At 33.3% G+C, this 72,089-nt stretch overlaps 4 protein-coding genes and 3 non-coding genes across 7 annotated transcripts; 2 read left to right on the plus strand and 5 right to left on the minus strand.

Annotated features, from left to right (window-relative positions):
* The first annotated feature begins 6,283 nt into the window (after positions 1-6,283).
* MIR4380B (microRNA MIR4380b) lies at positions 6,284-6,359 on the plus strand. The gene has a single exon (NR_048708.1). It is a non-coding gene; the product is annotated as a microRNA MIR4380b (primary transcript).
* A 4,056-nt stretch (positions 6,360-10,415) lies between these two features.
* LOC100816983 (hyoscyamine 6-dioxygenase) lies at positions 10,416-19,175 on the minus strand. Its single transcript, XM_003554881.4, has 4 exons — positions 18,882-19,175; positions 13,810-14,060; positions 12,406-12,727; positions 10,416-11,079 (listed from the first exon to the last, which is right to left on the minus strand). The coding sequence occupies exons 1-4, from the start codon at positions 19,089-19,091 to the stop codon at positions 10,849-10,851; spliced, it is 1,014 nt and encodes a 337-aa protein (XP_003554929.1). The 5' UTR covers positions 19,092-19,175; the 3' UTR covers positions 10,416-10,848.
* A 5,690-nt stretch (positions 19,176-24,865) lies between these two features.
* TRNAI-AAU (transfer RNA isoleucine (anticodon AAU)) lies at positions 24,866-24,939 on the minus strand. The gene has a single exon. It is a non-coding gene; the product is annotated as a tRNA-Ile (tRNA).
* Positions 24,940-25,024: 85 nt separating this feature from the next.
* Positions 25,025-27,416, plus strand: LOC100812361 (zinc-finger protein HCF222-like protein). Its single transcript, NM_001253098.3, has 2 exons — positions 25,025-25,146; positions 27,010-27,416. Exons 1-2 carry the CDS (start codon positions 25,034-25,036, stop codon positions 27,227-27,229), a joined length of 333 nt encoding a protein of 110 aa, NP_001240027.1. The 5' UTR covers positions 25,025-25,033; the 3' UTR covers positions 27,230-27,416.
* A 3,067-nt stretch (positions 27,417-30,483) lies between these two features.
* On the minus strand, positions 30,484-31,330 carry LOC100818041 (uncharacterized). Its single transcript, XR_003265692.1, has 3 exons — positions 31,189-31,330; positions 30,858-31,056; positions 30,484-30,775 (listed from the first exon to the last, which is right to left on the minus strand). It is a non-coding gene; the product is annotated as an uncharacterized protein (transcript).
* A 1,816-nt stretch (positions 31,331-33,146) lies between these two features.
* Positions 33,147-34,379, minus strand: LOC102663360 (uncharacterized). The gene is made up of 3 exons (XM_006604926.1): positions 34,147-34,379; positions 33,406-33,940; positions 33,147-33,323 (listed from the first exon to the last, which is right to left on the minus strand). The coding sequence occupies exons 1-3, from the start codon at positions 34,377-34,379 to the stop codon at positions 33,147-33,149; spliced, it is 945 nt and encodes a 314-aa protein (XP_006604989.1).
* Positions 34,380-34,397: 18 nt separating this feature from the next.
* Positions 34,398-35,212, minus strand: LOC102663492 (uncharacterized). Its single transcript, XM_006604927.1, has 2 exons — positions 34,817-35,212; positions 34,398-34,703 (listed from the first exon to the last, which is right to left on the minus strand). Exons 1-2 carry the CDS (start codon positions 35,210-35,212, stop codon positions 34,398-34,400), a joined length of 702 nt encoding a protein of 233 aa, XP_006604990.1.
* Between the last annotated feature and the right edge of the window lie 36,877 nt (positions 35,213-72,089).

Here is a 72,089-nt window from a genome sequence, read left to right on the forward strand (position 1 = left end):
GAGAAGACATTTTCTTCATACTTTTTCCATTTTCTTTCATTCCAACATCATTTCACCTTTGTATTAAGCCCTCCTTGCTAATGGAGGGCTAAACACATCATTGTTGGGGAGTTTTTCTACTGAGCACTCTTGATGTAAAATTTCTAACTATCTATTTAATGTTACTGCTAGTGTTCTCTGCTTCTATCTGTGTTTATTTTATATATTTGTGGCTTGATCACCCATTTATATTCTCTTTTAAGTTTTAAGTATTGGAAAATGCTTAAAGTCCTTAGAACTTGGTAGAGCAGCTAGAAGTCTTCATTTCTAGGAATAATGTGCAGTAATCTAGTAAAAGTTGCATCTTGTGTGTAGTGCAGCTCGCTTAGAATAAGTTTGTTGAGGAATCAAGAACAAAACTAAGAGGGTTAGATTCTTACATGTGAGGAATTACGGTTAGAGTAATTTGACGGTGCAAGAACATTAGAATAATATTAAATAGAGAAAAACCTATTTAGTTATGTCAATAGAAAGTCCAGTAGAATACTCCCCAACGTTTTTATCTTGATATTTGTTCTGTTATATAGTTTTGCGTTTGTTTTGTTATGTGTTTAAGTCTAGAAAAATTAATTAAAGAATTTGAAACATGAATGAGTTTTTCTACTTTATTTTACTGCAACTGAAAATGTTTACAAACTGAATATATGGCATCTAGGTATAACAAATTCCCTGTGGACACGATACTCGGGCTTACCGTTTTGGTACACTTGCCAATCGAGCTAACAAAAATGGGGTTGGTAAACAATTGGATCTTGCGAAAATGATTGAAGAGTTGGACCTGTGTGAAGTTCCTTCTATGTTTATTTGCCTAGTTTCCCTTGAGCCAATGCATGACCCTGTGACCCTTTGCATCGGCTAGACCTATGAGAGGAGCAACATTCTCAAATGGTTCAGTTTGGACCACTTCCCTTGCCCCACCACAATGCAAGAGCTTTGGGATGATTCCCTCACTCCCAACACCACCTTCCATAATTTCATATCCACTTGGATTTCTTAGAAGTAACCTCCTTCTCTCCTCTCTTAATCTTAATTTAAATTTTTATCCTAAATAATATTTGCTAATTATTTTTTAAGAATAAAAAATCTATTTCGTATGGGAGTCCTAACTCAAATATAGAGTACATGTGACATCACAGGTAGCTTGCTGAAATGTCGAGTTAATGACCACATAAGCAATTAACAAATCCTTTCTAACGGCAGAGATGTCACACAAAACTTTTTAAATATTAGGGACTATTGCAAAGAAAAAATTTATTAGGGACCAAATGCAAAATCGAATATATATCAGGGATCAAAAAACATATTTGAGTTTAAATCTTAATATGAAATCAGTATGTTCTAATGTTTTTTTATATTATTTTTGTCATGTATTTTCAAACCCATTTTTTTTATATAATTCTCAGGTATTCTCTGTTAGGAATAATCTTACTTTAGTTGGGTAAGATTATTAAGAATAATAAAGTTCATCCTCTAAGTACTTTAACATAATTGTATTTTTTTTTGTTATGGTATTAATATAAGTAATTTCAATAGTGATTAATATTCATTAGAGATCATGAGCGTACACAAAATATGCAAGAAGGAAACAAAAAATTTATTAAGGGAACAAAAATTTAGCACATAGATTAGCAATAATCTATTTAAAAAATAATGTTTATAACTTAGCATATACCAACATGTCTTTAATTTGAGTAGATTTGAACTAAGATATTTAATATGATAAAAGTATATATTTACTATGAGGATAACAAAATTTAACAATTGAATTATTATTTTAAAATGTATTTTGTATAGCCTCCGGCCTCCCGTTCTTTGAAGTTTGAAGGTCATCAAATATCCTAACAAAATGCCGGGGGTGGGGCGATAGATGATAGCATTATATAGTATTGTAAAGGAACTTTAATTTATTTAATTGAGGGCGCGATTGTCCCTATAAACCAATATGTGATTCTATAGCTGAAGGTGAGTAATTATTTTCAAACACATTTTATTTCATATTAAAAGTTAGGATTTGATTTATGTATCATTTGATTAATAGACATAAATTATTAATACTACTATCAATCTTTATTGATACGCAATTCCATATCTAAGTCTATATGATTGAAAATTATTATTACCAACAACCTAATCCACCAATAAATAAAATGTATAATACTAATAAGCAGGGGTGAATTCAGACTCTGATGACACGGAGGGTCAACTATAAAAATTAAAATTTATCTAACAAATATATATATATATATATATATATAAACAATTTTTATATATAAAATATCATACATTATCAAAACCATGGAGCATCTTCTTGCATCTCACAAAAATCATCTATAATTTATACTAAATTTTTCAACAAATTTCTTTTCAATTATACTAACAAGCAATTAGTCAAAAATTCATCTTCCATCTTATTGCAAAGGATAACCTTGACTGTATTCATAGCGGAGAAAGATCACTCTCTAGTCTTGTTGCAAATTTGAAAATTATAACAATGTCTTGTCCCTTCAATGATATTTTAAGAAACAAAAACTCTTTTAATTGCAACAAAAATAAAGTTTAACAAAGTTCGAGAAAAAATAAATAATTATATAAAAATTAAAATTAATAAATATAATATTCACATAAGATTTATTTAAAAAAGATAAAGTTATTATTTATTTTTTAATTAAAAAGTCAAGAGATAAAAATTAATTGTATAATGACAAAAATCTGATAAAAGTATAATATTTAAAGAAAATTTCTTGAAAAAAAGATAAGATTGTTATTGATTTTATAGTTTTAAAAAATTAAGAGATAAAAAATAATTATATGATGACTAAAATTAATAAAATATAATCTTTAGATAAGATTTCTTTTTAAAAGACAAAATTACTATTAATTTTATAATTTTAAAAAAAGTCAAGAATATAAACTTACTGTATACAGTAGTAATTAAAATTGATAAATATAATATTTAAATAAGATTTTTAAAAATATATATAAGATTGCTATGATTTGATAGTTCAGAAGAAGAAAAAATCAAGAAATAAAAATAGATTATATAATAACTATAATTTAGTCCAATATATTTTTAGATCAGATTTTCTTATAAAAAAGTAATAATTTATTTTCATAGGCAAATTTGATATCAATCTCAAGTTGCTGCTTCTCCATTGTGATTATATACATAATAAATAATAAAATAAGATTAATCTATAATCATATTTACACCCGCATGCCTAATTTGAAGTTGATAAATTTAGATAAGAGCCATGTAGAATTCCGTAAAAACTCAAACTAAAACTTCCGTAAAACATAACTGAAATAATCCTTTGAACGTAAAATTTAGAAAAAAGTCAAGGGGGTCAAACCAAATTATATAGGGCAGATCTTCACATTCAAACCTTATGACAAATATATAGATACTTTTATCATACTTTAATCCATTGAATTATTTTACATTTAATATATTTACACTCATTCATTTATCCTCACTCAAGAAGTAGTTATGGTGGGCATAATCTCTGGTGGTCGAGTACGAAGGAACCTCCTTAGGCCATACTCGCTATATTTCTCGCTCTCTTTCTGTTCTCCAACACTCCCATGCTGCGACGCTCTTTGTTAATCCTATACAAAATTTTCAAGTCAAATGAGTAATCGAATTATAATATATTGATGATTCCCTTGTATAAAAACAATTGAGAGAATAGAAGAGAAAACGAAGAAATGTGAGAAAAATAGATGGGTTGTTGCTTGGGGTATCTAGCAACGTGGGTGAAAGGGTGAAAATGCCCTTCATTCTTTCATATAAAAGCGGCACAATGACTCATCCATACGAGTCATTGTTCATTATCCGAGAAACCGCTGCTTCTTCTTCTTCTTCCTTGCTGCACAACGCCTTTTCTTCTTCTTCCACACTGCTTCTTCTCCCCGCGGCCTCTTCTTCTACCTCCACATTGTCATTGGTGCTGTTGCGTCTTCTTCCTATGGTGATTGCGACCTCTTCTTCTCCCGTCTTCTTCTTGTTGCATCATCGTCTTCGAGGTTAGTGTATCTTCTTCTTTCTGTGGTGCTTCTTCTTCCTTGCCGTTAGATATTGTGTATTGTTTTGTGTTTTGATTTGCATTGGTGCTGCTTCTTCGTTATCTTTGTCCCCCGCCCCTGCCATGCTTCTGCTGCTCCATGTTTATTTCTGTGAAAAACCCATACAAATCAGCAATCCGTATGACTCATACGGATATGGATGGTCAACCTATATGTGGTTTTTTAAAACAATTTGATTATTCAGTCTGTGAAAAATCCATACAGATTGACAATCCTATGAGTTTTTTTTAAAAAAATGATTTTTTTTTCTTTTTGTGAAAACCCATACGGATTGGTAGCTCATACAGATTGTCAATCCGTATGAGTTTTTTTTTTTTAAAAAAAATGATTTTTATTAGAAAAAAGTAGGAAAAATTTTAAACGAAAAATATTTATATGTTAATTATTTTATAAATTATTTAGTATTGATTTTATTAGTTTGTGATTAATTTATGTATCATTAATTTGTTTATTATTGATTTTATGAATGATTTATTTATTATTCAGTTTATCTAAGAAATGTTTATGTTAGTTAGTAGTAGGATTATATTACATTTTAGATTAGATTAGATTTTTAAAACAAACATTAGATTTGATAAAGAAAAATTAGATTAGAAACATGAAAATGTTAATAGAACAAAAATACTAAAATATTATTTTGTTAAATATATTTAAGAATGTCACGCTCTCGTCCGTCGTTATCACGTTTAACCAGCCTCAATGAGGAACTGGAGCAGCTTTTTGCGACTGTGCTCAATAAGAATTAACATATAATTGCTTGAATGTTAATTTTGTTAATTGCTTGAATGCATGTTAATTGCTTGAATGTTAATTATGTCAGAATTAACAATTGAAGAGTACGGAGAATGGAGTGAAATGGCAAAGATGATGCAGAATGTCGCAGTTCCACCAGTTACTATTTTAAACACCGTTCACGCCAAGGACCAGGTCATGTTCATTTTGATTTAATTAACATATGATTTTTCTGTTATTTTGTGTAACTAACCAATCTTATTTTGTGATATCAAATGTAGATTTACGGTGAAGTTAGTAAGTTATATGTTGTCAGATGGAAGGACGTACTTGACAGCGTATGACATTTGGTTGACAAAGACGAAAATTATCATAACATTGTCTATAACAAAGATTTGGACCAACCAGCAATTGTAGCAGGGTGGACAATACTACGAGATTTTTACCAGCTGACCGAAGATCATCTAGTGTCCTTAACTCATTATGGTAAGAGTGCATTTTTTTCTTACCATATTCAAGACCAGTTGCCTGCCCAGATCATTCCCAAGATGACACTCTTTATACCATCAAGTGTCAAATTCTGTCACCTTCAAGGTTTATCTCACTCAGCAGAAAGTTACCTACAGCAGTCTGGTAAGCAACTTTCTAATTTAATTGTCAGCATTTCTTTATTTTTCAATTTTTAAATTTCATAACATAAAGTGCTGACATAATACTATTCTTAATATCAGGACGTTCCAAACAGCATGTATTATTTTCTTGAAGACAAAGGTTAGACTCATTTGCACTTGGAGGACGTTGCAGAATGTCGGCTTGTGTTCAATCATTGGAGGAAAACACTTAAAATTGGAGTCAGATGGAAACATTTCTGCGAAACCTTGTCCTTGACAGCTAACATAAAAATAATATTTGAATTCATTGATTCCACTATTAATCGTCTGCTTTTTTGACCATGTTTATGAACATTTTAATTACTTCTGAACAATTTATTTATATAATAGTTGTTTTATAATTATTGTTTTATCATGTGTTGATTCTAAATTTATTGCAACCATGTTCTTATATATAATAGTTGTTTTGTCATGTCTAATATTATCCCATTGTTTTTGAAATAATTTGGTCATGTTTTTTAAATAAATTATTTTTAATTAATGACTAAATTAAAATTTAAGCAATCTAATTTTAAAAACTTTATATATTTTTTGAATTAAATTTTTTTATCATTGCTAAAATTAACCAATTACTAAATTAAAATTAATAACCAAATTTAAGCAATAACTGAATTAAAATTAATCTTTAAAATAAGTTTTGAATTGATTTGTTTTATCATTGCAAAATTTTTGTTATTTATAGTTTTTTTATTATTAAAAAAAATTTCAAATCCGTATCACAAAAAAGTGGCCGGTATCTCAAAAAAAAAAATTGGCGTGCGTACGGATCAACAATCCGTATGAACCATATGGATTGGCAATCCGTATGGTCATACGGATTGTTGATCCGTACGTGTCATTTTTTTTTTTTGCACTCCTTTCTTTTTCTGACGACAGAAATTGATCAAAATTCACCGTATACTCTTCACAAATGCACGTACACCACCGTAGACCAAATATGCTTTCAAATCGCTCTTAACGGAAGTAACTTACACTAAGTGATGGAAATTTTGCGAAAAAAGATGGTGCTGCAAAAATGAAAAACTGAACCTGCTATTTACAACCGAAAATACCGTAAGGATATTTTTGACATTTTCAGAAATTGCTGGATGCCCCAGCAAAAATGTTGGGTGCCCATGCCAAATTCCTTTCGGGAGGCAAAATTTATGCCCCAATGTGGTCCTATACTAGAAAACAAATCAAATTAAACCTAATTGAAAATAAATAAATAGAATAAAATTCAGCAAGTTTAACATATAAAATTTTGAGAAAAATATATGAATTTATAAAAAAAAGTTAACATAAGCCTGAATTTTTTCAAGTCAAAATTTTATTGGCTTAGAGGCTGCCTAATTTTATTTGCCTACATTTTTAGAGTTCAATCTAACCTTAAGCATGAACGATTCAAGTTGACCACGAGACTCAAATGGCTAATTCTAGGACAAACCACTCTCAATTGATTTTTTTCATAGATGACGTTGATCTAAAGATTGAATATTTGATCACATATTTATTTAGGGGATAAAATTATTTGTCAAATTATGTTAACGAAATGGATGATATGATACATAATAAAAAAAAAAGTGAAAGAAAAAGAATATGCTCTTGTTTTTTTTTTTTTCTTCTTTTTTCAAGAGATTGTTAAGTTTTATCGATAGGCCAAGTAGCTCTCTTAACATTCAGAAAAACTCGCCTAAAATAAAATAAATAAGAAAAGAGAAAAAATATATTTTTACTGGTTTGTACAACAAAGAGATAAATATCACTTATAATTCTAGAATGAATTTATCACATAAGATAAAATTGTATCTAGGGGTGGAAATGAGTCAAGCCAAGTCAAGCTTTACTAGGCTTGAGCTCGGCTTGAATACTTAAGGTTTGAGCTTGACTCATTACCTATCATAGACTTTTTTTAAAGGCTCGGCTCGGCTTACATAAAAGTCTGGCTTGGCCACGAACCTATTTAAAAGCTTGTTTAAAGACGTCTTTGATCAATTAATTATTTTAAAACCTAGTGAAATATTAACTAAAAAAAGAAACTTATAAAATTTCGTATAAGCAATGTACAAATCCAAAAATAATTCATAAACAAAATCATATTGAATTCAAGTCGTTAAAGCACAAAGTATATCAAAAGAAAATAAAAAGAGCATAATATTAAAAAAATGTATGGATTAGGTCCTCAGCCCCAAAGCTTACAAATCTATTTTAAGTCCAAACTCATAAACGAAATAAAATAAAATCTGGACAAGATAAGATAAGATTGGATGAAATAAAATCTGAACGAAATAAAATCTAGATGAAATAAAATCTAGATAAAATAAAATCTAGATGGAATAAAATCTGGATAAGATAAGATTTGATAAAATAAAGTTATTATTATTATTATTATTATTATTGTTAATTAAAAGCTTAACAAGCTTTTTTTATAGTTTGAGTTTGACCTTTTTATCTAAAAAGACTTTTTAAAAAACTTGAGCTTGACCTTTATAATAAACAAGCCGAGCCGAGCCTTACGTAGGCCGAGCCAAAGGCCCTTGACAAGCTGCTCAGCTCATTTCCATCCCTAATTATATCTTATCTTTTTTCTGTAATCTAATTAGAAAAATTAAACCCATCACATGTATAACAGGGATCAGAAAGCTTTAGGTAACTAACTTCACTCAAACCTATTCTTTACCTGCTCTTTTTTTATTTTATTTTAAAATTTGAAATATTTTTCGTGGTTTTTAATTTACATTATATCTTAATATTAAATTAATTATATGTATTTGGAGTTAGATATATTTAAGATTCAGAAAAAAATTATATATATCTACGTGTTATTTTTTTTTACAAAATATTCTATTCTCTAATAGTTTTTAATGTAAAGATAATGATATTCTTTCATCCTCTTGGATAAATATTCCTTTTTTATATTTTTTTTAGAAATTATTAAAAAAATATTTTCTTAAAAAATATTCAAATATCATTAATTTATTTTCGATATTATTTTCCTTATATAATTTATTATTGATATTTTAGAAATGATAAATAATTAATTTTACAAGAATTTGTTAGCCTTCTCTTTATATTTATTTGAAAATAAATGATGTGAGAATTAAAAATTATTTATTAACATTTGCCAATACTATATGAGACATGAAATTTTTTTAATATAATGGTTAAAATATCATTTTCAATGACTGAAAATAGTTTTGATCAGTAAATAAAAATGTTTAACATTTGAATATAAAAAATTTGATTAATGTCAATACCATTTTTTAGTATAAATCATATTAGCAATTTATCATTTTAAAAAATTTATTTAATTATTTTCTATGTATATATATTTAAAAAATATGAATATTTTATAGAAAATTTGATGCATATATAAACCTTAATTTTTTCATATGCCTCCCCTCCTTCTAATAGTTTATCATGGCTTCGTTCTGTTCATATGTACATCTCATTACCACCATAACAAGATTCTGTTAAATATGATAAGAACACTAAACATATTTTTTCTTTGTAAGTTATAATCTCGTGTTCAACCAATATTTTACCCTAACAAAGAGATAAGGAAAATTTATTCTCGTGTGATGATAATCTCTCTTCATAAGTAAACATTTAGATATACCTTGCTTATCATCTACTACCTCGCTATCCTCCCGAAATTACGTTCCCATATGTTGCACTTGCACCAATTTCATTTACGTTACTAATTGCCAATTACATGCTAGCAGAGGGTAACGTGTATATGTTAGATAGAAACCTTGTTTAGCATTTATGCAAATAAACTAATAAGGATATTTTAGTAATTATAATATATTTACAGAAAAAATAACTCAATTAAACACACGTTTTAATTATTCTTGGAATTTAAAAAAATATTTTCAATCAATATTATTAGTTAACCAAACAAATTTTTTAATAATACCCAAAAATAACATTATATGTTATTCAATTTAAATTTTGTAATGATCCTAAATGTCATTAATGAAATACTAAGACTTTAATGCGAAAAGATTTACTTTTAGTCCTTTTAAAATTCTTGAATTAGTTTAATTAATAAAAATAGGTATAAATTTTTCATGAATACTAACATGTCATGTAAACATCACAAGTAAAATTAGAGCCCTCAAGTCATAAGATATAAGGTACTTATGTCCAAAGACACTGCATCATCAAAACATCATAAAAAAATCTACAAACACAACACAAATGGTTCCATTAAGGAAATAAATACAACATACATTCATGAAAATATCTAAACTCTAAGATGGTTCCAAGGGTTGAATCTCGCCCCCAAGTCTACCATTGAGTCTACATCAACTATAAATGACATGCTCCTCAAAAGCTACATCAAAATTTGTTCCCTATCAAAGATATGGTTATCTGATTTCAATAGAAAATGCAAGGATAAACTCATTTTAAAAGAAACATTATATAATTGAAACAATATAAGATCATCATGTTCAAAGAGATATAGAAATCCTTCATTTTCCTACAACCATGTATTAATACAACTCATCAAATAACACATCATTCTCAAATCACAAATATCAGTACATATGTCTAACTATCATGTTATGTCATGCTGACTCTTTACTCGCAGAAGATTTCACCTTGAGTGATTAACCCATATGCATCCCTTAACATAGTTACACATTGACCATTTAGGAAGACTCAAATTAATCATGTGGAGGAAGAATGATTTTAGTAAAAATAGTCGAGTGTAGGTAATGACTTACCTCCAACGTTGAATTAATCGCAAACTTAAGCATTTTTTTATATATATTTGAGTCCGAAGGACATAAGTTTGTCTTTCATAGTTATAAATGACTATATGGATTTGTCATTAACCCTTGTAAATGAGTTTGTACTATCTATGAAAAGTAAGATAGAATCAAAGAAAACATTAAACCAAAATTCTAGGTAGAGTTAGAGTATGTAAAGTTTTTTTTACTTCTTCATCCAATCATAGATTACCATATCTAGTAAAAAAAATTTGTGTGTACAATGACAATACAATGAGACTTGAACCTATGGTATCATGCAAACTATCTAAACTCTTCACCACTAAGCTCTATCCAAACTCACCTACCCACTAGGTCAACCCTAATGGATTCCATATAGATTGTTTACTTATGTAATAATCATTTTAAAAGATACATATTTAAGTATAAGACATTAATTGTGAAACAAAGAACCTACGCATGAGAGGGATTATATAAAAATAAAACTACATATACACCATTAATTGAATTCTTTAGTCTTTTGTCTGGAGAAACTTTTCAAAGTCATAATCGACAACATGCTTCATTGAACAGTGAACACATCATATGTGTACGCACTATTTCAGCTATTGCAGTTCTTCTTCAATCTTGGGACCCTTTTGAAAGAAATTTCTACGAAACTCTCCGAATGTCATGGATTTGTATATTGCTGGAGTGCTTTCATTGATCAAAGCTTGTGCAGGTTCTATGATGCTTTCAAATGATGGATAGACGAAATAGGCAACACTTGTGCGTGCACTGCTCGAATTCGTCACAGCTCGGTGTTCAGCACCAACAAGCCTTCCATTAGTTATGATCTGTAAGATTCAGAGAACAATTTATCAAACTTTACTTCGAATTAAGCTTAAGAGCAATTGACAATTAATTAATTAAATTAATCTTTCACAGTTTCTCATGACGAGGTAATGATAACATTGACTTGACAAGGACTTTTATATATATTTTGTATGTAAGTCGTGTTTTTGTTACCCACTATCAAATATTTAGATAAAGTACTTGTAAATCATCATTTTATTATTTGTTAAAAGCTACACGACTTGCGTGGATCACAACATGATTAAATTACTTTTGCGTAATGCATTACATTATGATTTTTGTAAAAAAAATTACGAGTAACAATGTAATTTCGTGGGCTGGACTCTAATATTCAATGCAAGTATGCGGATTTAAAAAAAAAAAAAGCTGATTATCTACAAGGTCCGTTGATATAATAGGCCGACACACAGATCTTGATTCATATACACACCTTCTAATATTATTATAATTTTCTAATTTATATGTTATTTTGCATACACAGTGTCATATATATTGTAGAAAAGACTTAGGTGTGATCCATTCATAAAATGTTATTTTGGTAATATTTGTCATACTATTAAATAAATCCTTTTACAATCTATTATGGCCGACCTAGTGATGGAGGGTTTAGATCAATGACAGATCTAGAATTTAGAGTTAGTAAGAGTAATTTATTTAAAAAATTATTATTATTATTATTATTATTATTATTATTATTATTATGAAAATCAACGTCAAATGAAATGAAATGTGTCTAGTTGTAGCATAAAAATATCTAATGAATTGAAAAGATAACAAAACGTAAGAAAGAAATAGCTAGTAAAGAAAAAAATTTGACAACGGAAAAGTTGAAGGGCAAGAAACTAAAACTAAATGTACACCCCGTCAAACCTAGTTGTGTTCGGCCACTGGTTTGGGTATGTATGAAGACTTATGTTCGTTCTTCATTTCCTCCATTGTTAAAAAAAAAAAATCCTTTTATATAAGTTATGAGATGCTAGCTAAAGCATTATTACATGTCTTTGTGTATATATATTGGAAAAGATATTATGCTATCATCGTAAACTTTTTTTTTTATATAAATTAGGATGAAACCTATGTTATTATTAGTTAAATGAAAAAATTAATACATGATTTGGGATTATCATATTATAACCTCTACATGATATATAATTAAGTTTTATTAATTTTTCATCATAAATTAAAAAATTGATTACATATCACATAAAAATTAACCGAGACTATATGAACATGTGTGATAGTAGGGGACATGAAATCATTTCTCTTGTTAAATGAGACTAAAGCAAAGTGGGAGAATAAAAAATAACCTGCAAGAGTAGACCAATGTTAACCACAAAAGCGTTGGGAATAGGCTCAACTCCAATCCATTCTCCATCCTTCAGGACTTGAAGTCCTTGAACCTCCTTATCTTGAAGCAAAATGGTGATAATGGTAGGGTCCCTGTGCTTAGCTAAGCCTAGTGTTAAACTTGGGTCAGGGCAAGGAGGGTAGTGATGAACCAACACTGATGGATTTTCACTTAGTCCACCACAGAAATATCCTAGGTTTAGCCCTAACCCTTCACAAAGCAGCTCCAAAATTTTAAGGGCTAGTTTCTTCAATTCTCTTGTGTATTTTCCAACAACATCTCTGAAAAGTTCCAGTATGAAAGTTTGTGTTAGTTAGCTAATTAAACATGGAGTACAAGATTTCATTATTTGTGACGATATATGATAATATAGATTCTTTTAAAAAAAATGATAATATAGGTTATTCTTGGTCACATCAAGTTAAAATGTATATTTAAGAAAACAAAGAAAATAGCTCATTATTAATATAAAAAATTCAGTTTGAGCTGGGCATTCTTGGTCACATCAAGTTTGGTAATGACGTAATCACTTCTTATTTAGTTCTAAAAGCATCCGAATAAACCGAAACGAATCAAATCACTTTCATTGGAAAAATGTATATTTAATTCAAATTAATGTCAAAGACATTATAAAATTACGAATTTATTCAAAGTAAAATGCCAAATGATAATGATCCATCAGAAAGGCCTACATGAAGTTGACCTCTAATCAAATCTACGTAATATTAGAATAGTTTATTTTTCATATACTTATAAAATAATTAAAATTGTTCAAAGTATGACTTTTAATTAAAATAATTATTAGAAAAATCAATCATCTTATCGTACCGAATAATTTATAATTAGAATTTTTTGGTGAAACTTTTATAATTAAATGATCGTATAATAAATATATTAATACATTGCAATTAAATTCATGTTAAAAATTAATTATAATGAAAAAGAGTATCATAATTTAAAATAAAGGTTAAATATATTTTTATTTCTAATAAATATCTTATTTTTGTGTTTGTTCTTTAATAATTTTTTGTTTTGCGTTCAGTCCTTAACAAAATAATATTTTTATTTTTGGTCATTGATATTTTGTTTTAATCCCTGATAAATTAACGAATTTTGTATTTGTTCCCTAATAAGTTAGGATCAAAATTTATTAATTTATCAAAGATTAAAAATAAGTTCCAAGGATCAAAAATAAAATTATTATTTTATTAGAAATTTAATACAACACAAATTAATTATGAAACAAATGGAAAAATCAAATATTTATTAAAAATAAAAAATATATTTAAGTCTTCAAATAATAAGATCGAATATAGAGAAGAAAAAAAACTAGATTCAAGCAAAATATGGAAATAAACTTTACCGGTATTTGGATGGTTTTTGTGGCCAATACTCCATGTATTCCCCAGAAGGAGGACAAGGATGTGTTAGTGAGTCCTTCCAATAATGAATCGCATCTTTCTTGTAATTCTCACTACTTGTATAAAGCTTGCAGCTTCCATTTGGGTCCTTGGAGCATTCATTTACCTTCTCTTTGGGAGGCATGGCATGGAATTCTTTAAAAATGTTCATTGTTTCGTCCATTAAATCCTTGGAAACTCCATGGTTGATAACCTATATATTTCACAATTAATTTTTTGGACTATGTCAATTTTCTAGGGTATATATTTAGCTCAACAAAACCAAGGACTATTTATTCTAGAGAAGAAACTTAAGTATGCACATGCATGGAGATGAAAATATCACTAATAAAAAAATAGTTTTAACATGCTACGTAAACATTAGTTTTATAAAAAATTAATTTTAACAAAAATAGGAGACATATTTATAACTAATATAAGCTTTTTAATATCGGTTATTTAAAAAATCGATGTTAATAAATTTACATTAATATTGTTTTTTTTTCAAAAACTGATGTTAATATGGAAGTCATTAATATCCATTTTATTTACAAATTGATGTTGTTGGAGTTTTTTTTTTTATATAAAAAGGAATATGGCGCCCAAACCTTTTGTCTCTCACACTGATCGTGTTCTCGTTCTCTCACTCTCACTCTCCTCGTGGCGGTGAAATGACTCCCGGTCTCGCTCTCTCATTGGCGTCAACATTGTCTGTTACTCCCTTGCCCATCTCACCACTGCATCGCTACATGTCCACCGTGCCACCATGCAATTTCTCTCGTGAAACTCCCATCTCTTTCTCTCGCTAGTAGGTTCTCTTTTTCTCTCTATTGCTCGCTGCACACTTTCTCTGTCTCTCCCACTCTCGCATTGCCCACCGTCTCTATGTTTTTCCTGAACATATTTACATGTTTTTGAAATTATTTACTTTGAGTTTACTTGGATTTTGGTTGAGCTAGGTCATGAGCACCATGTTTGTGAATATGCGTGAAAGAGAAAGAGAGAAACATTTTGGTTCTTTATTTCCTCTTCAAAGCACCACATATTCTCCTTTGCCATGTATGATAGTTGAATAGCACACTAAGTGTTTGCAAAAATATGCTAATGATGTTTTTCCAATTCTTATAGACCGTGGTTTGAAAATGAAAGAAACGTTGTATTGTTTGTATTCAGGTAACCACTTGTGATGATTTAGACTCCTTGCTCAGCTGCTTCACCAAGTTAAATAAACTCTTCATCCCTTAAATAGTGTTACCTTACCCGTATCCATCACAGGTGTTCTACTTGGTAATTGATATATGAAAAATAATGAGGGTTGTGAACTATGAAGATATATGCATATTGTGCATCTTTCCTTGGCTAATTCAATTTCCATTAATTGTTATTGTCGTGCTGTTTTGTTTGTTCTGTAAAATGTTTTTTTAGGAAGAGGCAGCTGGATAGTTTCTGTAAAATTATTACATATAGTTATGTAGTACTAGTTTTGAGGGAAGTTGTTATCTACAGAAAATTAACTTTTTAATGTTAATAATCATTAATTAGAGTGAGGATAGTAAAATAAAGGTTGTCCTACCATGAAGCAACCTAAGAACAGCTTCTAAACTTATATGCAAGACTACTAGCGGTTTTACATTAGTGTTTTAGTAATAATTGATTTATAATCATTAAACAAGTTTGTCACAAATTTGAGTAGGCTATATGTATGATATATTATATAATTAAATTCATGAGAAAGTTGAGAACCAATCTCCCATAGCAAAAATACATACTTTCTAGTTGCAAGCACTCCACAAATTTTGAACCTTATACCTCTACCAATCACTAATTATTAATCATTAAAACATTAGTTAAACTCTAAAATTGGATTTACTGTAGTTAGAGAAAGAATGTAAGAAGAATATATATTGTTAATACATTAAAATATTAATAAAATATAAGCTGAAAATAATTTGGCCCTTTAGATTTTGACTGCAGTAAGAAATTCCAAGTCTTGTAAAGGATACTAGAGAATAAGTTTGTAGAAATTCAACCATGAATTGCCAAAAACGATGTATCAATAGAGGAATTCATCACTTGGATCAAATGCTACCGAGTACCTCTTTGCACTTCATGCAGGGAAGGAGGAATTCTTCAAACTTCTTGTATATGAGCATAAAAAAAACACATATAACACTCAACTGAAATATTATATTTTGGGTTGACTAAAAAATTAATTTTAAATTTCCTTATATTATTTTTTTACTGCGTTCTTATATCATCTTCTTATTACTATTTTTTTTTTATATTATAAGCACAAATAGATCCAGAAATCTATTAGAGGGGGTTAATTTTTTTTTTCTTCGTTCCTTTATAATTTTTAAATATGTCAATTTTTCTTCCTTTATAGTTTTACTTTAGTTTACTTTAGTTATCACCTTAACTATTGGCCTAATAACAACACAACTAATTTTTCCCAATTTTACATTATCTAACTTTAACCATCATTATTTTACTCCATATAAAATTTACTTTACACAACTTTAAACTAACTAACTTAAAAATATATATGGATATACATAAGAATATGTTTTAGCACTTATTCTCACAAATCATCTACCTTCCAAAACTATCTTTCAAATTTTGTGTATAAAAGAATAATTAATTTAAATTTAAGAATTCATACAAATTATTTGAATTCTTTATCATTATCAAAATAATTATATAAAAATCAGTTCACCTTATGAAAATATTTTATTTTTTTAATTAATTTATTTTAAGCTTAAATAACATTTTGATCCCTATAAAATAGGATTTTTATTTTTATTTTAGTCATTTAAATATTTTTGTTTTTTTTATTTCAGCCCCTTTAAATAACATTTTGTAGTTGTAATTGTGATTTGTAGGTATTTTTCCTTTTGTTGTTTGCATCGTCATCACAACATTCATTGTTATTGGTAGTGACCATCTTCACAGGTACGAATGTCTTTCATAAACTTTTGATGTTCTTTTTTGTTATGAATGTTTTTATAACTTGTTTTATGTGACTATTGCTTTATATACAATTAATGTTCATCATGACTGGACCTTAAATTCTCGTTTGAGATTCAATACATTAATTCTTCCGGACAGTTTGGATTAATCGTTGTATTGAATATTGAATTATTAATTTGGATAGTTTGGGAAGAGTCAATTTTTTTATAGTAGATTCATACATATAGGTTAACTTTATTTTCTTAAATTTGATAAAATTTTAGTACAATGCATTTGACTTTGTTCACTGGGTGTATACTTGATTGTGGTGGAATTCATGTCACTGTTTTCATGTTGTGTACTTGGAGATAAAAAGAAAATGCTGTAGAAATTTTGTCAAATCTAAGAAAAGAAAGTTAAGCTTTACATATGAATGTACTATAAAAAAATATCTTCCTGAATTGAATAGTGCCACACTTTTAATGAAAAAGGTGAGGTTTTCATGCATCCAATAAACTTTATTATCATAGAGTTATTAGATGGATCAAACTTGAATGAATGCAAGTCACATGAGCTTTGCATATGAGGAAGACGTTGAAAAATTCTTGAAATTCATATTTGAAAGAAGTCAACCGGATGAGGATAATGTTGTATATCCTAAGGATAATGTTGTCATCTGGTTTTGTTCTTTGTATAATAGGCCCGATAATTACTTGAAAGGAATTATTATCAAGTCAATTGTATTTTGTAATACATTTATTTTATCATTAGTATTTGACATCAATATTTTAATTGTATAATACGCATGCATGTTTCTCTTAATCAGTGTTTTGAAGGGATTCAACGATGATCAAGGAAGTAAATCCAAAGTTGTTGCTAGAGGCATTGTAGTTAAAGTAAATCATTTAAACAATGTTTGATGCCTTAAAAATTACATTTTATTACTTTGTACAGTAATTTTCAGATAACTTTGGATATCTGAATATCCTATCCAATTTAGTGTAAAAAGCAAAAAGAAAGCATTGAGTACAGATATTATGTGATGCATTGGATATCAATAATAATCCTAGAAGGTTTCAAGGATAATTGAGATACGGTAATTGTTTACTTCAAAAACAATTTTATTTGTTATACTTGTTGTTATTTATGTTTATTAACTTATGTTTTATTATATCATGTAATATTTTACTAATAAAAGACCATTGGAATCAGAGACAATGAAGACAATTCGCATTCAGTGGACAAAATATTATCTAAAAGTTAAAAATGAAACACGAGGTGTTTAGGGGATTTTACAATTGTATATAGTTATGTTTAATTAAATTTGATTATAGTAGATAATTTTATGTATTGACATTATTGTTTTCTTTAACTATTTCTTATAATTGATACTAATTATTCAATAGAAATATAAAAATTTGTACTATGAAATTGTTTGGATTGGTCTATTTTTAAATTTGCAGGTTTGAGTACTATTAAAAAAAACAATCAGGATATTAAAAAAATTGCAAAAAAAAATCTTGGTTTTCTTAAAAAATCAATGTTGTGCACTCATAATAACATCAAAACCGCTTTTTTTTTACATATTTTACATTTTTTTTTGTTTATTGCATATTATACGACATCGTTTTTATATAAACAAAGATGTTATTTATTGTATTTAATATCGTTTTTAAAAAAATCGATGTTAACACTGAGTTTGTTAATGTTGGTGGTTTCAACATCAATTAAAAATCAATGTTAAAAGTTAAAAAAAAAAAAATCGATGTTGAAAACCTATTTTATAATAGTGTATATGGTAGAAGAGAAAAGAGACTTATTCTCTCCTATGCTCTTACAATTGCAACGAAGAGAGAAAGACAAGATTTAGGTGTGACTTCCATGATAAATGACAAAAGTTCATCTAAATCTTATGTCTTTCTTTATTTTTTCTAATTCGAGAAGAGAAATTACTGTATGATTTGAGATGATCATATGTCTATAATTCCATATAATCTTTACGTGATATATAGTTGAGTAGGGCACATAAAGAGAAGAAGAGTACACATAAAGACAATAGAAAAGAAAGTTATTGTGAGTTTGAAACCTGGAAAAAGCCATATTCCTCGGAGGCTTCCAAAACTTGTTTTGTGGTATCACCAAGGTCATGTCCTCCAAAATCAATCACCGGTATTGCCTTATGCAAAGAACTAACCACCCTGCCAGGCCTGTTTTCTGGTAATTGCACAAAGGATGGGGGCACCGAGGAATGAACATTGTACCAACTAGACACAAGCATCTGATCCAAGGTCTCCATATGCCTAGTCAAGTCCCTAGAGTTTGAATTGTTCTTTTGGACAAAAAAATGATGAGTTCCACCTTCTAGCCCTCTCTTCTTATTGTTAACTTGCATATGTGGGATACAGCGATGTGATCCATGCAATTCTATTTTGTTTTTGTTTCCTGTCAATTTCCTTTAATTAGTTGCAAACTAGAGTGATGTGTGTGTTGCCATATGATGGTAACATAATTAATATAATTTTGCAAGGAACTTCCAATTATTAATCACATCACCTTTTATTTTATTAGTTTGAGACTCTCAACTGGCATCCAAGAACTATTTTGAACCTTAATTAATTTAAATTTAACCGGGTGAATTTGGTTAAGGAGATCAAACTATTTCATGCTTGTTTTTTTATGCACAAAAACTTAAGCTAAAACTTTAGGTCCTCATGTATGCGTGACTTAGTTATAAGTTATAAAAAAATTAAAATCATTTTTTTACTTTTACTTTATAGTTTTAGTCTGTTTCTTTTTTTAAATTGTTTTCAACTGTATAATTTTCTTTTAAAAGATTTACAAAAAAAAAATGTAAGACTCTTTACATGAGACTGCAATAAGAGGATTTAGAGTGAGAGTAGAGCAGAAGAAAAAATGGACTTTTCTGCAAGCTAAATCAAAATCAAGTCATGATCGAATTAAGTTACAAACACTAAATGATTATTCTTGAAAAATCAACTTAGTTGACCTATTTGTTCATATTTAATGAAGAAGATATCATTATATATTTATATATTCTTAATTATTAAATGAGCTTAGTGATTAGCACCCAAGAAAACAATGTTAAAGTTAATAACATAATCAATTTTAATTTGATCGGGGCAGGTTTTCAATGAAAGAGACTATATATTTCATTGTTTATTATGAACATTAGTTGCTTTATGCAGAGCTGACAGTACAATGTATCTTATTCTTTTTTTATGGATTTTGAGCACATCAATATGGAAGAAAATGACGCCGAATTAGACCTAAAGTTGTTTTGCAAAATTCACTATACTACTGCTAAATGAACATATTCATATTTATTAAGTTTTTATTAATCAACAAAATAAAATGTATTATATATGTATGGGGCACAAAGGGGTGGTGTTCAAACCCATCTACATATAGTGTGTAACATAAATATTTTCTAACCATTATCCTATCCCAAAAAGCAAGTACTGTATCTAGGCATAGAATATAAAACATATTCCTTCTTATCTCAAATATAAGAGGAAAAATATGACACATTAATTAAAAACATTAGTTAATCACATTTAATTTTATTAATTTTAATTAAAAAACAATTTTTTTAACTTATAGAAAGAACCATTAAATCTAGAATTTCAATTAAATGAAAAATATTTTAAAGATAATAGCATTAAATATTGTTGCTTTTACCACTACATATCACGCATGCGCTATATTGACTCTTTGGCAAATGTGTAGGTTGTCAAATAATATTCAATAAATAAGAATTATCGTTCCCACAAGAATTTGTATAATACTTAGTAAATATCATAAGTTTTTACTATTTAAACTAACAAATGAACAATGATGATTTCAACATGGCATTCAATAATAAAAATAAATTAAACAAAGCTGTAAGTTAAAATATTTTTGGGATTTATGATAAATATACATTAAAACGAATTGAAGTTCAAATGGTGAAGGTTGTCGGAGTTAGATTTGGCCAAACCAAATTCTCTTTACACTAAGATAAGATGGTCAACTTGCAATTCAATGTTAATATCAGTCATAGTTTAAAAATAGTATTTTAATCCTTAATTCTTTAGGTAAAAAGACCTAAGTTGCTCCATTAAATGTCAATTCCTTGCATATTTAACAAATAAATTTGTTTTAAGCTCAATGACCTAAAAATAACCATTAACCATCATCCAATTCCTAGCTTTGAGGTTTAATAGGCATTTTACTACAATTCAAGATAGAGAAAGCATTTTCCAATCACAATCCTATCTAAAAATAAGCTATGGTTGGTCAATTCATAACAAGCATAAAGCATAGAAGTAAAAAACTAACACGGAAGAATAAGATTGATATATAACAATATTTGAAAAGAAATACATAAAAGTATAAGGTTCAGTTAGAATCTAATCCCAATAACAAAGGGTTTAACTATCCATTTTAATGAGTAGCGTCCAAAAGCAAGATAGAAGGAGGAAAATGAAAGAAAGAAACTTGGAGAGCACAAACTTGAACAAAGAAATTGTTTTTACAGGCACAAAACATCACCCCCTCCCCCGAAAGGGGCACGAATTCTATTTATACAATTCTAAAAATCTGAACTTTACTGAAAATATGCTTAGGTAAAAAATTTCGAGCTTGAGGAGATTCTACAACTTTACAATTCTACAATTTTGACTTGTTTCAGCTTAAGTCAAAAAATGTTAAGCTTAAGCTAAATTTTCTTGTGTAGCTTTGATGCATCTTCTCCACAAGGAAACTCCAATTTAAGTCCTCATTTCCTAGCTTGAGCACACTTGAGCCGCAGTCTTCCATTTAAAACTTTCACAAACTTTGATTCAAGTTATCACTCAATTCACTTCAAATTCCTACAAAAAATAATTCATCCATAAACATATGTAACCTATCAAAATGATAAACTAAAGAGAAAAACTACACGTTCAAAATTTTAACAATAAAAAGGCACAAAAAAAGTTCTAAATAAGGGAAAAGATGAGATAATTATCTAAATTTACATATTTTAATTTTTTTTTGGCAATTATCACGAATCACCCATATATTCATCATTCCTTCCTCCAATTTCCATTCATGGCATCTAGTCAGAGACACGCCAACATTTGTCTGCCACGGTGAATGAGCAAACTTCATATTATGACAAATTTTTCAACCAAAACCATGAGAAACAAGTGATATCCTGCATTATTAAGTTGTGATCCAATTCATAGTTATTAAGTTAATTGGTTGTTGCATTGACAAATCAACGTAGATTAGGGGGAAACTAAAAGTAAGACTAACAGAGCAATATCACGTGATGACTCAGTGGTACGGTTGCATTGAAATTTAACAATCAGCTTATTATGTTAAGCAACTCATTCATAATAATGCATTAACGTGGAATGCTTTAATTTGAATGTTGTTAGCTGATGTGAAAGAGAGTTTAATAATGAAGGGATTTTTGGTTATATTTTCAACTTTCGCTTCTAATTGTAGAAGTGAATCATTGTTTTCACTCCATTTTTTTAATTTAAATATTAAAATTAGTTAAAATAAAAATTATATAATATTTAAAATAGTAAAATAAGATGAAAATAATGTAATATTATTATAGTGAATAATTGTTTTCACTCCATTTTTTAATTTAAATATTAAAATTAGTTAAAATAAAAATTATATAATATTTAAAATAGTAAAATAAGATGAAAATAATGTAATATTATTATAATATTTTTAAAGAAATTATATAAACCAAATCAGACCTAATTTTCAAAAGATAGCCGCCCCAAATTAAAGTAATTTTGATCAGACAGGTGCCTAAATTTGTTTCACTTAATTTTGCATCGATCATTACCAAAATGAAAAGTTACCTCCTTCAGTTTTGGTTAATGTTTACTTTTAAGAGACTTTTAACAACTCTTCCTATTTAGGTGATATACGTGGCATCTGATTTTTTTTCTTCTTCTCTTTTTTCTCTTCATTTACCAAAAAAATGTGGTGCTTCTTTCTGAAAAAAATATTAGACGGTCTTTGGATTACATAATTCCTAATTGATTATTATATAATACTCCGTATTTAATTATGTATTATTAATTTTTCTTATAAATTAAAAAAATATAAATACATGTCATACACAAATTAATTGGAACCTTAAATACTTGGTCGTCTTGAACTAACTAATAATTTTTCTTTAGAGGTTTTCAGTGTACGTTTTATATAATCAATAAAATTATAAGTACGGTTTTCTTAAAAAAATTATAAGTAATAGTGTGATTTGTTTCCTCATCAATAGAATTAATTAAGAAACCTTAATATTCTTTTAAGATCATATATGTTTTAGATTTTTTAATGTTTGTTTAAAATTGACTTTAGTCTTTATACTTTAAAAGCAATTTTTTTAATCTCTTATATTTTTATATATAATTAGTAAAAAAATTACTAATTAGGACAAATTAATGCATCAGTGACAAAATTTTCATTACTAACGGTAATTTTCATTATCAATATTGGCATCACTAAAATTTCAAGTGACAAATTTTTATAAATTTCATATAAATTGTTTCATTAAATATTATTGTTAAATAATTTTTTTTAGCGAGTGAGGGACAAAATTTGCTAATTATTAAAATATGAGCACCAAAATCATCATTTTTTTAAAATAATAGGGACTACAACCATAAAGCATAGTCATAACTTAATGAAAAAAATCAATTTTGACCAAAAATTGATTAACTTAAACAAATTTCACTCTTTTAAAAAAATAAATTGTATTCAATCCTAATGTATGTTTATTTGCATATATAGTTTTTTTACATGGTATAAATTCGTCTCAGTGTTCGATGACAATAGAGATTATATTCTTAGAAATGTTATACAACATCACACTCTAGTTAAAGGTTCTTGAAATGAGAACGTTAAGTTACCATAAAATAAGCATAAAAATTACCATAAAATATTTGACTAATGTGGACACATGCAGGTCATAACCGTATACAATAGTTATAATGTGCCTATTGCTGTCTCAATTATATTGAATTGCCCTAACTTCGCTATCTGTCATATTTGTTAGACCTAGTTGTCCTATCGAACTGTATTTCGATAATATAATAGCATTTCATAATTTTCATCTATCCACAAGTTTGTCATTAACGGCGTACGTTGTTGGCGGCTTATGTTTGTTTGTTCGTGAAAATTTTGGTAGCATGCCGGTTCCTTTCTTTGTCTTTGTTTGTTTTTTTTTACTTTAAAGAAAAAAGTTATACATGAGATCTTATAGATAATATGTGTAATTTTTCTACTTTAAAAATTTAATGATAAATATTGAAAGACTTAAAGCTTAATCTTTTGTTACTTTTTATCTTTGTACTGTCCTGCGTTCACTCATTATTTTTCATGACTAATTTTAACATTAAACCAACATTTAGTTTTGTGAATTTTTAGATATAAATAATGACCTATAAAATATTTTATTTAAATAAAGTATATTAGTTAATAGTTTTCCTGACATCATCTTACTTAATATTTTTAAAATCTTATTGAATTGGTCAATGTATTAGTTCAAAATTAAATAGCGCAAATGTAGTATCATTTAGTTCAGTAAACTTTACTAGACATATTATATTACAGTAGTTTGTCTACTAGATGAAGTAATGCTACTTCATGAGTTATGCGAGCAGTGATCTCTGAAAAAAAAAAAGGTTATTTCAGTAAATATATATTTTATTTTATTTTATTTTTTTTAAAAAAAAGAGGAAGAGTGCTTAGCAATGAATAGGACTGCAAATAGCAAGAACCGTAAACAACCAACAATACTCATGGCCCAGAATAAAGCGCCCCCACAAAACTATTTTTTCACTTGCAATTAAAATAGAAAAATGCCCTTCGATCCATAAAAGTAAAATGTTGTCCCTTTTAAAAGACAAATAAATAAAATCTAAGAATTTTAAAATTCAATCTTTAATATACAATAAATAAAATTATAAATAACTGAAGATCTCATTGGATCCGCATATGCAGAGTTACGGCCCATATTCTCGCAGGCCTAAACAAAATAGAAAATAAAAGCTTTAAACTTGGCCTATGCAGGTCTCGAACCTGCGACCTTCGCGTTATTAGCACGACGCTCTAACCAACTGAGCTAATAGGCCAGTTGTCTATTATTTCACGCGTATAATTTATATAATAATACTAGTTGAGTGACTATTAAAGCAACATGTGGGACAGAACAGAAGAAGGAAGAGAATGGATAACATCACAGCAAGTGAAGTAGCTGGTTTCGGAGTGGGTGCTGTGCTCCTCTGTGCCACTGTTGCTGCCACCAAAGTCGATGCTTTCTTCTCTTCTTCTCAGCGCAGGTTCTCTCTTCTCTCTTCTCTCTTCTCTCTTCCCTTTTCTTTTTTTATTTATTATTTTTTGCCTTCATTCATTTCTTTAAATTCTTGTGACCATGAAACCCTATTAGACTTTGTTGGGTGGCATGTGTTTCTTTGGCATAATTTTCACTAACCCATGTTTTAACTTTGTCTCCAATGTTACCCAAATGCAATCAAAGTTGTGTTATAAGCTCATCATTTTTTTTTTTAATTTCTATCTCACACCAACATTTATTTATTTATCTTTGCAATATTTATGAATTGTGGCCATTCTTATGCCTAACTAGTTACTAAAGAATCTGCACCATGTTTTAACTTAATTTGCTCATCAACTGTTATGTACTTATGTCTATTTTAATATTTGGTCTGGTGCATAAGCTAATCAAGCATGCCTATTCGAACTTGTTTCATGTTGCATGCTTTTTATGACTTATTTCATTTTTTTTTTCCATATCATCAAAGCATGAAGGAAAACATGGATCCAAAACCTGCTTATTTACATTCTTTCCCATTTCTGAAGGTTTTATTCAGTGTATTATGCCCTAGACCTAACCTTAGAGGGTAGAATTTGATTCATGAATGTCAACTCCCAAATAATCAACCTCCGAAAATTGTTAGTACTTCTACAATACAACGAATACATTTTCTAGTAATTGGTCATTTTGAGACACATTTCTCATTTAAAACCAATCTCCAAGGCCACACTCTGACATCAGATGTAATTAGCTAGTGTATATTTCCAGGTTCTTTAATCTTTTGGGGTCAATCTTTTTTATCCCAGAGAAATATCATGTGGTTTCTCAGTGTTAGAATGGTCAATTTACTTTTAGCGATCTTCTTTCTTATCGCAAGTTAGTGAAATAGTGAAGTTTCTCATTCCATTCCATTCCATCTCAAAAGCAAAGATGCAAAATGACAAATTTCTAATGAAAAATGCTGAATGGGAAAAATACAACCACATCATCCATCCAACAATGTTAAACCTCTGCCCTTGGATCCAAATATTATTGGCCAGTCACTAGTCAGATTTTCCTACTACCCTGTGGATCTACCTGCATAGGAAGAAAATTTATGATGAAGAGTAACTTTTGAATGTCATTGTTTTGTTTCAAATGCTTGCTAGCTAATGTTACTTTTGAATATGCTAGCAAGGTTATGGAGTAGCACTTGTATACATGTTTTGCAAAATTGTGAAAAGTATGATCATAATTGTTATGGTTGACTAGTTATGTCTTCCATATGGTTAGGACTCGAGAGGATATATCTAGCACTTTATTATATCTTCTGTACATCATTTTATCTCATCACCAAGATGTTGGTGTTTGTTTGTTTCTCATTTCTGAATCAAGTTGGTTGGATGTACTTCAAATTCTGTACTTTTTTCTTGGATTCGGCAACTTCAGCATCTTGGATTCTCATGTCCCCTTTAAGTCCCCTTTATAACATTTACTTGGTATTATTAAATCATGTGAATATTCATTTGGGGCATGATATTTTCAGTCTTGCTGCTTGTATATATTATACCCAGCAGGTTATCAATATTGGTAAACTACTTCAGTATTTGATTCTATGCCATGGTGATATTGAACCTTTCACAGACCCTTGAATTATAATGCACTCGTGATGAAGTGAATTGTGGTGGCTGGATTTATACAGTGTCCGCAAAATGGTTGTAGTTGAAGAATAAAGAATTTATGATATTGAGATAAATACAGCACAGTAGATTCTGTAGAACTATGATGAGAAAATATTGCAAACAAGCTCCATAGTCTGTAGTGAGACATTAGTTTTTTTGGCTTTTGCCACCCTCTCTTTTTGACAGATGCTGCAACCTCTTACTTGCAGCTCATTAGGGATGTGCAAGCGATGTGGCAATCTTAGGCGATTGGCTTGCTCGACATGCAAAGGAACTGGGTCTATCAGAGAAGGGGGAATACTTGGTATTAAACTCGTAGAAGATTTGTTTGAAACAATTGGTAATAGTGAACCAAAGGTGAAGCAGATAGCATGTGTAAAATGTCAAGCCAAAGGTTACTTTTCATGTCCTAATTGTTCTGAACTATAATCACTGTGGTTTTATGTTCTATACCTACAAGGATTTTTGCCCAAAACATTCAATTTCAACATGTAACATTGTGAATTGTTATTATAGATGGTGGCATGCAGCATGCAGTTTATCTTCTGCTCCTCTTGTAAATTTGCTTCATGCCTTGTTACTTCAATAAACATAAATTGAATACTTCTTCTTTGCCAGGATTCTTTGTATGTTTTATCTATCAGTTGTTTTCGTTTAGACTTCATTATTGACCTTAATTTATTAGTTTTGAACTGAATTGTTTGTGTGTTAAATCTTGCATACCACAAGATCATCTTTAGTTCATTCTAGGAAGCATACCATTGGTGCATTTGTTTGGTCATTGGACCACTATTACAAAGAGAGAAATGATAATTTTAGAGCAATAATGCTTTAAGAATAAAGACTTGAATATAAAGGGTTAGCAAATTGTAGTGTCAGGTTGAATTGCATGTGAATTTGTGAGAAAGTTTTGATACGGCACTAGAGTCCGAGTAACAGATTAGAGAGATGTTTCATTAAAAAGTAGGTTTAATCATACAAGTGGTCCCTTAATTATAATTTAAAGTTCAATTGAATCCTTCAATTATTAAAATATTCAATCAAGTTCCTTAATCGTTTAAAACACAATGATTATATCCTTTCCGTCCAATTGAGTACGATGTTAAGTTCCCATCATAAACGTTGTCAATTCCAAAAACCTACACCCAACACCCTGATGCTTCCGCATGCTTCTCCGTCTTTGGCCGCAACCCAATCGTCCAGAACACTGGCAACGCAGGCGTAGGTTGCAGAGAATGCGATTGTGGAGAGGAGGTTGAGGAGGAATGAGCGCGAGATGACGAAGTAAAGGTAGGAGAGCTTCGTGTTGCACGAGTGTGAAATCGAAACTTCAGAGAAAAATGTAAAGGGAGAACACTATGTTTTGGGGGAAGAAGCGGTGGTGTAATAGTGGAGAAAGAAAGAAGAGTGTTGGGGAATGACTTTTGCACCCTCCAACATTGGCAAACGGATGTTGTTAGGTGCACCCAATGACACAACACTTTAACCAACTAAACTAATAAACTAATTACGTTATAAAATAAATAATGTTATACATAACACTAAAATTTTTAATGTATATTTAATGCGCATGTAAATTTAAATAATAAATTTTGTTACAATTAATTTTGATATAAATCGAACAAATTATTTAATTCCGAATATTTTTTTAAAAGTAAAAAATATTTACTATTACAAAATTTACTATATATTAAATTTTGTAATAGTAAAAAAAAATTAATATACAAATGAGTAATTTAACATATTAATAATTAAAAAAAATAAAATTATTTAATCCTAACACTTCAACTTTTATGTACTAGCTTGTAAATGATATTATTTTACCATGATATTAGACACTGTCAATTTTTGTTTATATGAGAAGAAATTCCTAATATTTATAGGCTAAGATTTGCGGTAATTACAAACCATAATGTGTTGGCCGTCATTTTCAATCATATTTAGTTTAAAATATATTAGTGGAAGTCGTAAGCTTAGGATGTCTAATACAGTACTATATTCAAAGATTAATCACTCTGATTGATTTTACCATCTTAAAATACTAATACTTGGTGTGATAAGGCTCAGCATGATGTGATTTTTTTATTTTTTGGTTTCTTTTAATTCCTTAAAATTTTAATTTTTTTAAATTATTAATATGTTAAATTACTCATTTGTGCATTAATTTTTTTTACTATTACAAAATTTAATATATATTAAATTTTGTAATAGTAAAAAAAATATTTTAAAAAAATATACAGGATTAAATAATTTATACAATTTATATCAAAATTAATTGTAACAAAATTTATTATTTAAATTTATATACGCATCAAATATACATTAGAAATTTAGTATTATGTATAGCAACATTATTTATTTTATAATGTAATTGATTCATTTGCTTAGTTGATTAGAGTGTTATGTTAATAATTTAAAGGTCACAAGTTCGAGTCATGTTTGGATCATTATTTTCGAATTAATTCATAATCAATATTTTTAAAAAAAAAAATGTAACTTAGATCTTACAAAAGAGACTTCTATTTTCTCCATTTTTATTCTGATCGCAAAATTGGTTGAGAGTTTTTGTAGATGGTTTAGTTTCGAACAAAACCCATCCAAGAATATTTTTTTTCTTTCAGTGAAGGTATTTCAAAAAAATGATTTTGGGGTATTCTTGGTGTGGAAGTGTTTGTTGATGGAAACTTAGACTTTTAGATTGGTTGTTGGTTTCCATCATTCAAATTGACAAATTTGACCGAAAGGATAAATTGTTACTTTTTAAATAATTAAATGATTTTATTGAATATTTTGATAATTAAAGAACTTAATTAAATTTTAAATTATAATTAAGGGACCAAATATATAATCTAGTCTAAAAAAGTATTAAAGTGAATCTTTTATATCATGTTTCAACATTTTTTAAATATTATACTATCTCTCACTTGTTTGCCTAAAATAAAAACGGAAAAAGGTTTCCACCTTTTAATCCCAATTTTGGCACATTATGCAATGTCTTACATAACGATTAGGTTATACTTGGTAGACCTAGAGTTGTTTGGCAACCATTGATCTCCTAAGAGTATGATAAGAGGGTAAATGTGTAATATACATTGTGCTTATTTGTTGTAGATTTTTTTTAGCCAAACCTAACTTTTTTTCATTAAAACATAAAAAAGTTTATATGACCTAAGCATCAAACTAATAGTGGGATTAAATAAGTTTGAAAAATGGTCAAAAAAACAGAAAATATTAATTTTAATAAATAATTAAATATAAATAAAAAAATTTGGATAGTCCGGTTAACTGACCATATGTGAAGAACCTCTAAGTTTTTGTATATACAAATAAAAGGAGAGTACTACCAAAAATTTAGATGAAGGATTTTTTTAAGCAATTTAAATGAAGGATTGATATCCATATTACTTGTAAAAAATAATCATACTATTAAAAATTTTCTTTCGTATAGTTGGAAAAATGAATACTTCTCATTTTTAGCCTCACCTTATCAGGTTAATTCCGTTACTGGATGTCAAATTCACCGTAAAACAAAAAATACTACCAAGTATATAACATTGCTTCTAAAGAAGAAAAAAAAAACACCAACATTGTTGCAATTTTCATACTACCAAGTAGCAAGCAATACCGAAGTAATTGCTTCTAGTATTCAATACAAAAGCGATCAACAACATGGCTTTCTAATTTTACTTTAAAAAACGATCAAAAAATTTCTTGAACATGAAAGTACTACACTCTCCAATGGGGAAACTCTGGTCACATTGAAGGCCATCACCTCTCTTGTTTTTGTAACCTGGATAAAGATGTGGATAGAACTCTGCTTCTTCAACCAACACCTATCCCTGACGTTTAGCCAACTTCTTGATATTCCACTTACTGAAAGGATGAGTTGTCTTGTGAGTAATATGAATCTCTCCACCTTTATTAAGCATGTATTTAGCATTGTACAAAAATCCACTCACTAAATCCTTGTGAAGCCTGCATTTGATTGAAAAAACATATTTAGGGTGAAGAGAGAGAAAAAAAAACCATATAGATTAACATTTTTTGCATAACTTACTGAATTTGGTAGTCATCACTTTCTCGAGCAATGAAACCCGCATGAGGAAAATTAAAAATTATGTAGTCAAAATGACGATCTATGAGATGTGGGCGTTCTAACATTGTGTGGACATCAACCCTATGTACAATGGTGCAGCCAAGAGCCTCTAGTTCAGTCAAGTTCCCTAATGCACTTCCATACTTGTTCCTTAAAGATGCTTAAAAAATTGACGTATTCAAATATTAAACAAAAATGAAGTTAGCATAAAAATGTATTAGCATGCATGATAGCAAAGTTGCATGTATTATATACATATATAATTTGTCAATTTCAATAGTTGAAAATGTACCTCTAGAATCAAGAGAGGTAGCAACCATGTTTTTGGCGGTGCCAAATGCCCTTGCCAAACAAAGTGAAAATGAGAAATCTCCCTCTCCCACTAGCAAAATCTCATCAGAGCTACGGTAAAGCGTTATCCTTTTCTCTCCCATTGAACACTACGACACAGGTTTAGTGAGTCTTCACTTTTACTTGAAGAAAATAACCAATGATGAGAATGAATATATATACAGATGTTGGAGACTGAAGAAATTCCCCACAAAGTGTTATGGAGAATCCAAATAATAATTATAGACACTATTTTCAATTATACAAGAAGCTTCCCCTTTAAATTCTCGAAAAGCCCAAAGTTAGTGGATATATTGGAAATGGAACGTTATTACCAATAGGACTCATAACAGGAAGCGCAACTGAACTTTACATGAGAAACAAAAATCATCTTTAAGGTGAATATCAACTGGTATGAGCGGTTGTACAGGTTGATTTGTTTTCTACTTAATACATTTTTTTAAAAAAATTATTTTAAAACTACTGATGTTTTAGAAGTTTAAATCCTAATAAATATTTTATAACTATTTTTCAATTATACCTTTATTTGAAATAAGGAGAGATCATCATATTATAATTTATGAAATGTTAGGAATATATTATTTTTTATTGGTTAAAATTTATTAGAAATATGTAGGTATCATATCTTATTTAATGAATATCTATTATATTACAGTTTTCAATTAATTTTAAGGAATAATTGAAAAAAATGTGTAAAGAAAAATATGTTAGAAAATATATTAGCATTCCTATGAAAGGATAATCTTTTCAAAATATGAAAACAAGAAGAAAGAGAACTTAAATGTCAATATATGTTCTCTTGATTGGTACCCGTAAAGTAATAAAGAAAGACAAATATTTAATATCGAGAACACCCGTTTACTATTTGACGGCTGATTTTACCAATGCTCATCGACTGGTGCAGATCTTATGTTGGCACTAAAAATGGCTTAAGACTGGAATAATCTTCTAACGACTAATTGTTATTTCTAATGGCTGGCGTGGGCCCAACAAAATTGGGCTTAGAAGTGGCTCAAAATTAAGCCTATTTCGGAGAAGACCAAGAGTGTTGCTAGGTGCACCCAGCTTTATTGCTGGTGCACCCAGCATTCTAAAAAATGATAAAATTATTTTTGTTTGGTTTTCTTCTTACTGATCAAGTAGATCCGTAAGAGACTTACAAATCAAGCTGATCCGTAACTTCCGAATCAAATTGATCCAGAAGTCTCTTACGAATCAACTTGATCCGTAAGAGGAAAAATAATAATTTATTAAATATACAACATATTTAAAGATATTGTTTAAGGTTATTTTATACATATTAATAAAAATCAATAAATACATAAAAGCTAATAATAATTTATAAAATTAATATTATCATCATTAATTTATTTTTTATTTTTATAATCAATCATATCATTAATATTATAAAGAATATAAAAAAATAATTAGTATTATATTAAAAATTAAAATACTAACTACTTTATAATATTTTTTTTACATGATCATTAGTATAAATGGGAAAATAGTAATTATAAGAGAATTTAAAAATATTAGTACGTTATATAAAATAAGGATCTTAGATAACGAATGATGTCCATTTTTTGTTTATTTTTTTTTACATCCTTTTCAACTTCTTTATTTCAATTATATTTAAAGTTATATTTCAAATTATTTTTTATTAGTTGGTAAACTAAGTTAACTAGATCATTTATAATAATTTACATATACTATAACTAAGTTAACTAGACCATTTTAATAACACGTGTGTATATAGACACAAATGGAATACACAATCAATGAAAATAAATAAAATTAGCATTATTAATGAAAATAAATAAAACCAACAATACTAATGAAATGAGTTTATGTACAATATATGTATATACATGGAATATCAATATAAAATATGTACATAAACTACGCCTGATCCGTGCGTCGCCTGCGTCTAGACCTAACATATACTAGATGGTCCTGTGTCACACTCCTGGCCAACCTGAGGCATTCTTCGATCACCTCATGTGTCGATGAGGCAGGCGTGACCACCCCTAGACTTAGATGGCGCTCCAACCTCTCAGCAATGTCATCACAAACTTCCTATTGCATACAAAACAAACTGATTACATAAATTATTATGCAAATATTGAGATAAATGACGTAAATTATTAGTATTACTTACCACTGCATGTCTAGGCTCCTCCGCAGATGTCGACGATTCTCCTGGCTCCGGCACGTGAGGGATATCTGTCTGCGGGGCCTGAGGGACGACTCGGGGCTGCGGGGCGTGACCATGAGGCAGAGGATCTAATGTGTGGCCTGGTGTCATGAAAGGATGGGAGATGCGGAAGAACCAGTCCATGTAGTCACTGGAACACGCCCCTGGCACAACGCACACCTCACCTGCTGGAATGATATGATCCTCGTAGTGCATCCACTTGTCGTGTATATTATCATACGAGACCCATGAATCGACAGGAGGAGCAGGAATGGTCTGCGTGTAGCCAAACTGTCGCACGACCCTCTCCGGTCGGTAATAAACAACAACAGGCCCCCAGCGCAAGAGACCGGAATAACACGATCTGACGTGGAAGTCTCGGACCTCCCGGTGCTCCCCATAAGGGGTCCAACAGACATCCGGAATCCGGAGTCGGTCCAGGCGCTCCCTGTACGCCGGCGTACGAATGCTCTTCACGGTCTTCTTGGTCGCAATCCACCTACAAATGTAACATCAAAATTATAAACATTAATAATGAAACTGTAACAAAATTTAAAGTTGAACATTGTTGAGGCTGAACGAATAAAAAACATATTTGTTACCTGCAGCAGTGTGATGTAACCGCCAAGCTGTCAGCTGTGGCTCATAGATGCATCGTTCAGCTGGTCGTACATATGCACCAAAGCAGCCACTCCCCAAGCGTACCTCTCCGTCATACTGAGGTCACGAAGGGCCTCCAAGTAGACAACATGGACATTGGTTGCACTCTTGTTAGCAAACAGAGTGCAACCCAGAAGGTGAAGAAGATATGCGCGAGCCGCAGCTGTCCAATGACCTGCCTGGCATTGGCACTCATATATATCACGTACCCATTGCAGGCGTAGATACGGTCCACGACACTGGGCTGTCTCAGCCCTGGCAGACTCTGGAGAGACCATCAATAAGTCCACCAGCATCTAAACCGCATCGTCCACGTGCAAGGGCTCAAAAGCGTGTAAGTCGCCAATCACAGGAAGATGGAGGAGCGAGGAGACATCGTCCAACGTGATGGTGAGCTCTCCCACCGGGAGATGGAAACTAGACGTCTCCCGGTGCCACCGCTCCACAAACGCGGACAAAAGTCTCCGATCGCCAGTGTCTACCGAACACGCGATTAGAGGACTTAGTCCTGTACCAACAACAAGTCCCTCAATGGCAGGGACAGACCTGTCTAAACTGTGGACCTTCCTCCCATGAGAGGATAGCTTCAATTCAGGACGCTCCTGAATTGAAGTATAAAGGAATGCAAAATTCGTTAAAATCATCATTTAAAGGAAAACTAATTTCAATCATAAAGTATAATTTACAAGTAACTAAAAATAAATAGTATAAATACCTCTCCCGTCCATACGCTGCAAGCAACGTGATCCGCATACAGGGTCAACACGGATGGGTCGCTCGGACCACCCGAAAATCCTTCATGCTCATCCTCAGCAGCCTCTGCACCTGTGTCCGCAGGAATGTCTGCCACAATGTCCTCTACAATAGCTGGTGCCTCCATCGAGTCATCCTGAACATCTGGCGCAGGGATGACTGGCTCATTATGCGCCGCAGTCACAGCGACTCGCTGCCTCCGTGCGGATGCAGTAGGCCGTCGACGCTGCGGAACATCATCGAAATCATCATGATCTCTTCTGCCCACACCTCTGCCAGTGACCTGACCTAAGGCACGACCTAATCCTCTGGTCCTAACCATGATCTGCAAATGAGTACCGCAAAATCCATCACTCATTTCATTTTCTCAAATTTCAAGCATTTGGTTGACTCAATTCAATTACTCTAATGGCCACTTGTTGTTTTATCATATGTTTTACTTATTAGAGAGAAACTTGCTGAGCTTTATGAATCTGACAAACAATGGTCAATAGCATCTCAAATGCTTAGTGGTATTGACCTTGATTCAGGAAGGTGTTGTTTTATGGTCAACAGCATCTCAAATGTGTGTGGATAAACAAACTAAGCATAAACAATGGTCAACAGCATCTCAAATGCTTAGTGGTATTGACCTTGATTCAGGAAGATGTTGTTTTGTGGTCAACAGCATCTCAAATGTGTGTGGATAAACAAACTAAGCATAAACAATGGTCAACAACATCTCAAATGCTTAGTGGTATTGACCTTGATTCAGGAAGGTGTTGTTTTGTGGTCAACAACATCTCAAATGTGTGTGGATAAACAAACTAAGCATAAACAATGGTCAACAGCATCTCAAATGCTTAGTGGTCAACAACATCTCAAATGCTTAGAGAGAAACTTGCTGAGCTTTATGAATCTGAGAAACAATGATTCATGAAGGAATGATGTGTGTGGATAAACGAAATAGAATCAAAATTGTGTTTGATGTGTTTGGATAAACGAAAATTAGGAATTAATGCTAAGATAGTGTTTGATGTGTGTGGATAAACGAAATAGAATCAAAATATACCATTTCTCAACACAATATTGTGTTTTGTTCTATTTTTATAATTCACCAAAGCTAGAATGGAACCCATTGGTTATGTTCCATTTTGTAACTTCTGTTCTAATATGTTTACCAAATGCTACCTAAGAGTGTAACACTTACCAAAAATATATGATTGGATTCCTAGGATTCCTAGGAATCAGCATTTAGGACTGTGGAAGGTGTTGGTGGGGGTGGCATCTTTGTGCCCGTGCTTACTCTAGTTGTGATTTTTATCTTTGTAATAATGAGACTAGTTTTACTAGCAATATTTGGTTTGGAATATTTGGATAATTTCATACAAGCACTAGGTATCTCTTGGAATTTTTTAAATGAAGTAATTCATGCTAATCATTCAACGCTACTAAGCTGATGGATGATGGACTGTTTTTGCTATGGTCTTGGCTTCGAGCATCGGAGAAAGACTTTAATATGCACTTTAACTATTGGTCTACCAACCTAACAATATGTTTTTCAGCAGATTGGGAGGGCTCATTAGTTGTGGGGCATTAATTTAGAAGGGTTCACAAGCCAATGGGTATTGTTGATGTATTCTTTTTTGTAGGGTGGATCACATCAGTCCGAAAGTAGCATCACATGTGGATCCACTAGGATTTTTATAACACCTTGTAATTATAGTACCTCTGGTACTCTTTTATTAATATATATATATATATATATATATATATATATATATATATATATATATATATATCCTATTTTGCTGATAAAAAAAATGTTAATCAACATATACTATTTGGATAATTCCCTAAAGAGGATATATCTATATATATAGAAAAGTTTATCTAAATAGACCCATAAATGTAACCGCTGATGTGTGTTTTATTCTATTCATCACATAAGGGGGAGCATCCTAACTAATATGTATGTCTACGAAAAAGGGATATTAGGTGCTAACCGGGACAAGATTTTTTTCTAATGTGTCCAAGAAACAACCAAAAAAAGCTAATTAAAGGGGGAGAATTGTCAGTAATTACAATGTTCAAGTTCAACAATATTGAAACAACCAAAAACAAAATAAGGCAAGCAAACCTAATTAAAGGGGGACCATTGATTTGCAGACAATGATTGTACAGTCTAAATTAAAATACCCTAAATTAAAATACCCTAATTTCAAAAAAAACTCACAATGTATCAAATATTTGGCATTTTTTCAATTAAAATGAAACTGTTCCTTTTACGGATCACTTGATCTGTAAGCCTCTTCCGGATCAACTTGATCCATAAGAGGCTTACGGATCAGATGATCCGTAAACAGCCTAGCAACTTCCTGATAGCGGTTTCCGCCATCGCCGGCAACAATGGTGGAAGAAGCAGAAACGCGAAGGAGAAACTTACCTCTAAGAAGAAGCAGAAACGCGAAGAAGAAGCCTTCCTCCTAATCACGACAACAATGGAGGAAACGCTTGGGAGCTTCACTTGGGAGGAGCTTCACTTGGGAAGAAGATGCAGAATCGCGACGCAAAAAAGAAGAAGAACGAAGAAGATGCAGAATCTCGAAGAAGAAGCAGAAGCAAAACCATCCGAGGAAGGAAGAAGAAGCAGGCGTGGGAGAGAGAGGCGAGAGTTATTTTTTAAAAAAAAATACTAAGGGGCTAAAAAGTCTTTTCACATAAATTGCTGGGTGCACCAGCAAAATTATTGGGTGCACCTAGCAGCACTCGAAGACCAATCTGAAAAGGACAGATATGTGGGAAACAATTTGTGATAATTTTTCAAGATTGACCTGGGACTTCAATCCTACACTCCCAAGTTGAATCTTGCACCTCCCATTATTCAATAAAAATATAATAATACTTCTAATGAAAATTTCACCTCTCATTTCCCAACCCAAACGCCTCTTTTCTCCTTTCTCTCAACCCACGACAACATCCCTTCTTTGATGGCACACTCACAACAGCGGCACCCCTCCCTCCTGTAGCAGCTTCTCCTTCCCTACACCCCTTCATCCTCTTTCCTCCTCCTGTGAAGGTAAGTGCCTCCTTCTCCCTTCTCTTTTCTTGCTCCTCCTTCTTCCTTTATGAAATTTAATTAACTATAAAAAAAGCTTCTAGAAAAAGGTCATTCTGGAAGCAACTTTTTTAAATTTAGAGCAGTCTTTCTAGAAGTGTATTTTTTATATTCCAGAAAGGGTGTTATGGAAATCATTATTATGCTTACGAAAAACCCATTCCATAAGAAATAACAACAATCCAAGGTAGTATTTTTGGAATTTTATTCTGTATCTTTCGAAAAGCACTATTTTAGCTTATGGAATGATCATTCTCGAAGCAAAAATTGTAATCCGGAATAGTCTTTCCGAAAGTGCATTTTGTATCTTCTGGAAGGGTTATTCTAAAAATAATATTTTTACTTACGAAAGAGGTGTTTTGTAAGATTTTTCCTTCTAGAGGGGTCATTTCGTAAGAGTACTTATATCCTTATGGAATGTCATTCCAGAAATAGATCCAAAAGTCATAATAAGAATGAATGTTCTAAGAAGAAGAGTTGAGTTGGAGAAGAAGAAAAGAAAGGGAAAGGGGAGGGTCTAGACTTATGTTGGCAGCCCAGAGAAAAGAGAGGAAGAAGATAGAAGGGATAGGTTATGGTTTTTCTTTTATAATGAGAGGTGTAGGATGCAATAAGGAAGGTGCAGAATTCAATTGTCACTTACCCTATGTTTGGTTGGTTTGATGTAGCAGTGCTTTGTGTGAAAATTTTCAACAATTGCCCTGAGTCTCACATTTTGATAGCTACTTTAATTTAAATATTTCTTCACAATTTAATTTCTTTCAATTTCATTTTACTCTACCAAACAATACCTCAATGTGTATGGAGTTATGATATCCTAAAAAAATTAGGAAAAGTAGGTAGTGAAAAATAACAATTATTTATTATTTAAGGAAATTTTTTAGGATTATCCTCATGATGGAAGCATGCTCTCACAAATTCCGCCCTCCCCCTCCCCAAAAATGGCAAATGCACCCATAAAACGATAAAAATCAGTCAAATTTATCTTTTTCCAAACAATGGATAAAAATCTCTTTGGAGTTTACGCTAGTTGTCAAAGATTCTCAAATTTATGTCTAGAGCCATAATTATCAATTTTTAATTTTATATTTTTTTAAAAAATAAATTTTTAATCATTAATCTATTTAAATTCAAGAAAAATATGCAAAATTTATTATAATAAATTTCAATGTACAATTTCGTTGTACACAAATAAATATTGTTAAGTATAAGTAACTATTTAAAAAAATTAACTACTGATAACTAATTAACAAAAAACTTAATTTACAATGTATATTTTGTGTAATTAATTCTAATGTAACCTTATGTTTATGTTATTTAATTAATAAACTTTTATAATATTTAAATTAATACTAATACTCCTTACTTTGGTTGGTTGTTCGACGATGCTAGACTGATGGACAAGTCAGAATTTGGTTAGCTTCTCGGGGTGCATGACTTACTCTACTATTGCACGCTAAACTTTGTCTATCTTATGATTATATAATTTAAATAATATATATATATATATATATATATATATATATATATATATATATATATAATGGTAGCATAATATATCATTTTCATAATAAATTTTATCGCTTAATAATTTGAATCAACAATATTAGTGTATTAAGAAAATGTGTAGAAAAAAAATGAAACCCTAAGACAAAGGCCTTATCGTGTAAATTCGCCTTATGCCTTGGTGCCAGCTAGAACAAACATAATATGAATACAGCTTCATTGCAAGGATTCTTCGCACATGAATTGTCAGTTGTGAAATTTCACTCAGCCTTTGTTATTGGCCTTAATTTATAAGCTGTGAATCCAATTCTGTGTTAAATCTACCATACCATAAATCAAAAGATCATCTTTACTTGTTTCTAGCAAGCATACCACTGGTGCATTGATACGATGAGTAGACCACTATAACGATTTATGAATTTTTTTTTTAATAAAAGGGCATTTAAAACATCAGAAATTAGGTATAAACCATAAGGTTTAACCTGCTTTCTTGTACATGAAAAGATTAAAAGTGCAAGAGCTATTAACAAAAAGATCTTTGTTTTAAATACATTTGGTAGTGTTGTATTTTTAGGACATGTTTTAATCGAGTGTGTTAAAAATAAATATTTTTCCTTGAAAACATGAATTATATTTTGTTATATTATATTTTTATTTAGAAAGGGAAATTAAATTTTTATTTTTAGAAACAAAAGAGATGTTATTTTATTTTTAGATTTTTTTGGGTCGACAAGGGATTTGCCCTTGTCCTACGTATCCTCGGGAATAATGAGAAAATCAGACTTATATAGTTCTTTGTAGAAAAAGAGGTTGTGTGTTGAGTTGATTTTATTTTATTTTATTTTATTTTGAAAGGTTTTGATTTTATGGTAAACTTTGTGAAGTCAAGCAAGTTGGAGACCCAGCATGATATTCACAAAATTTACTCACACTTTATTGAAACACTACCAAACAAGTCGGAGACCCAGCATGGAGTGCGTGCAACATTGAGGGATTATTTATTTGAGAATGTTACCATTTTTAGAAAAGACTTTAGTTTTGTGATAATCTTTGTGAACTCAAGTAAGTCGGAGACCCAGCATGTCATTCACAAAATTTACTCACACGTTATTGAAACACCACCAAGTAAGTCGGAGATCCAGCATGGAGTGCACATAGTGTAAACGTGTGCTGAAGAATGCCAATGTGAATTTGTAAAAATAAATAAATAATTGACGTAGTGCTATGAAATCAAATAAATGGAATAAGAATGGAAAGTGATAGAATAAAAATGAGGAGTACACTTAGTAATTAAGGATGTAAGATTGAAACGTGGGAAAAAAAAGATGAATATTGAGATGTTTACAGTATATTAATTAAACTAACTAACAAGACAATTATATAAATAAAATCACATTGAATAATAAATGATAGAGACAATACAAAAATACAATAAAATAAAGAATTATTCACTAGCGGCGCGGCCAAAGGGGAACCACCACAGAGGGTGGCGCGCTGCCCCCGACATCGCTAGTACTAGGCCCGACAATACAAGACCACCACAGGGGCAACAACGGCGTGACGGTGGCAGAGGTTTTGCGGTGGTACAAACAAAAAAGAGATAAAAGAAACAAAAAAATGAAGTTGGTAGGGCCCTTAACGCCACCGACGAAGGCCCCACGAGCGCGAAGCTACCACGGGATAGCGACAAATGATGGCAGCAGCATGGATAGAGACACCGCAGCCTCGCCAGAGTTGGCAAAAGAAAAGAAAAAAGAAAACAAAAACACATCAAAGGAGAAGCACTACCCAACAAAATAAAAGGATGAGAAAAAAAAATAGCAGATCGTGTAGGCCTCGCCGCCGGCCATGGTGGAGTCCCTAAGGAGGGCGGCACGGTGGGTCAAAAAAGAAAAGAAGAAGAAGATGATGAAGAAGAAGAAGAAGAAGGAGGAGGAGAAGAAGAAAGAAAGAGAGAAGAGGGGAAACGTGAGGATGAGGGAGTGAGGAATGAGGGGTTACCTGATGACCCATCTTCTAGCACCGTCTAATTGGCTCCTTTTTCTTCTTAAGATTCGTGCCTTTCTGTGCGTTCATTTGCAGATACCTTTCATTTTTTCCTTTTATGCAATGTACCTTTTCTTGACCTAATGAGTTCTCTTTAAGAGCCCAATAGGTTATAAAGTATTTTTTTTCTTTTTTCCTTTTTTTCTTACTATTGTGCTTTTCACGTTCTTGTATCTTTCTTTTATTTTGTTTTTTCTTCTTTTTTTTTCACGTTCTTTTTTCTTTCTTTTTTTTGTTTTTTCTTCTTTTTTCACGTTCTTTTTTCTTTTTCTTTTTTTCATTGTTTTTGAATTTTACCTTTTTACTATTTTTCCTTTCTTCTTCTTTTTCTTCCTTCTTTCTTTTCTTTTTTTTTTTGCACATTTTTTCTCTTCTTTATTTTTCCTTTTTTCTTTTTTTTTTGTTTTCTCATTTTTTTTCTTTTTCCTTTTCTTTTGTTTTTCTTTTTTATTTTTGGACTCGAACAAAATTAGGGTCTAACAACTGCTCCTATTTACTTATTTTTTATTGAAAGTAAAAGATAAGTAAAGACAAATACACTAATTCTGTTCGGATGATTCTTCAAAAGATCACAACATGAGAATGAACAATCTTTGGAAAAAAGAAATTGGTGTACCAACAAAATAAAGAACTTTGAGTTCAACGACAAAGCAGAGAAATGAGTCTCATGAAAGAAAAAGCATATGACTTTGAGTTCTATGAAACACAAAGCAGAGGACGTTGAGTCCTATGAAAACATAAAGACAAGGAACATTGAGTCCTAGGAATCATAAAGACAGAGGACAATGAGTCCTATGAAAACATAAAGATAGAGGATGTTAAGTCTTATGGAAACATAAAGATAGAGGACATTGAGTCCTATGAAACATAAAGACAGAGGACGTTGAGTCTTATGAAAAGACAAAGGACATTGAGTCCTATGAAAACATAAAGACAGAGGACATTGAGTCCTATGAAATTTAAAGACGAGGACATTGAGTCCTACGAAAACATAAAGACAGAGGACATTAAGTCCTATGAAACATAAAGACAGGGGATGTTGAGTCTTATGAAAAGACAAAGGACGTTGAGTCCTATGAAAATATAAAGACAGAGGACGTTGAGTCCTACGAAACTTAAAGACGAGGACGTTCAGTCCTATGAAAACATAAAGACAGAGGATGTTAAGTCCCATGAAACTTAAAGACGAGCACTATTAGAAAATACACTTTTAAATCGGTTATTTAGAACATTCTACATCTGTTCTAAAACCGATGTTGAAAGTGACGATGTTGAATGTATGAATGTTAACATCGGTTTTGGAGAACCGATGTTAACATACATATGACAACATCGGTCCTCTAAATAACCGATGTTAAACACAATGAATAACAGCAAAAAAAGTGTACGCATGATGAACGTTGACATCGGTTTTCCAGTAAAACCGATGTTAATATGTTAGTTTAACATCGGTTTTCTAGAAAAACCGATGTTAATATATGCCCTTAACATCGGTTTTTCTAGAAAACCGATGTCAACGTTGATGATGCATACACTTATTTGGTGTAGTTCTTTGTGTATAACATCGGTTAATTATAAATAACCGATGTTAATATTCAAATATTCACATCGGTTATTTATAATTAACCGATGTTAATGTAGACTAGTTGACATCGGTTATCTACAGATAATCGATGTTAAAATACAAACGCTGACATCGGTTATACACAAAAAACCGATGTTAATATACAAAGGTTAACATCGGTTTTCTATTATAACTGATGTTGGTTATGATATTAACATCGGTTTTTGTTAATAACCGATGTTGTTTTCAATTTTTTTTTTATATATACTTTCTGTTTTTACAGTAAACCCAAAATTGTACCTGTCAAATGCAATTTCAAGAGGCCCAATTCACAGCAAATAAACATTTTATTCTGCTTTCAAGCAGTTTTAATGATAATAAACATCAAATAGCATATTTATATATTATAAAGAACAATCAACAAATGAATTCAATGTTCATGTTACATAGAAAATGTAAAAAATGTTAAAAAATGTCCCTAAATCCTAGGTCTGATCTCTAACTCGAAGATAAAACTGTGCCCACTGGATCCGCAATGTTTTTAATCTCTCAGGCTCCAATGGTCTAGGGTCGTTAAAATACTGCATGATTAAATAAATCATATTAAGTTAATAATGTAATACAAATTATAAATAAATCGATTTTCTTTGAAATAAACTTACCGCTTCCTAATTATTTCTAAAACTTCCTAAAATGATGGTGGACATCCAGTGCATGACATAGTAGCCACACTCAGTAGTTCCTTTTTGTCTATTACACTAAATACATAATGAAATTTGGATATTAATTAAACAGCTAGTGTACAGACACATAAAGAAATATATATATATATAAGTGGAAGTTTTATGTAAATGACGTACCTTGACGACAATCCACCTAGCAGGAGCCTTTGATTTAGGCTGTGGAGCATCATCAAGACCCTTGATAGCACTGCTCCATATGAGTAACAATTAAAAACTGGTGTTGTACGTTGAGGTAGTACAATGCAAATGTATTGAAAAGAACACTAACCTATTAATAATCCCCTTAAGGTAGTTGTCTGGCCTGTTATGCAATGAACAAAACCAGACAACTAAGTGTTCCTTGGGCAGGATGACCACCATCTGCCAATGTCCGCTCCAGTGGAACCTAAAATGGGTTAGTACATTAGTAAACATTAATTAAATTTTGTTATTTTGTGACTTACCCATTTAGGTAGGCTCCAAGATACACATCGCGTTGTGAACTCTGCATCCAACTCTTTATGTAACTTTCAGATTCAAACTGCGATTGCCCAGACCTTTGAATGGACTGAGGCTCGAGGAATCCATAGATATCAGAATTCCCCGCTCGCATACATGTTTCAGTGAGATGCCTGTTTATGTTAAGTCAAAGTTAAATATTTATGAATTGAAAGCCATAACTTAGGTAAATAAAAACCTTTTATATAAAGACTTACAGAATCTACAACTGTAACACTGATATGCTGAGACATTGACCACCGTGTGCGATTTCGGAGAGGTCTTCATGCTTTATGTACAGGGGGAAATCTGGATTAACGACCCCGAACACGGTGGCATCCCATCTAACCTGATAAGGCCTCAAGAAAAGCTCTGGGATGGTCAATTTCATCAGATAAAGTAGATAATCGACCTCCGGATCGGGCTTCAGAGGTGGTTTTGGCGGAGACACAACTACCTGTTCATGAAACAAAGTTAAATAGCCAAATTTGAGGCACGCTTAATGAATTAATTTAAAAAAAAGAAACATATAGTAAGGACAATAAGTACCTGGTTTGATAAAGACTTGATCAGATGTGTCGGCCAAGCAAGGAAGGTGTGAAGTGCCTGCCCCACTAAGGAAACCTCAGCAGTGGGTACAGGAACTGCAGCATCTGCATCTTTAACCTCGTCCACACTCACCTTTACTTGGCCAGGCAACAAAGGAGTGTTATGAACAAGAGTGGATCCCTCATAAACTCTCCCCACGACAACCAGGCGAGCAAGATCTGCTTCTATGTACAAGCCGCACCTGTCAGAGTCACCTGTCTCAGGATCATTTCCTGAGGGATCAACACAACTCCCCTTTGTGCTCACCCGAGGACCGGAGGAACCAGGACCAACCAGAGGCTCAGGAGGTGCCTGAGATTGCATCTGTGACTGAAGCTGGCTGAAGGATGCCATGACCTGCCTCGTCACTTTCTCTGTGATGGACTCCTCTAGCTGGTCCCTGATCTGCTGAGTCATCTGCTGTAATTCGTCAGGAGGCAGGGAGGAAGCGCTGCGAGACGTCCGTGGAGCCGATCCAAAGTATTGCTTGATGGTGACACCAGCTCCAGCAGCACGGACACGTCCAGGGTGCTCTGGACGTCCAATAGCAGCGGCTAGAACATCCTGACGTCCATGAGGGACGAACGATCCCTGTGTGGCCTGCTCCTTAAACGAATCCTGCACAGAAAACACACAATGGTACATGTCATTCTCAAAATATTCAAACATAATTGTAATGGTTAGATGAAAATGACTTACAATCTTCTCAGCGATTTCCTTTGCGGCCTCAGTCGTCATCTCTCATGTCTTCTTGGTGCGGGCCATCTTCCACTTCACGTGGCGTCTGACCGGGGATGGAGGGTCGATGACGCCATCAACGCTTCCTGACTGTGCAGCTTCCTGCATCTTCTTCTTGGTCTTCTCAGCCAGGAGCTTCTGCTCCAAATAATCATAACCCCCACGAGACAAAACGTGGGGGGCAGTATTCTGCTTCTGGATGGCCTGTGCCTTGATGCGCACATCCTGGAAAAATTAAACAATAATGTTTGAAATGGGTAGAATGAAGTATAACAACATCATGTTTACTGGAAAGACTCCTGTCCAAGGTCACGAATCATGTCCTCTAACCGATCTCCCATTTCTACATCAAACGGTTCACATTGGGACCCACTCTGCATGTCTGTCACTTCACCATGCCATATCCACGTTGTGTAATTCTTCTTAATCCCATCACACAATAGATGGTCCCGTATGTCATCGAGTAATTGTCGTCTTCCATTCAAACAGTTGATGCAAGGATAATAATATTTTCCTTCTTCATTCGGTCGACTTCTTTCTGAAGCAAATTGCAAGAACTGTTCGATGCCATCCTCATATTCTAGGCTCATGCGACTTTCATTCATCCAACTTCGATCCATCTATGCAATTCCATGCATGAAAATCTCACTTTTTTATTTATAGGTGTGGCCCTATCCCATTTAGGAAAACTTTCTTTTATGTTAACTTCAATCGTCAAGGTTACCATTATTTACAAAAATTTGACTAAATTTCGGCAGCATTTCGCATTGGTCTCCAAGTACACGACATGACATCGGTCAAATGAATTTCCCGATAATCAAGTATGCACTCGGAGAACAACTTGAAATGCATTGAACCGAAATTTAATCAAATTAATGAAAATAATAATAACCTTCACGAATGAATCTAACATAAAAATACCAGTCTCCCCAAACTGTCCAAACAGACAATTCAAGACTAAATACAATGGCTAATGCAAACTGTCCGCAAGAGTCATTGCATTCAGTCTCAAACGGGAATCTAAGGTTCACTCACCATGAACAACAGTTGTTTATATAGCAAATTACACTGATCACATACTAGAACATACAAAAGGTCAAATTCAATTACAGACAAATATAGACATCAGCAGTTGTTTATGTAACTAATTTCAAATGCTGGGTTTGAAGGGTGCTTATGCTTTAATATTGTAGTTGGGTATATGTGTGTGTATCATAAGGGTCTGTGTGTATCATGAGGGTTGAGACAAGGAGACCCTTTGGCTCCATTACTCTTTAACTTAGTGGCTGAAGGACTGACAGGGCTAATGAGGGTCTGTGTGTGTGTGTTTCTGTGTGTGTGTGTTTCTATGTGTGTGTGTGTCTGTGTGTGTTTCTGTGTGTGTGTGTGTTTCTGTGTGTGTGTGTGTGTCTGTGAGTGTTTCTGTGTGTGTGTGTATTTTTGTGTGTGTGTTGAAGAACCTGCTCCAAGATACAACAGACACTTGTGCATACAACCTTTACCTCTAACTATGTTTTGAAGAGTTTGATTGCTTTGTGGTGTGAAAGCAACGGTATTGAGCTACCAAAGAGGCAAGGGAACTGTAGAACAAAGAAATGTGGTGGCAGCAGTCTTTCAGAGGATGCTGCTACTGCTCTAATAAAGTTACTTTGTGAAAGGTACTCCTACAGGTAAGAAGGATGCTGCTACTGCTATCTTCAACCTATCTATTTATCAGGGGAAATAAAGCAAGAGTTGTAAAAGCTGGTATAGTAGCCCAACCGATACAATTTTTTAAGGATGCTGGGGGTGGAATGGTAGATGAAGCACTAGTGTGTGTCTGTGTGCTGTTGTCCTTTGCCTACAGGACAGCAGACACTTGTGTTGAAGAACCAAGCCAGTTCATATTCTTGTTGAGGTTATACGAACCGGCTCTCCACGCAATCGATAGAATGTTGTTGCTGTCTTGTGGTCACTATGCACCGGATATCCACTGCAATTAAAACTAGCGAAAGAACATGGTGTAGAAGCAGCACTGCAGGAGTTGTCAGAAAATGGAACTGATAGAGCTAAGATAAAAGCTGGAAGCATATTGGAAATCTTGCAGCGAATGGAAGGGGTTGATAATCTGCAGAGTTCCTAGTCTCAGTAAAGATACAAAGATACAATCCCAACTAAAGGGAATTTGCGGAGGAGACAATTCTTATGGGGAGGAGGTATGGAGCAGAGGAAAATTGCTTGGGTGAGTTGGAAGGAAGTATGCCAACCAAAAGATAAAGGGGGTCTCAGTATTAAAGACCTTAAGACCTTTAAGTCAGCTTTGCTGGCCAAATGGTGTTGGGACTTATTTGACAAGCAAGAGGAACCTTGGGCAAAAATACTCATATCAAAGTATGGAGGCTGGAGGGCATTGAAGGAAGGCATTAGAGGAAGCCAAGACTCTATTTGGTGGAGGGACCTGCTATCAAGTCAGCAGCAACAATAGAACCAGGTAGTCAAAACGGAAAAAAATTGGAAGGTGGGAGGTGGGGAGAAGTTAAGATTTTGGGAGGACCCTTAGACACATAATGCTATACCATTAATGGACAAATATCCAAGGCTGTACCAAATTTCTGATCAACAGAAACAAATCATTATGAATATGGGGAATAACACCAACGGCGGATGGGAGTGGAAGCTATCTTGGAGGAGGGCTCTTTTTGATAGTGAAATTCAAATGGCAGATAATTTCCATGGAGAACTATCACAGCAGCAGATTCAGCCAAATAGGGAGGATATGCGGAGCTGGAAGCATGATCAAACTGGATACTACTCAACAAAAAGCAGATATGACTTGATATGGGAAGCACAGATGGGAGCTAATCAGAATTTGGACTTTGTGGACATTTGGAAGCTCAAAATACCAAGTAAATCACTGGTTTTTGCTTGGAGGCTAATTAGGGACAGACTTCCAACTAGGATGAATCTTAGAAGGCGGCAGGTTGTGATAAATGAGGTACAGTGCCCATTTTGTGGAGATGTAGAGGAGGAGGCTGCCCATTTAGAAATATAGAGACAGACTTTGGAACACATTTTAATCAGTGGTCCTCCAACCTAAAGGAAGTGTTTAGTAAATAGGTTGTAGAGGATTCAAAATCTATGTATCAATTAACTTGTTGTAAGTGGTTCTGTTATAAAACAGCAACCAAATGCACATTTATATCTACCAATGTAATCTTAGTACCACTGATAGTTTTCAATATATATAATATCTAATTTTGCTGAGCAAAAAAAAAAGGGAATTTGCGGACAAGACAGCTGGAGAAAGGCTTTGCCCAGCCCTACAACTATTGGTCTAGTAATTTATCAACAACATTTTTTGATTAGGGTAGCAGTGCAGGGTTATTGTATTCTATTTAGATTGGCACCTGATTCGTAGGACCTATGGTTCTGCTAGTCTGCTGGTTTCTACCTTGTATATTTAGTACCTCTGGTACTCACAGTTATTAATACAAATTATAATTTTGCTGATAAAAAAAAGATAATACAAGAGAGAGAGAAGGGCAGTGGTAGTCACAACATATATATAGAGAAGGGCAGCAGATAAAATTACAAAAACATTCAACACTAACAATGAACAAGTTCTGAGAGTTTAAATCACAGTAAATACTTCAAAGATATCAGTCCAATGAAAGAAAGGTCATGTAGACAGGCATAACATAAGTTACAAATATACCAGTAATGCATACAACAACAATTTCAAATTAGTTTTTGAATCAAAGATATAAATACCTGACTTTGAGGCTTCAAAGATATAATCAAAGCGCTTCCACAGCAACGCCAATTAGCAGTAGTAAATGATAGCCCTAAAAAAAACCATACAGAAATTAGCCACAATGTATTTAAAGCCTTTTATCAACAATATGACTCTCACTTCATGGTGATACATTGACTCTCAAAAGACATTATACTTAGAGTGTATTTAAAGCCTTTTTCAGTCATTCTATCAAACAGCTCATTGACAATTTTTTAAGAATACATATCATACTTCTATCCAGTCAAACTAAAGCAATAACTAATTAATTTAATTAAACAGGGACCAATTTAGATGTGAATCATTAAAGGTAGATGATGGCATTCAAAGAATCATAGCGCCTGTCCACCCATTAACCTAATTACCCAGTCACTGTAAAGTTTGAAATGCTTCCTTGTCCAGGTTTTTTTTTCAGCTTGCTTATATAGCTCATGCTTCCGTTTATATTATGTTTTCTATTGGTCTTTCCTTTTTAACCTTTTTATTTCATTTAAGTTCCAGAATGTGTTCTACTTTTAAAAAGTTTGATATGTTCAAATATGTTCTACTTCTAAATGCTTTACTAAGAGGATTTGAATTAGCTTCTGGTGTAAACATTAATTTTGGCAAAACTCAATTTGGGATTATAGGTGGTGGAGTCAATTGGGCTCTGGAAGCAGCTAATATCCTGCATTGCAGACAATTGGATTATCCTTTTTTTTTGGAAGGCAAAAATATGTATATTAATATTAAACAGAAGAAGATTGCATGGGTATCTTGGACACAATGTTGTGCTTTTAGAGATGCAGGAGGATTGGGGATCAAAGATTTTAGAATTTTAAATAATTCTCTACTAATCAAGTGGAAATGGTACATGTTTCACCAACCAGAACAGTTGTGGAATAGGATCCTGATTTCTAAATATCAGGGTTGGAGAGGATTGGATCAGGGGCCTCACAAACAACATTTCTCCACCTGGTGGGCTGACCTAAAGGCACTCAATCAAGATCACAATATGACTGCTGTCTCTAAACAATTCTGCTGGAAGATGGGTAGGGGTGATCAAATTTTGTTCTGGGAAGATGCCTAGGCTGAGGATGGAATTCCACTCAAAGATCAATTTCCAGATTTGTACTCAATTTCCTCTCAAAGAAATCATATAGTGGCTGATATGGGATCCTTTGCCTGGAGGTTGTTATGGGATAGACTTCCCACTAAGGACAACCTGGCCAAGAGGCAAATTCTAATTAATAATGATCTATGCCCTTTCTGCCACAGCAAGCCTGAGTCTGTTCCCCATTTATTTTTCACCTGTGAAAAAATTCAACCTCTGTGGTGGGAATTCCTATCCTGGGTGAAGGAACACAGAACCATCCATTGTAGACCAATGGATAATTTTGTCCAACATGCTCCTACTGTAGGAACACAGGCTGTTGGTAGAAGATGGAAAATTTGGTGGCTGGCAGTCACAAACTCAATCTGGAAAGTTAGGAATGATATAATTTTTCAAAACCAATCCTTTGATATCTCTAAATTGGCAGACACCACTCTTTTCCTTATGTGGACCTGGCTGAAGGGGTGGGAAAAGGACTTCACTGTCTCTTTTACACAGTGGTCCTCAGCAATGTCTTTAGTATTTATTTAACACTATTAGGAAGGGCTGGTTTTATATGTTGTATTTTGTTGGGTGCCTATATGGCTATTTTCTGATGTAATGTGTCTTTGTAATCTGTAGTACCACTGGTACTTCTAATTATCAATATAAATTATCTTTGCAGTTCAAAAAAAATAATTAAACAGAACACAATACAAGACACAAAAGTGCCACCTTCCAAAAAGCAAAACAAACCCAACAATAACCCAGCACAAGGACCCCAATACATATAATAAAAAATTTAACCAAATGCCATCATAAGCACCTTTTGAGGTTCAAAAGGAATGCCATGAAACAACAAGGAATTCCTAAGCAATCAGCAGACCTTTCTATTTCTATTTTTTACACATTTAAAACTCAAACATATAAAATAAAAAATATATAACAAACTAACCAAGATAAAGACAAAAAAAAGGAAATATAAACTCACCTCAGTTGGTGCTGCTGCCCATCATTTCACTCTCACAACAAATAGGAATCATGTACCTGCATGGAAGAAATAATCACACAACACACAATGATCAGAATAACCAAATGCATATAATTAAGCATGATACAATATCAATATTCATGGAAGTAACAATGACTTGTCAAAAATTTGGATGAAATTCAATATGTAAATCAAAGCTTTGTCCCTGAAACCCTCTATGTAAATTTGATAGCCTCATGTCTCCCTTCCTGAAAATCCACTAAAAATTGCCTAACCCCCCCTGTTGTTACTCCATAATTTATTCTACAATAACTGCTTAAGGCAATTACATATGGTCCTAAATCACTACACATTCAGTTACGATTAACCCTTTGTGCCTAACTAGGGTTTCGAAACATCACAACAGAGACAAACCATTGAACAATGGATTTTCATCATTAACATACTACAGAGACATACCTTCGATGGAAGCGCAGACATAAACTCCACAAACACGAACTCGACAATGTGGTTGTAGTCACGGAAGCGCAGCCCAGTTTGCGACAAACACGAACTCAGGCAGAAGGAGATACAACAATAAAGCCCTGAGTTAAAACGACGAACGCCTAATGTTAAAACGACGAACGCCTAATGTTAAAACGAAAGGACGTACCTCAATGGATAAGTGGCAAACACGATCTCCACAAACACGATCTCCACAATGTGGTTGCAGTCACAGAAGCGCAGGCGACTTTGACACAAGGAGAAAGAAGAAGAACGATAGGGTTCAAGCGCAAGGAGAAAGAAGAAGAACGATAGGGTTCAAGCGCGCGGGTTGTGCAATTTCAGAAGTTTAATTTATAATGATAACAACATCGGTTTTTTAAAAATAACCGATGTTAACATCAACTACGTAACATCGGTTATAATAAAACCGATGTTAACATCGACTCGATAACATCGGTTTTTACAAAACCGATGTTAAAAACGACATACTAACATCGGTTTTTCCAAAACCGATGTTAACTAAGTCTACTTATTTACAAAAATGCCACCGCGTTTTCGTTAACATCGGTTTTAGCTATAACTGATGTTAATTGGGCGATGTAGAAAGCTATTTTTTTAGTAGTGGAGGGCATTGAGTCCTATGAAAACATAAAGACAGAGGACATTGAGTCCTATGAAAACATAAAGACAGAGGACATTGAGTCCTATGAAAACACAAAGACAAAGCATGTTGAGTCCTATGAAATATAAAGACAGAGGACATTGAGTCCTATGGAAACATAAAGACAAAGGACATTGAGTCTTATGAAACAAAAAACAAAGAACGTTGAGTCTTATGAAACAAAAAACAAAGAACGTTGAGTCTTATGAAACATGCCAATAGGTACTAGTACCCAAGGGCTCAACCTTATAAGAAAGCAAGAGGTTGACTCTTTAAGAGGGTCTTTCATCCCAAAATCAAAAGATAGGATATTGAATTTTGGAAATTGGCATATAAAGAGAAATATATGCACTTATAGCCTGATATAGAGCATGAATTTTGGAATGCAGAGGCATGCATATTTCGTCTTGAAAAGGTTTTGAATCATGAAAACTGTGCAATGTTCATGACATTCTTTCCCTCTTTTGTGGTTTTTTTTTGTGAACAACACAGATTGACTGTCTCTTTCAGAAAGACGTGATAATTCATGCAACCTTATCCTATCTTTTGCAGATTCCTTTAGAGACTCCCTCAGAGTATATGTTTTTATTTAATCACTTGAAATTTTTTGGATGACAATAGTGGAGCCATTTGATATTTAATCAATCAACTGAAATATTGATTCTAGGATTCGCTCCTTTCTTTTTTGTTTGAAAACTTCGATTATTCTGCACAACAAGGAAATATAAGGTTTTGGGACCAACCACGTGCACCATTGAAGGATGGAAATGGATTATTACAATTTGGTATATGACCAAGTGAAACTTTTCTGACTTAAGATCATAGAGTGATGTCATGGGTCTGTCGATCCCGCTGAAACTTGATGACATGGGTCGATCCCGAAGGAATTTATATAACAAAGGTTACCCTTGGATTCAAAAGGAATCCTAAGGGGTTTGCATGAGTGACTAACATCAGATGTACCCTACTATCACAATTGTCTTCGGGCATCTTCGACAAGCTCTTGGTCGAATAAGTTTGCTTCTCAAATGTGCAAGTACAAACCTCAAGGCTTCTTCTTCTTCTTCTTCTTTTTTATTTTTTATTTTTTCAATCACAAGCGTGCAGGTTCCATTCCAGAATCCAAACTCAAAAGCAAAATTAATCATTCCTTGATCCACGTGGACTTTATTGGGCTTGTAACATGGTCAGGGGGTAAAAGGGCTATGAAAGAAAGGATTAGAGAGGCTCAAAGAGTGTTTAAGGGTTATATTGAGTAAGAACCTTTAGAGTCTTGCTCATACTTTTATTCATTTCAACTTTTTGGGTTGGGCTCTACTCCATTTGTCTTATACATTAATCCTTATTGCACTTTTGTGCCTTCCTTGTAAAATTTGGAGATCTTTTGTCTCTTTTTGCTTTGCTCGCCTTTGGCGGATTTGCTTTTTGATTTTTTTTAACACCATGCTGAGTAAGCCTCATGCATGTGTTGTTTGCATTGCTCTTCCCGCCAGTTTAGCAGTGGTTCCTACTCAGGGTTTTTGTTTTTTTTTTAAGAAAATAAATATGCTTTGGCTCGGAAGGGGTAACAAGGGATAAATTAGTGTTTGGGATGATGAAACATGGCCATGTGTCATTTCAAATCTTGACTAGAGACTTTTACAATTTGGATTTTGAGATAAAACCTCTGATAACAACTCCTGATTGTTTTTTCTTTTTCTTTTTTTATTATTACCCCAACTTTTGCCTAAGCTGGCCTTTCGGGTTTTCAACTTACCAAGTGAGAACTTCTTATCTACCTCCTAGTTCTCTTAAAGCTCATGCATGGTGTTGTCATTGTCCAGTATAGTGTTCAGAGGTATTTGCTGTTGTCGTTTGTCATAACCTCGTAGCAAGAAGAAATGAAAGAAAAGAAGAAATGAAAGAAACTGTACAGGTTCTCAAAAAATAATTTTCAGGGACAAGAAATATTTAAAGTATTTTCAATTGACAGATTAAGTCAAATGACTCTTGCCCTTTACAAATCTTTTTTTTTTAGAAAGGCAACTTTTAAGAAAAATAAGACGAGGTCGCCTAAATGTATGTACTTATTATTTGTTGATTTGGAAACACAGTCAATCAAATGTTTATTTAACTTTACTTGTCACTTACGGCACCCCCACCAAACATGTAGAACGCACAATTTCTAATTGGGCAGACTTGGAGATCAACTCAGGAGCACAAGTCACTTGAGCAAACAAACCAACGACGTACATTCATATTCCAGTGATAGTTAAATAAATATGCAAAGATGTAATTGTGAAAGAATGAGAGACAACAACATCAAATTCATCCATATTATTAGCATTGTGACTATTATTTACAGTAATAGCATAAACCTGAAAATCCTAACGAGTCATTGGAGACATCTAACAACAACCTTCAAATTGCCCCAAGCATCATGCATAGTATTGCTTGACGACATAAGAATTCACAAGCGATTCTCCTCCTCAAATCTCAGCCAGCCGACATTAGTTAGACTTTGCACCTTATGTTTCAGGGTCATACAATGCTCAATGGAATGCCCCAGAACTCCCCCATGATAAACACATGTCGCATTCCAGTTGTATTTTGAGGGAAATAGAGGTTGAGGAATCTTTTTTGGGCTTATGGCTACCATTTCATTATTGAGCAAATATGGGAGTAAGTTGGCATATGACATCAGAATTGGGGTGAATTCTACAGGCTTCTTTTCTGGGAAATTCCTTCCCTGGTTGGTGTTTTGGTTGGTATTAGGGGTGGTGTTTGGTCTTGGATGTGCAGTGGGTGGATTTTATGGCTGATTTAAGGGTGGCCTTTGTGACTGATTAGGTGTTGTTGGTTGGTAGGGTGGTGGGTAATAGGAAGGACTGATATTAGGTGAGTAGTGATATTGTTGGCGAGGATATTGGTACATGAGATTATAAGGGGCTAGTGGAAAGTTTGGCCACGCGGGAATTGCAGCCACAACATGAAGTTCTTCCTCCTTCTTCCTCTCACCACTCCTCCTGAGTCCCCCATTACCAGGATTTGCAGAAACATAATTAAATTTCCCTTTCCTCAAACCTACTTCAATTCTCTCGCCAACAAACACTAGATTTACAAAACTCGAAGGCATGTAACCTACCATTTTCTCATAGTAGAACATCGGCAGTGTGTCCATTATCATTTTTATAATCTCTCTCTCTCCATCATCAGGGGCACTACTTGGGCTACCTGATCTCTCCACCTTTAAGCATATTCTTTGAAAGATTCATTGTCTCTCTTACACATATTTTGTAGCTGCATTCTATCTAGAACCATATCAGAGTTATACTGATACCGCCTAATGAAGGCATTCATTAGGTCCTTTCAGGAGCGGATCCGGGAAGGTTTCAGGTTAGTATACCAGGTAATAACTGCCTCAACGAGACTCTTTTGGAAGAAATGCATGAACAACTTTTCATCTTTCACATACGCTCTCATCTTCTTACAATACATTTTCAGGTGATTGTTTGGGCAAGTGATTCCTTTGTACTTATCAAATTCTGACACCTTGAACTTTAGAGGAATAACCACATTGGGTACCAAGCATAATTCTGACATGTCAGCAAAGCCATAATTTCCTCCTCCTTCAATGGCCCTCAGCCTATTTTCCATATGATCAAATTTTTTCTTTTCAACTATAGCAGGAGGCCCTCCTCCCATCACAAAATGTAAGGGTTGGGGTGGTGGTTGATACTGAGGTCCCCCCGAAGTGTTCGGCACGAAGACCCCAGAAAACGCATGCCCTTCAATGGTATATCCCGAATAAACCCCGAAACTGGCCAAGAGTGTGGTCTTGGGGAGTTTCATGTGTTTCCCCAAAGTTTGAGAGACATGGGCATAAGTATGATCGGGTTGGGGCTGTTGATTCTCAATGAATATGGGTGTGGAATTACCAACATTTTCACTAGGAGCGTAAACAACAGTAGGTGGTGTATAATTGGGAGGCAAACTGTATGGCAGAAAAGAAGACTTACTCTGGTCCTGGACATAATGAGGTCCATATGCTTTTGTGGCCGCCTCGCCTCCTTGACCTACTACATCTGAGACTAGACGACTCTCTTGATTGAACTCGAATGGGTGAATCGAGTCCCTCTCGGTAGCAGTAATAGCAACAACAACTATAGCAACATTGATCTCCATCATCTTCCTTATGCTCATCATTGTTTCCATCATTTTTTATCATCTTCACCTTCATGGCCTCCATATCGACCTTCATTTGCTCTGGTACTTGCTCTATGTCACTCATTATCCTTGCCTTGGCACGTGTCTGATATAGGTGTCGAAAGTGCAATCTGTCTTTCTTAACACAATGATTACTTTTTTTTTCTGATTTCAAGGAAAGAATGTAATGAGCAATGCATACCAATGTGGAAAAACAAATAAGCATGAATGCATGCAAATGATAGGTTGTTGAAGTATTATGAATTTTACACATAACACTCAATAGAACATAGGGTTGAATCAACTTTAATTTTCATTAAAACAACATTGTTCATTACATTTCGTCATAGTCAAAGTGCAACTGGAAATAAAACACGGGCACATCATCGGTTCCTAATTTTGTAAGTCATTAGCTCAATCATGTGTTGGAAGTAGTCAAAGAAGTTATGTAAACCCGATCCATCTTCTGCCCCAACTTTCACAAACTGGCTACTTCCATACTTTGACCTTGACTTGATAAAACCCTTTCTTAAAAACTGTGCTTGGTTCGACCCCATGAGCCAAGGAATAGAAATTTTGATCGTCAATACTTCGGCAACCTATCATAGAGATGAATGATCAGGGCATACTTATAATATGCATGACAAATATATTTATGAGACCGACACGCGATGCTCGAAAGACCATCCTTTCTTGTTAACAATGCATTAGGTACCATGTTCACGTGATTTTCAATGATTTTTAGGAGAAAAAAAGTGTATAACCCCAACATGGTTTATTTATAGCTATCACCATGGTACCCAACATGTGTAACTAAGAACGCGGTGTAAACTTTCACGCTTCATTGTGACTTTTTGGCAATAAAGAGGAAAATGCAAAACATGAGCAACTATATGACATAAACATGCATGAGTGAACATAACATGTGAATGATGACAACAAAATGTATATAATTCTCTAAACAAAAAAAATGCTAAATGAATATGTATGGAAATGCAATGACTTATGCAAATGCAGTGCATGAATTTGATGAATAGTGAATGCAGAAATGGTATGTCCATCATAATGCCATGAAAAGATGCATGATGCGATCACAGAAACAAGACAAGGTGAGTTTGCTCCATGTCCCTAATTTTGGAACCTAACAGAAAGGGTCTAAAGTTCACTATCCAGTGACAACTTCCAAGGGTAATTTCATGTAACTTCACTGGCCTCTAGAGATATCCGATTAGGTAACAACATTGTGGCGATAGGGACTACCAGCAGCAATGCCTCACCAAAAGAGGAAAACTCTATATGAGGCTTCACCGTCGTTGTTGTTTTGGCTCAAAATTTGTTCTATAATTGGTGTCTATTTTATACCAATCTTAGTTATGAAATTTCAATTGAGAATTAGTGTGAAAACAAGTGCCAAAAATAGAGGTTTCTTGAGTCTTATTTTTTTAGTTTTTTTTTACTCTACTCTAAAGCCATTCTAGGTTTCTCTTTGAGTTATAGCTTACTTTTGAGTGCTTTTCATTGCTTTAATTGTTGAATAATCCTTGAAAATTTGTCTTGTTAAAAATCTATTGGTTTAACTTTCATTTCATTTTTTGGTCTTTGGTTATTGCATGTCTCTTTTTTTTTTTTTTGTAAGTTGCCATATAGGGAATTGGAAAGGAGGATTGGTGTCACGCCTTGAAGAATTTGAGTCAAGAAGTAAGGGGCCAACCACCTTAAGAGCTATTGGACTAATATGCACTCCAAATTGAGTGAATCACCAAAGCAAGCACAACCACCAAAATTGTGGACTATTTTGTAATTTTATAATTGGCAATTTACTTACCTTCATTGCTTTCAAATTTTGTAACAAAAAGGCCTTTCATTGGAAGTGTGTTAGGATCCTCCAATAGGTTACCAAACTTTCATTTGTGTGTAATAATTTTAGGCAACTTTCCCTTAGGATAGTGAGTGTGTTGTTGGGAACCTTAAATGTAGTCATCCAAACACTCTTAGGATTCGCCTAGTTTTCATTTCTTGCATTTTAATTTCTTGCTTACTTTCATAGCTTATTTTCTTTACTAGTCACACCTAGTTTATCTTGTAATTACATAATACTTTCTTCTTGCTTATCACACTTATCTTGATTTATTTTGAACCCTAGCTTTTACCTTTTACAAACCCCCAACAAGAAAGAACCATAACTTAGGAACCAACATGAGTCATCATTCATCTAGTTTTAATGGTAAGGGCACTAGTCATAAGGATCCTCTATCTAGAATCTTAGATGAGTTGAGTTCTCTCAAGTTATGGAAAGAAAAACTAGAAAGAAAAGAAAAAGGAAAAGAGAGGATAGAAATAAATCAAGATGAAAGAGAACAAATAAGAGAGGAAGAAAGAAGAAAAATAATGAAATAAATGAAAAGAGAAAAACATGCCTCCTATAGTAGTCATGACTCTTGCAATAGAGGGCGTCATAGTTTACATACTAAACATCATTCCCAAAGAAGAGAAAAGGATATAAGGCCTCAAGAAGTTAACGTTAGCCTCTCATATTTCCATGGAAAAGATAATGTTGAGGCCTACTTAGATTGGGAAATGAAGGTTGAACAACTTTTTGCTTGCCATCATATTAGGGAAGAGAAAAAAGTTCCATTGGCTACCCTTAGCTTTCAAGGGTATGCCCTCTATTGGTGGACTTCCCTTGTTAGGGAACGAAGGATTCATGGAGATCCTCCAGTAAAGTATTGGAATGATCTTTGAGAATGTATGAATACATGATTTTGATGATGCCAAAGAAGAATCAAATAAGGTTGCTTCAAAGGATAAACATTGCTTCAAGATTAATACAAGGTTGCTTAAAAAAAAAACAAATCCTTGCTTCTACATTAACTCAACATCAATATTTGCCTCAAAACAAAATATTTCCAAGACATCCAAGGCTTTGGTAATTGATTACCAGGCAGTGTAATCGATTGCCAGAAGACAATTTTGAAAAATAGCTGTTCAAAAGGGTTTTGAATTTGAATTTTGAACCTGTAATCGATTACCAACAACAAAACTCTTGAAATTCAAATTCAAAAGTCATGACCCTTCAAAATATAATTGTGTAATCGATTACCAGAAACCTGTAATCGATTACCAGTGAAAAATTTCAGAAAAAGTTTTTTGAAAAGACACATCTCTTCAAACCATTTTGAAAAGGCACGAAGGGCCTATATATATGTGTGTCTGACTTCAAAAAGTAAGAAAGAGATATTCTAAGAGAACTTCATTATCAAATGCTCTCTCAACAACTCTTGGGAAAACACTTGTAAATCTATTGAGAGTTCATCCAAAAACTTCAAATTGTATTATCCACTCTAAAAGAGAGAAATGTTTCTATTCTTCTCAGAAAGTCAATTGTAATCAAGAGACTCGTTGTCTCTTGAATTGTGAGTTTCCTGAACATAAGGGAAAGGGATTCCTTGGGTGTTCAGAAGTTATAAAAAATATTTTTACAAAGATAGTGAAAAATTTCAAGTGGGTTGCTTAAGGACTGGACGTAGGCACAGGGCGTGGCCGAACCAGTATAAATTGAGTTTGCATTTCTCTCTTCCCTTATCTCATTTATGTTATTGCAATCAATTTTGTCTTGCATGTTTAAAGAACATTATTAAATTGATTGTTGCTTCTTCTTCTGCATTCTGAGCCTATCATTTAGAAGGGGGTTAAAAGTTTGTTAGTGGGAATTGTAAGACTTAATTCACCCCCCTGTCTTAAGTTATTGAGGCCACTTGTCTAACAATCTTAAGAGTGCCTTTAGGAAGAGGCACATTCCCTCCTACTATGAAAGGGAGCTTATGAACAAGCTCCAAAGGCTTAGACTAAGAAGTTTGAGTGTTGAAGAATATAGACAACAAATGGAACTACTCCTTTTAAGAGCTGGACTTAGGGAGGAGGAAAGAACAAGCATAGCTAGGTTCCTTAGTGGGCTTAATATGGAGGACAAGGTTGAACTCCTTCCATATAGGGACCTAGATGAGCTAGTCCAACTTTGTATAAGAGTGGAGCAATAACTTAAAAGAAAGTTTTCTTCAAAATCTCATGGCTTTCACTCTTATCCAAGGAAGGACCAAGCCCAAGGAATTTTGGGGGCTGCACCTTCAAAACCCAAGGATGGTAAGGGTAACACCATAGAGAAACCCAACCCTAAGACTAGTTCCCAAGAAAGGACTAGCAACATTAAATGCTTCAAATGTCTTGGGAGAGGTCACATTGCCTCTCAATGCCCCAGAAAGAAAACCATGATTATGAGGGGTCAAGAGGAGAATACTTCTTCCCCTTCCTCTAGTGGAAGTGAAGATGAAGTAAGGGGTGAAGAGTCTAGTGAGGAAGTCTACCCCCATGAAGAAGGTGACCTCCTAATGGTTAGAAAGCTCCTTGGAGGTCAATCTTGTGATCTATCTCAATCCCAAAAAGAGAACATCTTTCATACAAGATGCAAAATTTTAGATAAAACTTGTTCTCTCATTGTGGATAGTGGATCTTGTTGCAATTGTTGTAGCACAAGATTAGTTTCCAAGTTGAACCTCACTATCATTCCCCACCCAAAATGTTATAAACTTCAATGGCTCAATGAGCAAGGGGAAATGATAGTTAACCAACAAGTGAAGGTACCTTTCTCCATTGGGACATATAAGGATGAAGTTAATTGTGATATAGTTCCCATGGAGGCATGGCTTATTCTTTTTGGAAGGCCATGACAATTTGATAGGAAGATCACTTACAATAGCCTAACTAATGAGATTACCTTCACCCATCTTGGCACTAAATTTGTGTTGCATCCTCAAACACCTTCATAGGTGGCCAAAGATCAACTAACTATGAAAGATAAGAGGGATGAAGAAGAAAAACTAGAAAAACAAAAGAAAAAGAACGATAGTAAGGCCTTATCTTCAAAGGCCAAGGGGAAGGGAAAAGAGGAAAATGATTCCTCCAAGAAGATTGTTAAGAAGGAAAATCATTTTGCAATAAAAGGTGATATAGAAAAAGTACTCCTTCTTAAACAATCTTTCTACCTTCTCCTATCAAGGGAAACATCCCTTAGCACTGCCATACCTCTTGAGCTTGAGGTTATTCCTCAAGTAAATGAGTTACTGGATGAGGGTTTGCTCGTAAGAGCTTAACTCCTGGTACTTTGTTAGTGCCTAAAATAGGTATTATGAGGCACTGAATCCCTATGATAGGTGGTATGATGAATGTGTTGAGTGGTGCAACCCTCTTTTATAAAATCACCCATGCATCTAACATCTTCATGCTTCACATACATAAGGACTCATTAGGTAGGTTTATTCTTATTTTTAGTTTCAATACAAACTTAGGGGCTCATATGGGACATCTTAGGTTTGTTGTACTTTTTGGTAGGAATAACCAACATGAAAATACAGAAAAATGTATGTTTTATTGCATTACTTTCCTTAATTTTTTAAATAGTGATCAAGGGGTTCCCATGAACCCTAAGAGAATAAAGGTCATTCCTGAGTGGACCACTCCACCAAGTATAAAGAAAATATGGGGCTTCCATGACTTAACAAACTTTTAGAAAAGGTTTGTCCTATATTTTTCTATACTTGTAGCACCACTCATTAAGTAGGTGAGGAACCATGTTCCCTCATGGGAAGATGCCCAGGAAATGGGTTTTCAGACCTTACCTTACTCCAACATACCAAACACCACTAATATATATGTTTTTATTCTTTTTACAGGTGTTGAGGGAAGAAGCCCAGAGTTTGAAGAACCTCTGGATTTGAGGTCAAATCCTTTTCAAGGGGGAAGGAATGACGCAATCCTACCCCCCCCCCAAGGGCATTGGATAGAAGACTCCAAGAAGATTAAGACAGAGATGCAAGAGAAGACCCTAGGATTCTCATGAGCCTTAAGGTAGATTTCAGGCCCATAGGCTAAGTATGAGTCCACTTATCTTTGAACATATTAGATTAAGGTTTCATTATTTTTGGGCCTTGTATTTAGGTCTCCATAATATAGGTAGGGTACCTTAGAAATATAGGATTCTTCAGCCCTTGTATTTTAAGGCACCTAGACTAGTTTTTGTATTAGGGGTAGTTTTGTAATTTCACATGCATTAAGTGAATATTTGATGTGTGCGTTGGGAAATAAATTTAATTGAATTGGGAGAAGCCCAATCCAATTAAATTTTAGAGGGGAAGGTGAGCATTTGCTTGCTACACCCCATTGTCACATCATATAGTCATACTTTGTGCATGTCCTTCATGCTTTACATGTCTCATGACATCGAATCACACTTAGTGGATAATCTTGGACTTGATCTTGGATTATTGGGCTGAATCATAGCTAAAATTAGCTAATCATAATTAGTGAAATTTTGAATCCAAAATTTGGCTCCACAAATTCAATTACAAATTCAAGTGAAATTTGAATAGAAATTCAAAATTCCCTCCAATTTTGTGTGACACTTAGGCTATAAATAGAGGCCATGTGTGTGCATTTTTTCAACTTTTATCATTTTAGAATTACACTTCAAAGTTCAGACCTCATTTGAGGCATAAAATTTTGTGCATCTTCTCTCCCTCCCCCTCCATTCATCTTCTCCTACCTTTGAACTCTTATCCATGGCTACCTACGGTGGTGAGCTTCTTCTGGACTCATCTTCTCCTTGAAGTGACATCTTGAATTATCTTTCTTCCTTCTCCATTCCACTTCCATTCATCTTCAAAAAGCAAAGGACTTCATTGATGAAGAAGATACAAGGCCTACAAGCTCCACATGGAGCTACATCATCTTTACTTGCCATTACATTAGTGAAGAGAGAAAAGTTTCATTGGCTACCTTTAGCTTTCAAGGGTATGCCCTCTATTGGTGGACTTCCCTTGTTAAAGAAAGAAGGATTCATGGGAATCCTCCAGTAGAGTATTGGAACGATCTTAGGAGTGCCCTTAAGAAGAGGCACATTTTCCCCTACTCTGAAAGGGAGCTTATGGACAAGCTCCAAAGGCTTAGACAAGGGAGTATGAGTGTTGAAGAATATAGACAACAAATGGAACTACTCCTTTTAAGAGCTGGACTTAGGGAGGAGGAAAGAACAAGCATAGCTAGGTTCCTTAGTGGGCTTAATATGGAAGTGGGGGACAAGGTTGAACTTCTTCCATATAGGGACCTAGATGAGCTAGTCCAACTTTGTATAAGAGTGTAGTAACAACTTAAAAGAAAGCCTTCTTCAAAATCTTATGGCTTTCACTTTTATCCAAGGAAGGACCAAGCCCAAGGAATTTTGGGGGCTGCATCCTCAAAACCCAAGGAAGATAAGCGTAAGACCATAGAGAAACCCACCCCTAAGACTAGTCCCCAAGCAAGGACTGGCAACATTAAATGTTTCAAATATCTTAGGAGAGGTCACATTGTCTCTCAATGCCCCACAAAGAAAACCATGATTAAGAGGGGTCAAGACATTTATAGTAGTCAAGAAGAGACTACTTCTTCCCCTTTCCTTTAGTAGAAGTGAAAATGAAGTAAGGGGTGAAGAGTCTTTTGAGGAAGTCTACCCCCATGAAGAAGGTGACCTCCTAATGGTTAGAAGGCTCCTTGAAGGTCAATCTTGTGATCTATCTCAATCACAAAGAAAGAACATCTTCTATACAAGATGCAAAATTTTAGATAAAACTTGTTCTCTCATTGTGGATAATGGATCTTGTTGCAATTTTTGTAGCACAAGATTAGTTTCCAAGTTGAACCTTACTATCATTCTCCACCCAAAACCTTATAAACTTCAATGGCTCAATGAGCAAGGGGAAATGTTAGTTAACCAACAAATGAAGATACCATTCTCCATTGGGACATATAAGGATGAAGTTAATTATGATATAGTTTCCATGGGGGCAGGGCATATTCTTTTAGGAAGGCCATGGCAATTTGATAGGAAGATCATTTACAATGGCTTAACTAATGTGATTACCCTCACCCATTTTTGCACTAAATTTGTGTTGCATCCTCAAACATCTTCACAGGTAGCTAAGGATCAACTTACAATGAAGGACAAGAGTGATGAGGAAAAGTTAGATAAACAAAAGAAAAAAAATAATAGTAAGGCCTTAGCTCCAAAGGTCAAGGAGAAGGAAAAAGAAGGAAGGTGTTCCTCTAAGAAAGTTGTAAATATTGATAGTCATTTTGCAACAAAATGAGATATTAAGAGAGCACTTCTTCTCAAGCAATCTTTCTACATTCTCCATTCAAGGGAGACTTCCCTTAGCACTGCCACAACTCCCCCACTTGAGACCATTCCCCTAAAGGTCCAAGAACTCTTACAGGAATTTGGTGATGTATTTTCCAAAGAGATACCCCTTGGGTTACCTCCTCTTAGGGGAATAGAACACCAAATAGACTTAGTCCTAGGAAGAAGTCTTCCTAATAGGCCAACTTATAGGACCAATCCTCAAGAGACATAGGAGATTGAATCACAAGTTAAGGAATTGTTGGAGAAGGGTTGGGTCCAAGAGAGCCTAAGTCCTTGTGTTGTTGGTGCTCAAGAAGGATGTGGAGAATGTGTACAGACTGTAGGGCCATCAACAACATAATTGTGAAGTATAGTCACCCCATTCCTAGACTTGATGAGTTGCTTGGTGCAAATATATTTTCCAAAATCGATCTTAAAAGTGGTTACCACCAAATAAGGAAGCGAGAAGGTGATGAGTGGAAAACCGCTTTCAAGACCAAGTTTGGGTTGTATGAGTGGCTAGTGATGCCTTTTGGGCTCACTAATGCACCAAGCACCTTCATGAGGCTAATGAATCGTGTCCTAAAGGAGTTCATAGGTAGGTTTATAGTTGTCTATTTCGATGATATCTTAGTCTATAGCAGGGACCTAGATGGTCACGTAGGACATCTAAGGCAAGTTCTTTTAGTTCTTAGGAAACACACTCTCTTTGCTAATATAGATAAATGCACCTTTTGTGTCAATAGTGTAGTCTCCATAGGTTTTGTGGTTAGCAAAAATGGGGTCCATGTGGACCCTGAGAACATCAAGGTCATCCAAGAGTGGCCCACCCCAAAAAGTGTAGGAGATATTAGGAGCTTCCATAGGTTGGCAAGTTTCTATAGAAGGTTTGTTCCTAATTTCTCTACACTTGCTTCGTCACTCAATGAGTTGGTGAAGAAGAATGTGGCATTCACATGGGGAGACAAACAAGAGCAAGCCTTTGCTTTGCTCAAACAAAAGCTCACCAAGGCACCCGTTCTAGCTCTCCCTGACTTTTTTAAAACTTTTCAGCTAGAATGTGATGCCTCTGGTGCGGGTGTGGGAGCTGTTTTGTTGCAAGGTAGGCACCCTATTGCTTACTTTAGTGAGAAACTTCATGGTCCCGCTCTCAACTACCCCACACATGATAAAGAGCTTTATGCCTTAGTTAGAGCCCTCCAAACTTAGGAACATTACCTTGTTTCCAAGGAGTTTGTTATTCATAGTGATCATGAATCACTTAAGTACATTAGAGGACAATGCAAGTTAAACAAGAGGCATGCAAAATGGGTGGAGTTCCTAGAGCAATTTCCATATGTTATCAAATACCAAAAGGAAAAGACCAATGTGGTTACAAATGCTCTTTCTAGGAGACATACATTGTTTTCTTCCCTTGGAGCTCAAATTTTAGGATTTGATAACATAAGGGAATTGTATGTTTCTGATGAGTACTTCTCTCCCATTTATGCTAGCTGTGGGCACAAGGCCCAAGATGGATTCTACATTGCTAAGGGGTATTTGTTCAAGGAGGGAAGACTTTGTATACCCCAAGGATCCATTAGAAAGTTGTTGGTCAAAGAGAGCCATGAGGGTGGGCTAATAGGGCATTTTGGAATTGATAAGCCTCTTGTCTTCCTCAAGGAAAAATTATTTTGGCCCCATATGAAAAAAGATGTCCATAGGTATTGCACTAGGTGTGTGGCTTGTTTACAAGCCAAGTCTAGGGTGATACCTCATAGGCTATACACACCCTTACCCATTCCATGTGCACCCTGGGTAGATATAGGTATGGACTTTATCCTTGGACTTCCTTGACCCAGAGGGGTGTAGACTCTATCTTTGTGGTGGTGGATAGGTTTAGCAAGATGACATATTTCATACCATGCCACAAGGTAGATGATCCTAGTAACATCTCAAGACTTTTTTTTAGAGAAGTTGTGAGGCTTCATGGTTTGCCTAAGACTATTGTGTTTGATAGAGATGCTAAGTTCCTTAGCCCTTTTTGGAAAACTTTATGGGCTAAGCTAGGAACTAAGCTCTTTTTCTCCACCACTTTTCACCCACATACTGATGGGCAAACAGAGGTATTGAATAGATCTCTATCCACATTATTAAGGGCTCTCCTAAAAGGAAATAACAAGTCTTGGGATGGGTACCTTCCTCATGTGGAGTTTGCCTATAATAGAGGGGTTCATAGAACAACCAGGTAGTCAGCTTTTGAGGTTGTTTGTGGGTTCAATCCTCTCACATCTTTGGACCTAATTCCCCTTCTACTTGAAACTTCTTTTATACATAAAGAAGGGGTATCTAGGTCATAGGTTGTGAAGAAATTACATAAGAGGGTTAGGAACCAAATAAAGGCGTATGCAGCTAAAGGCAATAGAGGAAAGAAGGAGTTGGTTCTTAATAAAGGGGATTGGGTTTGGCTCCATCTTAGGAAGGATAGATTTTCTACTAAAAGAAAGTCCAAACTTAGCCCCAGAGGTGATGGCCCTTTTCAGTTCTTGGAGAGGATCAACAACAATGCTTATAGGCTAGACCTCCCAGAAGAGTATGGAGTTAGCAACACCTTTAACATTACTGATTTGATTCCTTTTGCAGGTGTAGCTAATTCAGATGATGAGGGGTCTACAGATTTGAGGACAAATCTTCTTCAAGAGGGAGGGGGGTTATGCAATCCTCCCAAGGGGGGGACCCATCACCAGATCCATGGCTAGGAGACTCCAAGAAGATTGGGCCAGAGATGCAAGAGAAGGCCCTAGGGTTCTCATGAGCCTTATGGTAGATTTTGGGCCCATGGGCTAAGTATGGTCCCATTTATCTTTTTACATATTAAATTAGGGTTTCATTATTTTTGGGCCTTGTATTTAGGGTTCCATAGTGTAGGGAGGGTACCCTAGTAATGTAGGATTTTTCAACCCTTGTATTTTAGGGAACCTAGACTAGTTTTGTATTAGAGGTAGTTTTGTAATTTCACATGCATTAAGTGCACTATTTGATGAGTGTGTGTTGGGAATGAAATTTAATTGAATTGGGAGAAGTCCAATCCAATTAAATTTTGGACCATCCTAAGAGGGAGGTGAGCATTTGCTTGCTACACCCCATTGTCACATCATATAGTTACACTTTGTGCATGTCCTTCATGTTTTACATGTCTCATGACACCTAAGCACACTTATTGGAGAATCTTGAACTTGATCTTGGATTAGTGGGCTGAACCATAGCTAAAATTCACTAATCATAATTAGTGAAATTTTGGCTCCAAATTTGGTTCCACAAATTCAAATTCAAGTGTTCAAATTTCCCTCCAATTTTGTGTGACACTTAGGCTATAAATAGAGGCCTTGTGTGTGTATTTTTTTCAACTTTGATCATTTGAGAAATTACACTTCAAAGTTCAGACCTCATTTGAGGCATAAATTTCGTGCCCCTTCTCTCCCTCTCCCTCCACTCATCTTCTCCTACCTTCAAGCTCTTATCCATGGCTTCCTATGGTGGTGAGCTTGTTCTTGACTCATCTTCTCCTTGAAGTGGCATCTCCAATCACCTTTCATCCTTCTACATTCTGCTGCCATTGATCTTCAAGAAGCAATTGACTCCACTGATGAAGAAGATCCAAGGCCTACAAGCTCCACATGGAGCTACATCACTTAGGGCACTAATTGAATGAATATTGAATATGATTAAATACTTGTAGAATTAATGACTAATCATGAACGAATCCATCAACTCTAGGTAATAAGTTTGAGCTCTATGATAGAATTAAGACCTTGGTCAGGACAATTGAATGAAAAAGGAAAAAAGTTTCTTAAGTCATTCATTGATTAAATATAATGTGTTAACTTATTAGAGTTTGACAGTAATATTATAATCTAGAGTTAACCTTGTGCTATAAATGACATAAGAAAATATTACATTATTCTTCTATTAGTTCTTGAAGGTAAAAGATATTACTTCATTCTATTCGGACGTTAAGGAGTGTTGTTAGACGCCTATCTTGATTAGTAAATTAATTATGATTTATTACTACTAGGGGTGTTTATGGGCTGGTTCGGACCGATTTTGATCAAATTTAGGACCTAACCCAAACAAAATTTGATTGATTTTGTTTGGTTTGGTTTTTATAATTGTCTTTAACCTAACTCATTCATAAACGATTTGGTTCGGTTCGGACCAACGAATTATCTATTTAACTTTGGTCTTTTTTTTCATAGAACTACTATTTTATATCGTGATTCTTTCAAATATCCAATACAATTAACACAATATTATCAAATGTCTAAAAGTAGTAAAATTGATTCATTTAGCACCATCAACATAATATTCTAAAATAGACTAATACAAATTAAAATAAAATATTCTTCAACAAGATTTACTATAATAGTTTGAAACATAATTATTTCCTACAAACTAATTTCTTGCAACCCAATTTGCTACAATCACATTTGTTGCAATTAGATTTGCTGAAACAAATGAACCAAATATGATTTATTAATATTATAAATATGGTAGAAAAAGTAAATATGAAAAAAAAGGTGAAACAAATAACAATGCACTTGAAAGTAATACTTTAAGAAATTCCAACACTAGTAGTCCCAACACTTGGAGTCTTAATCCTCGTAGTATTTAAAGCCAAACCAAACAATTCAAAAATTTAAGCACAACCCTATTAGTACAAAAATTAATCGATATTTAATACAAATATAAAAAATGAAATAAGAGATTAAATACCTGATTTAGTCTTTTCCGTTTCATTTATTTCAGCTTGTAAGTCATTAACATTTTGCTTAGTAGATCTAAGCCAATTTTGGGCACAAATGAGAGCTTCAGTAGTAGTAGGACTCAACGAACTATGAAATGAATCTAGGATTCTACCCCCTATACTAAATGCAGACTCAGATGTTACAATAGATAAAGGAATAGCCAATATAACTCTAGCCATACAGAAAAGAATATAATATTTAAATGTTTTCAATTTCCACCAATTCAAAATGTCAAACTCAGTGTGGTCATCTTCAACATCATCCTCAAAATTTCTATCTAACTCATTTTTTGCACCTCACGTATGCATGAACTCTCCATTCAACAAAGTATGCTCATTCCAAACACTCGTTGCTCTAGCTAAATATGAAATAGTCAAGTTATTAGCACTTGCATTATCCACTGTTACACAACAAACTTTTGAAATCCCCCAATCTTTTAAACAATTCTCTAGGGTTATCCCTATGGTTTCACCTTTGTGGTTAAGAAGGGGGGGTTGAATTAAGATTTTTTTGACTATTCCTAATTGAAAATTTCTCTTTCTTATATATTCCCTAGATTCAATTATTTCTTTAATTGTAAGTTACTCGAATAACAAATAAGGAGAAGTGAACTTAAAGAAATATAAACACAACAGAAAGTAAAAGAGATTAAGGGAAGAGAGAATGCAAAACTGGATTTATACTGGTTCAGCCATAACCCGTGCCTACATCTAGTCCCCAAGTAACCCGCTTGAGATTTTCACTATCCTTGTAAAATCCTTTACAAGCAATGAACCACAGAGGACTTCCTTCCTTTGTGTTCAGTGGTTACAACCAAGAAGTTATTCCCACATCTTGCAATGAACCCCAAGGAATGTTGGTCCCTTGTGTCCAGTGATAACAACCAAGAAGTTATAATCACTTCTTGCAATGAACCTAAAAGACGTTGGTCTTTTGTGTCTAGTGATCCACCAAGAAGCAAATCCTGCTTCTTGCAATGAACCCAAGGAACGTTGGTTCCTTGTGTTCAGTGTTTGCAACCAAGAAGACCTTCTCTTGAAAACAGTCACTAAGAGTAGGTCTCTTGAAAAGCTTTTTGTAAGAATGGAAGAGAGGAAGAAAACAGAATAACAAAAGTTTTTGCCCAATGAACTTTTCTTGATAAAGCAAGTGTTGAACAAAAACTCTTAGAAAGATGTTGAGAATTAGTGTTAATCAAATGTTTCAAAATTTGTGTCATGGTCACATATTTATAGTCATTTGATGGCTCTTGAAGAACCATGTTAAAATTTTTGACTCTTGGCAAAAAATAATCACTTTAAAAGTTGTGACTCTTTGGCAATTTATTTTTCAAAACCAGTCACTTTAAAAGTTGTGACTCTTGACAATTTCTTAAAAACCAGTCACTTTAAAAGTTATGACTCTTGACAATTTCTTCAAAACCAGTCACTGGTACCATAATGGTGTAATCAATTACACAATTTATTTTATCAAAAGTTGTGACTCTTCATGTTGAGGTTTGAAATCCAACGTTCAAAAACCACTGGTAATTGATTACAAATATTGTGTAATCGATTACACTATTTTGAAAATATTTTGTCACAAGTTGTGACTCTTGAGATTTGAAATTCAATGTTCAAAAATATTGGTAATCGATTACTACTTTGTAAAACAGTTATAAAATTGTTTTGGGCTTCTGGTAATCGATTACTGCCTTATGGTAATTTATTACCAGAGAGTAAAAACTTTGATAAAAGATTTTTTTTTGAAAAATTCTTTTGGACAAATTGTGCTATTCAATATTTTCTTTGAAAAATTCTTTTTATACTTATCTTGATGCTTTTCTAGAGGTTCTTGCATATCTTGAGTCTTCTCTTGAATCTTCACTTGAATCTTCTTGATTCTTTAATCTTGTTTGAATGAATCTTTAATAATCTTTGGCATCGTCAAAATACTCTTGGAAGCTTTGCTTCTACAGTCAGAAATCAAACAAAATTTCAATATTTTTTTTATTCAACTCCTTCCCTTCATCAATGTGATGAGCTATCACACACATGTAATTCATATTTTGAATTAATGTCCAAGTATTTGTACTAAGTGAAACCATTTGTTTATTTGCAAACAACACATGCTTCAACTTCTCCTTTTCATCATTAAACACATGCATGCAATGTCTAGCAATAATGACATAAGAAGGAATTTTAAATTTAGGTTGAGCATCTTCCATGAACTTCCTAAACCCTTCATTTTCAAAAAACTTAAAGGCAAGTGCATCAATAATTATCATCTTTGCAAGTGCTATTAGAGTATGCTCTTGATTAAAATTAACAAGTTTCA

The sequence above is a fragment of the Glycine max genome, chromosome 19 (assembly GCF_000004515.6).
Source record: "Glycine max cultivar Williams 82 chromosome 19, Glycine_max_v4.0, whole genome shotgun sequence".
Taxonomy (NCBI): Eukaryota; Viridiplantae; Streptophyta; class Magnoliopsida; order Fabales; family Fabaceae; genus Glycine; species Glycine max.

What these genes read in the sequence shown, in the direction of transcription:
- LOC100816983 (XM_003554881.4), bottom strand. Translation starts at nt 19,091, where the DNA reads ATGGAGACCTTGGATCAGATGCTTGTGTCTAGTTGGTACAATGTTCAT. An exon ending in AGGAATATGGCTTTTTCCAG is followed by an intron (nt 14,061 to 18,881) that starts GTTTCAAACTCA and finishes TGAAATATATAG; the next exon opens with GTTATCAACCATGGAGTTTC. An exon ending in CAAAAACCATCCAAATACCG is followed by an intron (nt 12,728 to 13,809) that starts GTAAAGTTTATT and finishes GGAACTTTTCAG; the next exon opens with AGATGTTGTTGGAAAATACA.
- LOC100812361 (NM_001253098.3), top strand. Translation starts at nt 25,034, where the DNA reads ATGGATAACATCACAGCAAGTGAAGTAGCTGGTTTCGGAGTGGGTGCT. An exon ending in TTCTCTTCTTCTCAGCGCAG is followed by an intron (nt 25,147 to 27,009) that starts GTTCTCTCTTCT and finishes TCTTACTTGCAG; the next exon opens with CTCATTAGGGATGTGCAAGC.
- LOC102663360 (XM_006604926.1), bottom strand. Translation starts at nt 34,379, where the DNA reads ATGGTCTCTCCAGAGTCTGCCAGGGCTGAGACAGCCCAGTGTCGTGGA. An exon ending in GACCTCAGTATGACGGAGAG is followed by an intron (nt 33,941 to 34,146) that starts GTACGCTTGGGG and finishes TTACATTTGTAG; the next exon opens with GTGGATTGCGACCAAGAAGA. An exon ending in AGGAGCCTAGACATGCAGTG is followed by an intron (nt 33,324 to 33,405) that starts GTAAGTAATACT and finishes TGTATGCAATAG; the next exon opens with GAAGTTTGTGATGACATTGC.
- LOC102663492 (XM_006604927.1), bottom strand. Translation starts at nt 35,212, where the DNA reads ATGAGTGATGGATTTTGCGGTACTCATTTGCAGATCATGGTTAGGACC. An exon ending in GCAGCGTATGGACGGGAGAG is followed by an intron (nt 34,704 to 34,816) that starts GTATTTATACTA and finishes ACTTCAATTCAG; the next exon opens with GAGCGTCCTGAATTGAAGCT.